Below are 72,089 nucleotides of genomic sequence, written 5' to 3'. Positions count from 1 at the left end.
AGACACCAAATCTGCCAGTACCTTGATGTTAGACTTTCCAGCTTCCAGAATCGTGATAAATAAATTTTTTTTAAGTTTAGTTTTGTGAGAGACAGAGAGAGCATGCACACATGTGGGGGAAGAGCAGAGAGAGAGAAAGAGAATCCCGAGCAGGCTCTGTACTGTCGGTGCAGAGCCCGATGTGGGGCTCAAGCTCATGAGCCGCGAGATCATGACCTGAGCCCAAGTGGGATGCTTAACCAACTGAGCCACCCGGGTACCGCAATACATTTCTGACCTATGCAGAGAATCTTATAAATACACGTATCCAACATGGGTGTTTTAGAGAAAGTTGGATTCCTTCAGGAGAGAGGAGAGCTTTTAAGCAAAATAGCAGAGACGTGAGCAGCCATTGGAATCACTGATGGTCACACAGGGAACATGGACAAGTTCCAGGGCGGTGGTATTGGATGCTAGCAGTTCCCTAAGGCCGTGGATTTGCGTGCATAAGTTGGGGGTGGGGGTGGGCAGGGGCCATGCAGGGGATGCATTGGTAGGAGATAGGTTGCCAGATTTAGCAAAAACCCCGAAAGGTGTATATATATATTTATATATATATACATTATAACGTGTATATCTATCTATCTATCTATCTACACATTAATGTGTGTATGTAGTACCCTAATAACCATGGGCTGAATACTTGTGACCTCCCAAGCTTCATCAGCCTCCACTGTGATGGTATTTGGAGATGGGGACCTTGGGAGGTATTTAGGTTTAGGTTAGGTCTTGAGGGTGTAACACTCATGATGGGATTAGTGTCTTTGTAGGAAGGAGACAGAGAGTACTCTCTCTCTAGAGCACACACCAAGGAAAGGCCATGTAAGTATAGACAGAGCAAGAAGGTGGTTTTATATAGGCCAAGAAGAGGGTTCTCACCAGGAACTGAATCTGCTGGCACCTTGACCTTGGACTTTCCAGCCCCCAGAACTGTGAGAAATAAATGTCTGTTATTGAAGCCACCCAGCCTATGATATTTTGTTTTAGCAGCTAAGCTGACTAATATATATATCTATACATATATCCCAGTTAAATTTTTTTAGTATAAATACATCCCATGCAATGTTTGAAAAATCTCCTGAGAATCATTCTATCAGAAAACAATAATTTAAGGACACATATTAAAAAAAACAATAACATAATATGTGAGTCTTAAAATTCCTATGCATCCCCACTCATGCTAGAGCACAAAATATCTGAAAAATTAAAATATGTGTGAGTTATTGGACACAAAATAAATGCAATAAAAATGTCCCCAGGTTTGGATACCCCAGTCTGCTTGGCAGTGGGTCAGTGGTTTCAGGGTTAGATTTTCTTGTATTTATGTATTTATTTATGTATGTATGTATTTATTTATTTCGAGTGTGTACATAAGCAGGGTAGGGGCAGAAGGAGAGAGAGAGAGAATCTTTTTTTTTAAATATGAAATTTATTGTCAAATTGGTTTCCATACAACACCCAGTGCTCATCCCAAAAGGTGCCCTCAATACCCATCACCCACCCTCCCCTCCCTCCCACCCCCATCTACCCTCAGTTTGTTCTCAGTTTTTAAGAGTCTCTTATGCTTTGGCTCTCTCCCTCTCTAACCTCTTTTTTTTTCTTCCCCTCCCCCATGGACTTCTGTTAAGTTTCTCAGGATCCACATAAGAGTGAAAACATATGGTATCTGTCTTGAGAGAGAGAGAATCTTAAGCAGGCTCCATGCTGATGTTAAGACTTGATCTCATGAGCAGAAGATCATGACCTAAGCCAAAATCAAGAGTTGGACGCTTAACCAACTGAGCCACCCATGTGCCCCTCAGAGTCAGGTTTTAGATGTGAGTATTACTAGATGAATTCATGTTGAGGAAGAAAAGAAAGGAATAGGCTTCATTTTTTTTAGAATGATGGTGATGATGATGATTTTTTTCCCTTCATTTTGGTCTTCTCCAGAGTGCTAGCCCTGTTCTAGCAGCTAGTTGAGAGAATGCTTGGGAGCATGAAGTGTGTGGTTGTGCTTGCATACTGTGTTTTATAAAGAAGAACTTGGAGGCCCTTTTGAAATGTTCTCTGAGTGGTAGCCTGCCCCAGGAGACAGGGCTGGCACTTCCTGACAAGTGTGAATTCTCCAGCACGTCTGAGAAATAAATGGCAGAGAGTTTTCCAACTGGGACTTAGCTCTGATTGGGAATGGATTCTTCCAACACCAGGTGAACTGGGCTCACCAACCAAGAGAACTAAATAAATCAGGAGTGGTGTCAGAGGAGAGTTTGGATGGTTTGAAAAGAGTAAGCTAGAATTCCCGGTTTCTCACCAGTAGCCAGTCTGCCCAGGGGTCTGCAGGGCTGTAAGGGATGCATGGAACATACACCTTTGCACTTGCTCAGGAGACAGATGAATAGAGACCTGTTAGAAGCAGTCTGACTCTACTGGAATGGCTGGACAAGGGTTCCACATTAAGGTCCGCTGACCTTCATGAGCCTTTCATGATATACACTGGTACCTACTTCAAAGGCTTGGAGAAGATGGCAGAAAACCTTTGTGGTATTTGTGAAATTTTGGGAGCTCATCTAAAGGCAAAGTCCAATACTTTCTTCATCACGTGAAGCTTTTAGTAATGACATAGGTTGTTATGTCCATATCAAGGCTAAGTTGGGTGCTGTGGGGGCAGCCCTGGGCTCCAACTTTAGTAACCATTAATGTCAGCATTTATCATCAGCCAGGTGTAGGTGCAGAGGCTTAGGACTCCTGTCCTGCCAGTCCTACCCTCAGACCATCACTTCCAGTCAGAGACCACAGGCTTCTGCAATGGCAAAGGGACTGGTCTATCAAAGAAGGAGCCATGGGAATATCACCCAGGCGGGAGACTGAGTGCACATCAGTGACAGTTATGTCACTCAGACCCAAGATAGGGAAGAACAATGGTTGGCAAATTGCTCATTGAGAAGATTCCAAGATGCAGAATAGTGGGGGGTTGGGGTGGGGTAGGAAATAAGCCTTTCTGGTGGCAAATGTGATTGTGCTCCTGGTTGCTAGTAACTGAGATGTGACTGACCAATTTAATCAGAGTAATTTCCTGAGAGCTCACAGAGTTATGAGAGCCCAAAAGATCGCACTTGGGAATGAGCAAGAATCAAGGGCATTCTGGAAGGTCAAGGAGCAAAAAGCAGAAGCATGGCAGCTATATCAGAACTGCTGCCACGGCCACCACCACTGCCATCTGAATCCAGTTCCACTGCCTGCCTCACATTTGCATGGCCCACTTACAACACACAGCTTGGGAGAGAATGGCTGACTGGCCAGACAGAGGGCTCCATTCCATGTGGTTAAATTGTTCTCTTTCCCTGAGGAAGGATAATCACCCTGGCAGTCTCCAAGACCTGCCCCCCAAACCTGTCTTTTGCTCTGACTAACCTGGGAAATCCAATGAACATAGAAAGTAACTACTACCCTTCCACACAGCCTGAAAGCACAGACGACTAAATACTTAGTAAAAGGCTAGAAGAAAAAAAAGCTACTTTTCGACAAATGGAGCTGACAAGAAAGCTTGTCTGTTTCAATTTGGATTCTGGGTAGAATAATTTTTTTTTTCTACTCTCACAATTAGGTTTGGGACTTGTATTTACACTATCTTACGGTCCATAGAACTACCACACCATGACATTAACCTAAACATGGTCTCTGACAATAACATGTCTGAGAAAATAAAAACCCTTTGGTACACAGGCTTGAAACCAGGCCTTACAGACATCTTGGATGAATGAGTTGTGTTCATTAGGCTGTGTGTGAGGCTCCCTTATACTGTTGGAAGGAACTAGAATAGGAAGGCAAGAGTATCTGATAAGGCGCTGGGGACCTCTATCTGTGCTCTTTTCATGGCCCCACAAATGGCATAGCCAGTAGAGGGAAAAGGGAATACATGAAGAACCAGCTTTCCTAGAGTTGATAGAGCAAGCTGAGAGATGGCAGGAAGACCTTGGAACTTAGATCTAAGAGAGCTGGTGGAGGCCCTAAGAAGGGGAGGAAGATGGAAAGTCCACGTAAATTTGGAAGAACCCCAGAGCAAGGGTACCACTGCCCATTTTTGAAGCCATATAGAGATACCTGCTCCCAGCATGGCCTTTGAAAGCAGTGACAGTGGAATAAGCTATCTGAAAATGTGGCCCTCGGTGTACCTTACAGGGGCCACATGCCCCATGTAGTGTAGGAAATGGGACCAGGAGATTTAGACCCTGCAGAGATAGTGCAGGCATGCTGAGATGGAGTGATGGCCCCAAAGTGCTGGGGTCAGGTCCACAAGGGAACAGGGTGAGTTCAACAAGCAACTGAGGGCCCAGCGAAAACATGGATACCAGAGATGTGTGATGGGGTGGGAGGAGTATTACTCAGTGGGCAGCTCAGTCCAGCGGGGGCCCATGGTGATGCTATACTTCACTTACCCCCACTGCTGGGGTGATGCACACACAGCCCTCCATGGGTCATAGAGATACTTCAGAAAATAAGGGAAGGGGGTGGAGGTGGGGAATTTAACTCTAGAAATCACCAGATTTACCTGGAATTACCAATATTGTTTTCTGCTGCCATGCAGAAATGAGTTCTCAAGAGCTATCAGGGATAGAGAAATAAAGAAAATAAAAAAATTTGCACCTTTAAATCTGGGTTCTTGAAATTCACATTCAAGAATCCCAGTTCTTTGCACGGATCCTGATATAATATTAATGTTCAGAAAACCTTTGTTGACTGCGGGAATGAATGAATGACAACATAGCTCTTCTGATTGTCAGGGAGAACATATTTGGAAGCCACGCTGCCAGGCCTCTAGCCTAAGGGGTCCCTCCTGTCATCATCTGGCAGGATTTGTCCCTGGGATGGTTTATGTAGAATAAGAATGTGGTTCAACTAGCTACGTACAACCTAGTGCTTTATTGTTAGGAGGAAAAAAGGGTGTGAAGTTTATGTGGGATTTATATCGATGCTTCTCATTAACCAACTGGAAATTTATTTTGTTTATGAGAAATGCCTCTTTATATACAGAATAGGAACATGAGTGCTATAAGCCAGGAAGGAAAGTGGAAGGTAATTCACACTTACTATTCCTTCTTGTGCTTGGTGGGGCACCAAGCTTCAAGATAAACTTTTAAATTGGTATTATTATTACCTCTCATTTTATAATGCCTCAATTGGAGCTATGGTTAGTATACTTGACACTCAATAGACCTTCAAATGTTGGCTGAAGGAATTAATAAGTGAAAGTTGAGTCACATGCTCAAGGCTAAATAGGTGGTAAGTGGTAGACCCTGGAAATACCTCTGAAACCTACATATTTCCAAACTCCATATTTCCATTACACTCTGACATTCTAGGATTATAATTTGTTCCTTGGTGGTCATTTATTAAAATTCTTTTTCTCTATAGTCTTTCATGTCTTGGTCAACATTATATTGACTCTCCTAAGTACTTCAGTATAAGCACCTTTCTTCAAAGCAGGAGAGAGAGAGAGAAAGTGTGGAAGCCTCAGAGAGACTTTGAGGTGGACAAGATGGAAGGTGAGGGACCACACCTCCCACAGCCTCTATCTTCTCAGTCAGCAGGTGGCCAGGTCATGTGCTAAGGATGAGACCTGGGGATTGAGTTGAGATGGAGACACTCCAAGGCTTAGAAGGGAGATTTGGATGGGGTTCTGTGGGAAGTGTTGAAAAAATAATAAAGACTTGCTGAGCATCAGAAGATATCCCCGAATAAATAGCTCACAAGTTTCTGAGGGCAGAAATTATTATTCCCAAAGTTCTACAGGTAGTAAGCATTATTTTAGATCTCTTAAATTAGCCATACATTTTTAGAGCTGGCTCTCGACATTTATTTCTCAGTTGATTATCTGATAGAATGCTCACTTTTTGAGAGCATTATGTTTCTCCTTCTTTGTGTTTCCCAAAGTCCTTAACACTATGTGCAGCTCTGAGCAGCCTCTCAAAGGACTGGGATCAGAACCAGAAGTTGAGGTCTAAGCGACATCAAAATATACAAGCAGGGACTGAGTCAACTGATAAGCTTGTCGAGAAGAGCACCCTTGGAGAGAGAACAAAGGCTTGTATAGAAGCTTAATTCACACTCTCATGGAAGTGTCCTCCATGAAGGTGAGCCCTCATAATGACCAACTTACCCCCCAGCTCATCAGGATTCTTCTTCTGACCTTGAGACCGTGTCTGGGAGGAGATGCCCCTCTTCCTGCCTCTCCCCCAGTGCACCTCCATGATTAATGATCAACTATCAGGCTTTCTTGCTCTTGCTGTTTATGACTCAGCATCCTACCGTCAGCCTAGTATACAAGGTTATTGAAATTAATAACTCATAAGAGCTTAGTGCTTTGATGAGGGAGAGACGTGGGGACTCCGCAATCTCAGGGAGCCACTGGAGAGTGGATATGAGGGTGTACCTGTGTGTGGCTGTGTGTGTATTTGAAGCATTTGTGTAACTTCCTGAGAGTAGGTGCGCACCCATGCAGGTGTGGGCATTTTAGTGTGTTTGTGTGTGAATGAGGGTGCACATGGGCCCAAGTCTTGTACAGCAGATTTACTGGCCTGAAATTTATCCACTAGTTCAGAAGAAGGTAGAATTTTCCATACTTTGCAGTCACAAAATGACCTGAGCCCGAACATTGATTTGGATCTCCTAAAGGAAGTTGTGAAAATGTCTGCGATGCAATGCTGTACCACCACAAAGCTTGACATTTCAGAAGCTAAAAAAAAAAAAAAAAATCATGAAGCATCTCAATTTTTAAAAAACCTAATGACATCTTCAAGAGCTAAATAAAATAGTGTGCGTAATATTTATTAATACGAAGTATTTGTTGTAACAGTTGAGATAAGGATCACTTGCCTTAATACACACACTGACACACAAATAAACTATTTATTTTTCTCTTAGATAAAGGAATTGCAGGGGGCACCTGGCTGGCTCAGTCAATTAAGCCTCTGAATCTTAATCTCAGCTCAGGCCATGATCTCATAGTTTGTGAGTTCGAGCCCTGAGTCAGGCTCTGCACTGATAGCGTGGAGTCTGCTTGGGATTCTGTCTCTCCCTGTCTCCCTGCCACTCACCTGCTTGTGCATGCGCTCTCTCTCTCTCTCTCTCTCTCTTTGTCTCTCAAAAATAAATAAATAAATAAACTTAAAAAAAAAAAAGAATGGTCATGATTGGCCGTATATGGCATTGTATAATAGTTCCGTGAAGTAGTGGAGGCCCCAGATTTATGACTCTTTGAGATAGATATCTGTTCTGATCACCTCCTAGTCACTTGGTTGGTGAAGGAGGGTTCTTGCTATAAACAGGATGAGCCTTGAACACATGACACATGACACAGGACAGATGAGACTGACAACTGGTTATTAGTCATGTGTACTCCTGGGGGTGGGCACTGAGGAGAAGGACGCCACAACCCACAGGGCCACTTGGGAGCACAGGGGAACCAGCAGGGGCTCCAAGGAGGCAGACTTTGTAGTGACAAGAGCATGAGGCTACACTTGGTTCCTGCAGGAGGATGCGATTGGCTTTTTTGAACAATTCCACAGGCTGGCAGGGAGGCAAAACCCATTAGGTTGAGGACAAGATAGGGTGCAACTGGTCCAGTCAATAGGGGAACCAAAGGGGAGAACCAAAGCAGGGAACCAAAAGGGGAGGCTTTCCCCACTGTGTGGGGGACATATCTGGCCAGAGCAGGGGAATCTTGACTAAGCCTTGGGGGCCCTGTGACACTCAAAGATGTCAAGGCAGCACATGGAATCTCATAATAATTGGGGGATACAATACAGTATAATTATCCCCATTTTCTACGGGAGAAAGAGAGACTCGGGGAGGGCCAAGGTGACACAGCTAATTTTACTCTGAGTTGGATACCAAGAGGCTTTTTTTTTTCTTTCCTCTATATTGCTCTATATCATATCATTATCTTATTTGAACTCTACTCCCACCCTGTCAGGGAGCATATAGACAATGAGGAGACTGAAGGTCAGAGAGAGAGGTGAGATACTCCAGTTCACACAGCAAGAGAGGAGCAGAGCTAGGGTCAGACTCAGGGTGTGGAGTGAAGGGTGCTTCACTTGCTGGCATGCTGCCTCAGGGGTTGGCCCTGATAGTGGGAGAGTGGTCTCAGCCTGCTGGCTCCCACATTTCTGCACAGGATTGGGAAGGATACAAGCCTGGTAATCCAGATAGAAACATCAGCAGGATTTCTGCAGCTCTGAGAATTCCTTAAGGATAGGACAAAAGACTGGACTGAACCCTCGGGTTTCTTTTTGTTGTTCATTCCTTATGAAGAAATAAGGAATGGAATGGGGCGCTTGGGTGGCTCAAGTCAGTTAAGTGTCTGACTTCAGCTCAGGTCGTGACCTCACGGTTTGCGAGTTCGAGTCCCACATTGGGCTCTGTACTAATAGCTTGGAGCCTGCTTCAGATTCTGTGTCTCCCTTTCTCTTTGCCCCTCTCCTACTCACGCTCTATCTCTCTCTCTCAAAAATAAATAAACATTAAAAAAAAGAAATAAGGAATGGGACCATTGAATCAAGTATGTGCATATTCAGGGGCAAGAGTCAAAATATTTAACAACTGCTAGAAAGACTGTCAGTTCTGGCTGGGCCAGGCATTGACCCTTTAGTTGTAGGATGGTGGGAAGTTCTGGGGGATCCTGGAGAAGGAGCTGAGACAACAGGAAGGATACTGAGGGAGCTTCAGGGCATGACTGTTTACCAACTAGTACATAAATATTTCAATATTTCTATCAACCCTGTCCATACCCTATGACCAGCAATCCTGCTGTTGGGTATGTATACACCTCTCCCATTCTTCCCAGGTCCATAAGGGGGCGCCTGTGAGGTTGTCCAGTCCAGTGCTGTGGTGGTGGTGGAGAATGTGGCGCATTCTGGGCACCTGTCATTGGGGAGGGGACGATGTGCACAGTGGAAAAGAGGAGCAGACCAGAGGCACACAGAGCAATAAGGATGGAGGTCAAAACCACCACAGTGTGGAGTGAAACACTGGAGAAGATTAAGATAAAGGACAAATTCCATTTGCATAAATTAAAAATGCATGCATTCAAAGCAACCTTGTACAAGGACACATGGAAACAGAAGGTTATCAATAAGCACATTAGAATGGCTGCCTGTGGAGAGTGGGCTGGCAATGCATGTGTGGAATGGGGAATAAAGGAATAAATAAATAATAAAAACAGGAGAGAGGCTTTGTGTGTGCTGCTGCTGACAATACGCCATACTTGAGGACGGTGAGGGATTTAATCCTCTGTGATCAAGAGAAAAAAAAAAGGAAAAGGCAAGAAACATGAAGTCATTGCAGCTGCCCAACATCCATGGGTAGTTGCAGCTACAATTAAAGACGAAGAGGAGGATGCATTTGAGAGAGTGCTCTCCCAGCAGACAGCAGGGCACTGATTTTCCACCTTGCTCCTCCAGAAAGATCTTTTGGTTCCTTCTTGTCACCCTACCATTGCAGTAAAAAGTTGTGATATTTTTTCAAAAGAAATTTTAATACAAAATTCCTTCCATCCCAGAGACTGAATAGACCATTTCCACCACCACCCCCTTGGAAAGAAGTCAGTCATGTGCTCTCCCCTAGTGGCAAGTTCTCCCCCACAGGTTTGGACATGTAGACTTTATCCTGGGCATCCATCAAATGGGATGACAAGACCCTGGTTTGTCTGGACGAGTTAGGTTCCTGAAACCCTGGATTTTAAGGTTTTTAAAAGTGGGACAATCCTAGGGAAACCAGGAAGAGTTCGTCACCTTATGATCCAGGTGACCACTGGGGATATTATTACTGAAGAAACAGAAAAGATCACGGGGTTCTGCCTAGCAGTCTCTACCATGCAGCAACTGTTCACTTTTCTAGTTGGAAATAAAGGCTAGACCCTAAGTTCCATTGCAGGAATGAAGGATTATTAAAATAGGTGTATAACACCCCAAAAGAAGGAAAAACCATGAGGTTGACTCATTTGGTCTTTGGTACCTCTGGGTTTGCTTTCTTGTACTCTCCTTGAAGTCTGAAGGCTTTAGTTCATCCATCTATCTATCCACCTATCCACCTATCTATCCATCATCCATCCATCCATCCATCCATCCATCCACCATTCATCCACCTTTTTATTCTTTTTTAAATTAAAAAAAAATTAAGTTTATTTATTTTGAGAGAGACAGAGGCAGTGTGAGTGGGGGAGGGGCAGAGAGAGAGGAAGAGAGAGAATCCCAAGCAGCTTCCATGTTGCCAGTGCAGAGCTCGACACGGGACTGGAACCCATGAAACTGTGAGATCATGACCTGAGCTGAAACCAAGAGTTGGATGCTTGACTGAGCCACCCAGGCACCCCTACCTTTTCATTCTTAAAGTAGGCACTGAGCATCTGTAATGGACTCAGCTCTCAAGATACTGAGATAAATAATACCACATAGTGCCTGCCCTCAAGGAGCCCACAGTTTAATTGAGAAGACTCAATCCAAAAAGGTGACAATATTATAAGAATATGACTGTAACTAGAGGTTTTACAAAGTATAAGGGGACCCAGTAGAAGGAACAACTAAATATGATTTGTGGGTCAAGGAAAGCTTCAAAGAACTAGTGATAATGATACTTCAGGTTAAGTTGGCATTTGCCAGGCAGAGGAGGGGGCATTATAGAAATAGGACTCAGGCAGGAACAAGGCTCAGAGAGCACACAATGAGCACAGGGGAAAGATGGATCTAATGTGTCAGGATGGAATGTAAGAATGGACCATGTGTGCGTCAGGGCAGGGGAGGATTGTGGGTATGAGTGAGACAGGAAGAAAAGTGTGAAGAGCTTGAAATGTGACTGAAAAGGTAGGTTGACTGAAGAGGTTGAAATGTGACTGAAAAGGTAGGATTATGAGCACATCCCTTGGAGTGTTTTTATAGACAGAGCCTTTACTATGCTAAAGTGTATTATGAATATGGACAAGTGGAGCACAGTATGTGTTTGCCCAAAGTCTTTTGACCATGACACAGGTGTTCTATGGAACTCATCTTGGGAAATGCTCAAGGGTCCTCAGCGGAAACCTCCAATTCCCTGAGAAGAGGATTCCTTTGCGCCTGAAGACTTAAGCCATATTCTGTTATAGAGATTTTTTCTTTAATAATTTATAAATTTTGTCCTTTTATCTATAGAATTGCAAGGCTTTTAGAACTGGCAAACACGTTGGGGGTCATCTTGTTCAAACCCAAACAGAGAACCTGAGAGGAGATATCGCTGAGCTGATCAGAGGCAGAGAAAGATTAGAATTCAAGCTTTGGTCTTGAACACCACAAATATTTAAGGTACTTTCAATCTAAAAATAATATAGCAGGACATTTAAAGTAAGCTTACAAATACTTTGTGAAAGAAGAGAAATCATTGTAGCAATTATCTGAAATAAAAGCATTCTAGCTAATTAACTAGACTCAGTCTTTTTTTTTCTTATCTTTTTAAGTTTATTTATTTTGAGAGAGACAGACACAGTGCAAGTGGGGGGTGGGCAGAGAGAGGGACAGAAGAATCTCAAGCAGGCTCTGCACTGCCAGCACAGAGCCCGATGCAGGGCTCCAACTCACAAAACCATGATCATGACTTGAGCCAAAACCAAGAGTTGGATGATCAACCGACTGAGCCACCCAGGTGCCCCAACTACATTTAGTCTTGACCTGCCTGGCATCCAAGCAGAGATTGATGTGATGGTTTATATGTTTTCTCTTTACCTGATGGAAGAAATACAGTATATCACTTCCCATCAGAAGCACATGGAGCTGAGCAGTCCTATGACGGAGCCTTCAGTAATTCACTGCACAAATATGCAGACCCTATGAAAGGTCCTAGAAATTCAGCCTTCAAGGAGCTCATTGCCTGGTTGAAGATAAACAATGAAAATTCAATATGGTGGGTGCTACCTAAGCAAGAAGCTAAAGGCATTGAGGGAGCATGGAGAGGAGGTACACAGCCCAGGGTGGGTGGGGGTGCGGGGAGGTGGGTGCTTTCCAGAGGGTAGTGATTAGAAACTGAATGGTCTCCTAAGAGAAAGTGAGTTGCTTGAGCAAAGAAGGCTGCAGGTTGGGAAGGATATTCCAAGCAGAGGGAGACCACTGTGAGTGCAGGGCGACATGAAAAACACTGGCACTTTGGGGGAATTGTGTTTCACATCCTGAGATGGGCTGGAGTGACGCTCAGGCTGCTGTCTAAAGGGAAGCCAATAAGCGGAACCAATGGAATCAATGTTAGCCACTATTACAAATGCTTCCTCACTCACCATCTTCTTGCCAGAGGTGAGAACACCTTCATTTTCACACGTAGACCTTTTTCCATTTAAAAAGCAAATCAGTACTTCCCTTACTTCCAGCGGTGACATTCAGCTGGGTTTCTGTCATTTGGATTTTAGAGACAACGAAGGGTCAGGAAAAGGTTCGGGAGGGAAGAGGAGAGGGAGAACATGGACAGTGGGTAAGTGGATAAGAGAGAAAGACCTTAAAAAGGAGTGTCCAGAGCAGGAAAGAATATGGAAGCCTAGAAGACAAACTGCATTGGGCCCACATTTGCTTGAGATGTCTTCACTGACTCTGGGAGTCTCTTTGGAAACTATGGAGGAGTGAGTACTATTGTCAGCTGATGATGAACCCCTTATAGGTTAATGCATGGCTTGCCCAGATGCTTTTCTATGTCCATGGCTAATGAAAAGGGGATGGGATCATATCATGTGGCATAAAGACATTTAGACGGTGTAGGAAGGAGATGGGTGTGTGGGAGGAAAGAGGCAGTCAAGTGGATCAGAGCAGGCACTGTGGCAACAGAGACTGAGGTCAGAGGAAGAAGCCCTAGTAGGAGGGGGCAGTGATGGAGAGCATGGTTTTCTGTGTGTGTGTGTGTGTGTGTGTGTGTGTGTGTGTGTGTGTATGAATGCATTTGCCACTTTGCCTGGCCCAACCTTGGTAAACTGTCAGGGGTGAACTTTGGGGGAATAGACATGTAATTTATGGTCCATACAATGCTTTCCTGTTTATTATTCTATTTGCTTCACATGATCATCTGTAAGGGAGGAAGTTTTCTTGTAAAAGAAGAAACACCATGTTCACTAAGTGACTTGCTTATGGGGCTCCCCCTAGGGTACTGCATGATGAGAACCCCAGTCTGTCTCTTAAATCTGTGCCCCTTCTACACCCCACCCCCGTATGGCCATAGTGGAGGCCTGTCCTTTCTGTCTCCAGATTTCACAGATGCCATGTGGGGGTGCTTTCTGACCTCCACCATGGGTGCCTTCCCTCCAGTTCACAGGTGCCATCCAGACCCATGAGAAAGACCTTGCTCCCTGACTCTTCTGCACTGCAGATGCCTTCTGCAGTGCTTGGAAGATTCTGAACATATTTCATTCTCAAGTAAACAATGTTGGACTTTTTGGATAACTTAGTGATTTAAAATGATTAAATAGCTAACTGCTGGGAGAGATTTGGAAGCATTCTTCTTAGGTGCTGATAAAATATAAATGTATTTTTAGAATAATTTTAGATCTTACCCTAAACATCATGATTGCATATGCAAATTACCTTCTTCAGAGGCTTGCAAACAGCAGTGTAGACAAATGCTTTGGATCCTCTTCCACAACAGGGGACAGGCTTGGGGGAGCCAAAGAACAATGGGATTAGGGACAGAGGGCCCCCAATAGCTGTTCTCCAGTCACTTGCGTCCCCACCTTGCCTTCCATGAGCCAAATGAAAATGCTGGTGTCTGAGGAAAGACTGTGTTGTGCTTTCTCTTCTCCTCTGCCATTCCTGCTTGCTACTATCCTTATCCCTGTAAGGAGCAGATTTCACCCCCTTTTAGCCTACCAGATACTGTAAACATTGCTCCTTTTGATTCCTATTGTGGGTTTTGATCAAACAAAAACAATGTGAAAATCCAAAGACATCAGCCGGTACTTGGACGAGGTCAAAGAAGGTGTCTTTCACCTTTTCCGTACATCCCTTTGCCCCTGTCCTCTCCCATGTGCCTGGTTCAGGGCCTGGAACTTCACTCTGTGTGGTCTTGCTAGGTGCTAGTCAGAGGCCAGTGGTCAGCAGGTGCTGGGTTGGGGGCGGCTGCTCCACTGCGTGATGTGGGGCGGGAACCCAGGGACACTGGGAGCCTACAGCTTGGAGCAGCTGGCTCTGAGGAATTATTGCAAGTCTGCACAACTTAAAAATCTGCAGTTTGGGGGCGGGCGGGGGAGCGCGGGGGTGGGTCCCCGAGCGTCCCATTTCTCCTCCGGGCGGTTCACTGAGTTCTTGCTCACTGCAGAGGGGCCCGCGACGCCTTCTGGACCGCACGCCGCCCTCGCTGAGGCCCGGCTTTGTTCCTCAACCTCGGCCGAAGGCATCTCCCTCTGACCTCTCTTCCATCCTTCGGGAAGGAGACTCGACTCGTCCCCCTTTCGCTCAGTGCATGTGATTTGGTAGGTAAGTCGAGGAACGGAGCGTGAGAAACAGTCTTGTTCTGCACCGTGCACGAGTCTTCGGGCAGCGGGGCGGCTGGTAAACAGGCAGGACCGGGGCCGTTTTTTCTTCGCACTTTGTTTTAAAACAAGTTGGGGCCTCGGCACTTCCTAAGAGAATCCCGGCCAATGTACAGAGTGTCGCTTGGGTCGCGACTTCTGGAGAGGCAGTTGCCGGAGGCGCCGGGGCCGCGGAAGGAGGTGGTCGGTCTCCCGCTGGGTCGCGGCTCCAGCCCGGAGGGCGCGCAGGTAGGAGGCACTGGGCGCGCTCCTGCTCCCACCCGGACAGGGCACGCGGCTCCGGGGGTGACTCTGCACTCGGGCCTGGGCGGGGGCGCGCGCTCCGCAAGGCCGCCTGTCTTTCCGTGCATCCGCGGGTCGCACGGCCTGAGTCCCGCAACCTGCAATAGCCGGCGTCTGAGCGCCTGGCCCTCCGCCTGGGGAGCGCGGGCGGAGGGCCCGAAGCCAGGCGGCTGCCGAAGCCCGACCAATGGGGCGGCGGCCGAGCGGCCGGCCCCGCCCCGTCCCGTCCCGCCCCGCCCTATTCGCGGCTCCCAGGCGCCTAGCTCCCGCCGGGCGGGACGGACCGACGGACTCAGGCGGGCCATCCCGCTCTCCTCGCCGCCGCCGCGGCGGGCGCGGGGCCGCGCGGCGAGGCCTGATTCCTGCAGCGCGGGCAGGCGGCGTCGCAAAGCGGAGCGAGCTCGAGGCGCCGGGACTCCTGCAGGTACCTGCTCCTGTCCCCTCCTCCGCGCGCACTCCGGCGACTTCCCCGTGCGACCCCGCAACTTTCCCCACCTTTTGCTGCCCCAGCAGCCCCGCGGGCCAGGTCACGGGGGCAAGACCGCGCAGGTCTAGGCCCGCAGGGACTTTGCATTCTGCTGGGCGTCTGTCTCGCGGCGCCCCTCGTCCTCCGGTCCTCGGAGCCCGCCGTCGCTGGTAGTCCTAAAGATCCGCCTGTTGCTCGAGCTGCGGGTGGCGAGACTGGCTGGGCCCCTCTGAAGGCCTCGGGAGGGTATCTAGGATCCTCTTTGGGACGTGGGGTGGGTAGCTGCGGGGTAGAGGACGGACCGGAGGCGGGAGAGTCGGGGAGCGGAGGGGGGCGGGGGGGGAGGCGGCACTTTGCGTAGGGCATCCCTGGGGCGTTTCCTTAGCCGGGAAGCCTTTCCTTCTCTTCCTCGAGAGGAGGCGCTTTCCTGGCGAATGTAAGTGCTTCCCCGGCCGCCTGCTCCGCCTTCTTTCCTGGCAGTCCTCCCCTCCCCTTTGCCCTACAGCGGTGCAAGGCGCCCCGCGACAGTTGCGGGGAAGAGCGCACCCAGGGCCCTTGTCCTGGTGCGGCGCTGCGCCCACGGACTGCCGGGGCGCTCGGGGTGGGAGACGCTTGGGGCTTGCAGGGCCCATGTAGACTCGCCCGCCGACTCCTCGGTTTTGCAACGGTGGTGGGGGGTCGGGAACTTCCCTTTCCCGCGCTCCTCGGGGTAGCTGCCGGACCTGTACATGTGAATGGGCTGGTGAGCAAGCCAGACTTTCCGGCAGGAGCCGCGGCAAGCCGGGCTGGGAGCCTTTCGCATTGCAGGGCTCGGTCTCCCCGCCCGTCCCCCCCTCCCCCTGCCTTCCCCGCTCTGTCTCTCCCCACGTCTTTTGGGAAAGGAGCACCTTTTGCGTCCTTGCTGTCACACACATTTCCACAAGGGAGACCGAGCCGGTAGTCTAACTCCGGCAGCCCGCGGCAGGGGTGGAGGACAGCGAAGAACCGCCTCCACCCACCTGAATAACCCGGGGGCTCTGGTTTGAGGCCAGAGCGTGAGCGGGTGGAGCGGGGTTGTGCCTGGTCTTCATAGAGAGCGGACTTGAAGTTCGTCCCGCTCCTGGATTTTGTATTTCATCTTACCCTTTGAAGAGGGGGGCAGGTGAGGAAAACCAGATCGGAAACCTTCCCCTCCCTTTTTCATGTATTTGCTTAAGTGATTTGCATAACTATTTGCATAGAACCGTGTGTGTTTCCCCCTTTTTTAGACTACTTGCAAATACCTTGCCCAGGTAAACAGGAAGCAAGCATTTTCCTGAGCACCTGCCCCTTTGCTAAAGGGAGATGCCCTGGTGCTTCTCTTCCCCACATAGTTCAGGCTGAAAGAGGGCGGAGTTGATTTTGTGGTTGAATTTGGTGTAATATGTCGGTTTCCCTCCTTCCCTGGGTGGTAAATTCCGCGGGGACGTGGATTCATCACTTTGCCTTTACAACCAGCTCCCCCTGGGCTAGGCCCTGGGCTCTGCTCTGGGGGATGCGCAGCACGACATGAATCTCTGCTCTCAGTCTAGTTCTGTTCTTCCTTTTCTTTTTTCCACCAGATTCCTTCCTTCTCTTGATCTGATACTAAATTTGTGTTTTTCACAACTAGGGATTGTCAATATTGGGGTAGGGAGGAGAAGGTGGTCCTGAAGTGCTTAAGAACTCTGAATCCAAAGCAGGTGGTGAATATTCTAAGGAGATTTGTGGGATCTGTTTTAATTCTGGCTTGTGTCTGAGCCATTTTTACCTGGAAAACCAGCCTGAATAAGCCCATTCATCAGTGTGGCAAAGCCAAGCTTTTGCTGGTCAAGTGTATAAAAATAATTAGGGTAGGGGGTGGAGGCAGTCTTCGCTCTGTTTAGAAATATTAAAATATTAAAAATCCAATACTCTGACGCTTGGGTTTGCCAGCAAAGCACCAGCTAAGTATTTTTCCTTCTTCCTTATTGTTTTTTTTAAAGAAAGATGGAGAAGAATGGGGACTCCAGACACCTCCTCTATCTTAAGTGAATTTCGCCCTTTGCTGTAATTCTTCCAGGACTCTGCGTCCCTCTCTTCTACCCGAGATCTCAATCTGCCCTGTGTCTGGCATTTGGGGTTGGAATGTGTGCAGCTTTGAGAGAGCAGGCACCACAGGGTTTCCTCCTCCTTTTTTTTTTTTTTTTTTTTAATAGAGAACATTTATTGACTGCATACCATATGCCAGCTACTCTTCTCGGCACTTTTCCAGGCATTATCTCATTTAATCTTCAGAACAACCCCATTAGGGAGTGAGGCTTTCCTTCTTCATCACAGTGTTTCTGGGGAGCCAGCACTAGGTGGGAGCCCTCTAGGTATATTCTGAGTCCCATGGAAGATCAAAAGAGGAGGCTGGGCTTGGGGGTCCCACTAGCAGGCAGGGGCAGCTATCCAGGGTAGTTCCAGGCAGAGGGGGAAGGTGGGTGTCTTTACTGCCCTTGCTTCTCAGGTTTCTGGAAGGTAGATTCTCCAGAGTGCCACTTGGGTGAAATGCCCACAAGGATGTGCGGTCCAGCCCTGGTTTCAATCTCTTTGTGGCTCCTGGACTTAAGTCACTTTTCATCTCTTGACTCTCAGTCTTTTTAGCTACAAGATCTAGATGTCTAATATTTGTTATTACCCTCTACTAGGCACTATGCTAAAAGCTCTCGATGTATTGACTCATTTCATCCAGATGGCAACCTTTGGAGGTGGGGGTCTATTATTACCTATTTTAGTTTTTAAATATTTATTTATTTTTATTGCAGTATAGTTGATATACAATATTATATTAATTTCAGATATACAACATAGTGATTTCACAATGCCATACATCACACAATGCTCACCACGATAAGTGTAGCAATTATTACCCCATTTTAGATGAGAAAAAAAAAGAGAGAAATGAAATGACTTGTGCAAAATCACACAAGTAGGACTATGTGAAGCCGAGATTCTATCCCTGGCAGTCTGGGTGCAGAGCGACTGTGAAATTCTGCACTCCTCGTTCATCCCTGCAGCCCCAACACTGTGCCCTATGCCAACCAGATGTGACTCGCTGTTACCGAGTGACTTTTTGGCCTCTGTCTCATCCTTAGAAGGAACCTTGAAAACTGCATTAGAGAAATGTTCTTTTGGCTTTTGCCAAAAAAGTCTTCTTTCCAATGTAATTGGGGAAAAGGAAGACAGATCATAAAGATCATGGGCTAGGTAAACATTATGGCTATTTCCAGAAAAAGTGCTTCTTATCCATGAGAAATCCAGAAAAATCGTAGAACACTTTGTCTTCTGAGTCAAATCCGTCAAGAAAGCCAATAAGTAACCAACCTACGAGAATCTATTGTGTGGGTGCCATGTGCCCAGTACTGCAGATACCAAGGGCAGGCAGAATAAAAGATGTGTGTTCTCTGAGCCTGAACACACAGTGGACCTGGAAACTCAAGGTTAACAAGCACGAGACAGGTCAATACAAGATGCTAAATATTTGCCTGATAAAAGTCACAAACTGTCACATTTGTATAGCCTACTATAGTTTGCAGAAACTTTCGCAGGGTTATCTCATTTAAGTTCTAGTAACAGAGTGTGATAAGCAATGGACAGGTGGTGGTTTGGAAGCCCAAGTTGCAGATGAAGAAAACAAGGCAAAGTGAGCCACTTGGAATTGGTCATAGCAAGGGGTCTTCTGACTCCAAAGACATCATCCGTCTGCCTCTCCAGTAAGGTCGTGGATGTGGAGGGTCCTTGGAGGTGGCTGATTGTGAATTTCATCCTGAAACTGGCTTTTGGGCACTGCTCTTGGCAGTCAGGAGGCACAGGGAAGGAGGAGAAAATATTTATTGCTGTTGTTTTATTTTTGCATTCAGGAGCCTGGTATGGGAAACGTGGAGAGAAATCCCAATTACGAATTCAATAACAATGTTGAGAATGTGCAATCAAATGTAGAATCTGACTTAGAAGAATTTCCGTCCCTGCCTTCCTTTATCATTTTTCTTTCTCTTATCATTTCTTTGTGGGCAAGGGGGTCTTGCTCTCCTTGGAATCCTGCAGAGCCTTGCACCATGGTTTGCTTGGAGTAGGTACCCTTTAAAATTGTCTTTAATTGCACACATGTTGAATGATAAGGGGCTAACATCTGCTTTTCGCTAATAATGTTACAGATTAGCAGTTAATGTTGATAGCAGCTGGCTTCAGTGTGCTTGAGGAGGTCCCTGGTGAATGAAAGCCTCTTGCTCATCATCCTGAGCGGATCATCTGGGCTCAGCTGACCTTCTAGCAGATGCTTATCAATGTTGACTTAACAATGAACTTATGTAATCATATGTATCCTCTTTACATATAAAAATATGTATAAGCATTCATTCCACAAGGATTGGAGTACTTACCCAGCGTTATGCACTGTTAGGTGCTAGTATGCTGTGGTAAAAAAAACAGACATGTAGGGGTGGGAGGTGGATGGGGAGACAGATATTAAACAAAGAAATACAAACATTTAGGGGCGCCTAGGTGGCTCAGTCGGTTAAGCGTCCGGCTTCAGCTCAGGTCATGATCTCGCGGTCTGTGGGTTCGAGCCCCGCGTCGGGCTCTGTGCAGACGGCTCAGAGCCTGGAGCCTGCTTCGGATTCTGTGTCTCCCTCTCTCTATGCCTCTCCTGCTCATGCTCTCACTCTCTTTCTCTCTCTCAAAAAAAAAATAAGATGAAAACATTTTAAAAAAGGAAACAAACATTTAAGGATTGGCAGGTGCTCTAAACAACTTCCTAGGAGAGAGGAATAAGGATGGGGAAGGCACTAGTTAAGATGTGGGAGCTGGGAAGACCTTTCTGAGGAAGAGACTTTTCATTCGGAGGGATGGACAGGAGTTGATCAAATGAGAAGTTTATCAAATGAGAATTCCAGGCTGCGGAGGGATGTGAAGCTTTGAAGGCAAGGATGCACACTGAGCCTTGGAGGAACTTCTGGAGAGCTGGGTTGGGTGGCTGGGTTAAGGCTGGAGAGGAGGACAAGGGCAGATCATGCCGCACCCTTTATGCCAGATTGGGGACCTTAGAGTTTATCCAGGGGTCTGTGGGAAGGAGCTCACGGATTTGTAGGAGGAGAGTATCAGGAGCCAATTCATATTTCTGCAAGATCACCTGTGAAGAACAGATCAAGGAGGCTCAGGCACCGGAGTGTCAGAGAGTTAGGACCTAAAGCCAGCTCGGACCGAGTGAAAAAGAGTGCGAGGGGAGGAAGTGGAGGCCACGTCTGTGCAGGTTGGTTCTGAAAGGGACTGGAGAGACTGAGCAGGTGCCGGATGAGGTGTGAGGCTATGCCCATCTGTGTGGAAGCCACCCTGGCCGAGGTTAGGGAACTGCACCCACGTCCTCAGTGAACCAACACGTCCACGTCTCTGTGCTTGGAGTTATATGGCACTTGCACTTCTAGAAGATTAGAAATGTGAATCCTGTTCTGGCTTTGTCACTAACTGCTGGGGAAATTTGAGCTTATCTCTTGTCCTTCTCTGTTTGTTTTTGTTCTTGTTTTCCTCACAGCCTGGTGATTTTATGATTAAAAAAAAAATAGGTGATCTGTCTATGGATACTTTTCTTCAGTCGTATCATTCGGATGTGTTAATTTGGATCGTTTTCATAAATTGAATTAGGAGAACTATGAGTGGGTATGTGGAACATTTGTGGTGAGATTTGAAGCATTTGCTCTTTGATGATTACCAACTGCCTTAAATGGAGAGACACCAGTGATAGACCTGGTGGTGTGGAGATGCCGAGCCCCACCGAGATATGTGGGAGTGAGGCCTGGTGGAGAGCCCCGGGTATGGCTAAGCCAACTTTCTGTGTCTCGGTGGAATCCCTCACCACCTGCTCTTCATCACGTGAGACTCTTCCTCCTTACCCGTGGGGATCTTATGAAAAGATTCAGGAGAGATACCTGGGGACCCATGTTTAGCAGAATATGCTGGACTAAAGATCAAGAATGAACATCACAGGTAGCCTGATGGGGCCTTGAAAAAGTGATCAATTTGTAGCTGTGTGGAATGAGAATATAGATAGGACCATAGAACTGAAAGATACCCCCAGATCAGTTAAGCCATTTGCTGCTTCCTGATGACTTCTTTCAGGAATGCTGACTTCTCTCCTGGGAAATAATTATTGTGGTGAGATAAAAGAATGCCAGCAGACTAAAAATTTGGGGTTTGAACATACCCTGTTTTTTGCTTGTTTTGTTTTTTGTTTTTTTTTTAAGAGAGAGAGCATGAGCGGGGGAGGGGCAGGGAGAGAGGGGGGCAGAGGATCCCAAGAGGGCTCTGTGCTGACAGGTCGACAGCAGCAAGCCCATCTCGGGGCTTGAACTCACTGTCCATGAGATCACGACCTGAGCCGAAGTCACATGCTCAACCGATTGACACCCAGGCGCCCCAAACATGCCCACATTGTATAACTTTCATTCTGCTGTGGACTGGTCTGGCTTTCTTAAGCCCTGACTGACATGCCAAGGTGACCCTAAAAGCATTTCCTGGAATTTACTTAAGGTAAACAATTTAATTGGCCAGAGGGATGGGAGAACTTGGTAGCTACAGACTGTGGTTGGTAGGTCTGGACTGAGAGGAGGCGCCTGGGTTCTGGCAAAAGGTTATATCAGTATGCTTGTCTTTGAGGTCAATAAATATACCTTCTGTGCCGTGTTTTTCTTGTGGGTTTTTAAAATTCCCAGTATTCTAAGTGTGGTACCCTCATGAGGCTGCTGACTTCAGATCTCTTCCTACCCTCCTCCTCTTGGTGATTAGACATGCCTGGTCATGATTTAGCCCTGGGGCTATTTCAGGGTTGACTCTTCTCCTCCTCCAGGCTAAATGTGTAAATGCAAAGTACCTTTGTGTGGCAGTGTCCTATCTACCTAATCTTTATCTATCTATCTATCTATCTAATCTATCTATCTATCTATCTATCTAATCTATCGATCATCTACCAGTCATCTCTGTCAAAGAGTGAAAGGGTCTCCATAAGCCCATCTTTTCTCACCATCTCCTTAGATCACAAATCTACAGGATAGGCTCTCTGGATATGCAAAAATAGGAACCTCATGGAAGTTCATATGATGCCTGAGAACTTCACCTTTTATGCAGTTTCCCCAGACTTCCTGATCTGATTAAAAAGCACATGTCAGTGTCGTGCATCTTTGTGGTGAGGGGCACCAAGTTTTCTTCTCCCGGTGCCCCCCAGACTTAAAATGTGGACTCTCTAGTGCATTTTGCCTTCTCTTCCAGTGTCCTTTTTGTGGGGCTTAGAAGCTGAGAGTACAGGATGAAGTTGTGCCATGTGGTCCTAAATGAATGGGTTTGCTTTTAGCTGCTTTTGGCCAGTCGCTGCTGTCAGCCAGAAACATCATTTAAAATTGCACAAGCCAGCCCTGTTTTACAGCCCTTCCCTCATACGGTAGGGTTCGCCACTCAGAGATAAATCCTACGTAAGCATTTATTAGACACCGGGGTTAGGTTTCAGGATGCCCACAGATGCAGAGGCAAGTTGTAAAGGGTGGGAAGCTAGAAGGCTCGTACTGGAACTCCAGGATTGGGAGGTGTAGAAGAGAGGTGGCCGTTCTCTCCCCTGGCAGCAGGGTCCTGCTCCACACACTGTGCACTCAGACATGTGCCCCACAGGTGTGCTCACTGGTGTGAGCAGCTCAGCTGATGGCACAGAAGTAGACAAACCACAGACAAGTAGTAACTGGTTATAGAGTTTCAGTTTGACAAGATGCAAAGAGTTCGGGAGATAGAAGGTACTGATGGTTGTATGTTAGGAATTTAAAAAAAATTTTTTTAATGTTTATTTATTTTTGAGAAGGAGAGAGAGACAGAGCATGAGGAGGGGAGGGGCAGAGAGAGAGGGAGACCCAGGATCCGAAGCAGGTTCCAGGCTCTGAGCTATCAGCACAGAGCCCGACGCGGGGCTCGAACTCACAAACCACGAGATCATGACCTGAGCCGAAGTCGGATGCTTAAACGACTAAGCCACCCAGGCGCCCCAGGAATACTTTTAATACCACTGAACTGTACCCTTAAAAATGGTTACTATGGTAAATTATATGTGCTGTGTATTTTTTCACAATAAAAACAATTTGATGAAAAAAAAAGAAATTGAGATTCTAATCCTATGAAAAATAGCATTCTCAGATGTTTTGGTCTCAGATTCTTTACATGCTTAAAAATTATTGACCCCCCCCCATAAAGCTCCTGTTAGTGTGAATTATAACTATCAGTATTTTTTGGATACCATTAGTTTATTATAAAAGAGAGACATAGAAATTATACTACATGATGAAAGATTTCACAACTTCAGTTATGAATGGGCAGCTTTACATGTACCATTTTTTTTAAGTTAATTTATTTGGAGAGAGACAGAGAGAGAGAGAGAGAGAGTGAGCACAAGTGGGGAGAGGGGCAGAGAGAGACAGAGAGAGAGAATCCCAAGCCAGGCTTTGTACCGTCAGTGCAGAGCCCGATGCGGGGCTCCAACTCATGAACCGTGAGCTCATGACCTAAGCTGAAGTCAGATGTTTAACCGAATGAGCCACCCAGGTGCTCCGATACCATTTCAATAATGTGTTTTCGTTTACATACTTTCCAAGAATGTCACCATCTCTAAATAAAAAGTCCTTGTCTTCTAGAACTAGTTTGGTGCCTCCATATTCTGGGATGAGACCTTGATGTCCAACTTCCACACTAACTGGGTGAATCTCTCCACACTTTCTTTAGAGCCCCATCCAACGGCTTCTGCTGTTGCTTGCGATATTTTTTCCTTGAGATTTTTCTGGAAGCATCATGCCTCCTTTGGTTACAGTTTCATACACACTCCTTTCAACTAAAATTTGGTCAAAGAAGTAAAGAAACTTTCTAAATGCCTGCCCTGCCATCACTCTGGCTGCTGCGGTGCGTACTCTCATTTATCAATATATATGTTAGAAATTAAAATAGTTATATTTTAGGAGCACCTGGCTGGCTCGGTTGGTGGAGCATGCGACCCTTAATCTCAAGGTTTTGGGCTCGAACCCCCTGTTGGGTGTAGAGATTACTTAAAAAATAAAATCTTGGCTGGGGCGCCTGGGTGGCTCAGTCAGCTGAGCATCGGACTTAGGCTCAGGTCATGATCTCACAGCTTGTGAGTTTGAGCCCCGCGTCGGGCTCTGTGCTGGCAGCTCGGAGCCTGGAGCCTGCTTCTGATTCTGTGTCACCCTCTCTCTCTGCTCCTAACCCACTCGCATTCTGTCTCTGTCTCTCTCAAAAATAAATAGACATTAAAAAAAACTTAAAAAACAAAAATCTTGGGGCGCCTGGGTGGCTCAGTTGGTTGAACGTCCAACTTCGGCTCAGGTCGTGATCTCACAGCTCGTGAGTTTGAGCCCCGTGTGGGGCTCTGTGCTGACAGCTCAGAGCCTGGAGCCTGCTTTGGATTCTGTGTCTCCCTCTCTCTCTGCCCCTCCCCTGCTTGTGCTCTGTCTCTCTCTGTTTCACAAAAAATAAAATAAAAATTTAAAATAAAATAAAATAAAATCTTAAAGAGGTTAAAATTTAAAGTATTAATTATTAATTCATTTAAAATAATAATAGTAATCTCATTACATGTTAATATAAATGACATATCTTTATGAAAAATTGTTTTTTTTTCAAAACAAAAACAATACAAGAGTAGCATTATTTTATATTTTTACAAATGTATTTATTGTCTGGTTTAATGGAAGGCAGGGGGATTCTTAGCCTTGCTTCTCTGTGCAGTCTGTGATCTCACACATCATATACTCCCTGGAAAACTCCTCGGCCACTTATGAGAAAATGAGAGTAAACAGGAAAATAACATCTTCGTTTATTATGAAAATGAGTTTTTTATCTCATGGACCCTTTAAAGGGTCTTAGGAACCCCAGGGGTCCCCTGACCACACTTTGAGAACTACTGCTATAGAATTAATCTGCAGCCAAGTTAATTTTTTGTTATGTTCCTTGTTTTAGCCTCTTTTCATCAAATGTTATAGGAACTTGAACTTTAGCAATTCAATGTGTTGCTTATCTGTGATTTCAAATAAAAGAACTAGGTGGCTCCTTGGGGGGGGGGACACATTATTTTTCTCTTGTTTATGTAACAAACAAGCAACAAAAAAACCCTGTTTGCACCATTCTGTTGTTAACTTTTTCAGAAGCTACAAAATTGATCTAGCGTGTACCTGTTTGGAATTCCCCTTGCTAAACTAACTTGAGTAGGAAACTCAAGACATGGAAAATTTTGAGCGTGAAAATCAGCTAAAGCAATCCAGTGTTTCCTTCAGGGTATACAAAGTTTGCTTTTTTTCAAGTGTTCGTTCCTATTTTCTGTGGAGTGAAGACATTCTTTCAGCTTCTCTGGGGAAAGTCTGCACCTGTCCCGGGGTGGTGCCCAGAGCTCTCTCCTGGGGCATGGTCCTGAGCTGTGCTCTCACATGGATACTGTGCTCTTCAGAGAATCTCCTTTTCCTCCCTCCAGCTCTGCCCCACCTCCTTCTTCCTTGTCTTGAGAACTTGGAAACTCAAGGAGGAGATTGCGTTTAGGAAACAAACTGGAAAAAAGAGAGGTGTGAGATCTAATTTTAACAAGTCCAACTGAAAGCTTTTTGGCTTGCATTGTCTGGGGAATCTCATTATTTCTATTTTTTTTTTCATGTTGATGAAGTATGGAATTAGTCACAGCAGATAGTCCTGGGGAAAGCTTAAAAAAAATCCTCCCAGGATAGCTTCTAGGAGCTGGATGTGGATGTTTGTGAAGAAGAACATTTCTTTCTACCTTCCAGATAATGGATTGGATGCTAAAGGAACTATCGTATTTATTTGACGGTATCTTTTAAAACGTTAAATGCAACTTTTGTTTTTTCACCCCATGAAATAGCCACTGTGGCAGCTTACTACAGCAACAGACACTTGGCTCTCTGGGTTTGTTGTGAATGTGCTGAGGAGTTATGATTTGCCAAAAGCAGTCTGTTACTTCCAGCAGCAATAAGCGCTTTTCTACAATCCTTTGGAAAAGCCCTAATGTGTCTGGCGCTCCCGGTTGGAAGAGGCCGCTGGATGTGTCCTTTCTGGAGTGGCTCCCCGACCAGACCTTTCCTTTAGGAGTAGTTTCTGCTTGCAGACCTTCAGAAGGTCCCCAGTTCCTGCTTGTTTCCAGGTGTGCTTTTTTTTTTTTCAGACTTCTCTTTGACCCTGAGAGCCACTGATTGCCTTCGGACAAAAATCCTGTCTGTTTAGTGAGCCAACACCAGTATCTCCTGCTGGTATCCCAAGAACCCTCATAGATGTGGGAACTATCCAAAGGCCTTATTTCACACCGGCGTGTAAAGACTAAGCTTGTAGCCTTTTCGGCTGCTTTTGAGAGGGGAGTGGGGGGTGAACTCAAGGATGGTGCTTGCTGAAACGGAGCCAGGGATGTACTGAGAGGGGCACGGGAGACCAGGGCCCTGCGGGCGGCCCTGCCGGCGGCCCTGCCGGCTTCCCTGTGTTGCAGGTGGTTCCGCTGAGGTGTGTGCACCTGGCGGAGTGAAAAGAGCATCAAACGGAGAGGAGAATTTCTGTGTAGAATTCCAGCTCTTACTCACATGATAATGAACACTGTGTAGCACTTGCATTGTGTGCTGGGCACTGTTCTGAATGTGTATACATATCAACTCGCTTCATTCTCATAGCAATTTAAGGTAGGCATTATCATTTTATCTTAAGTGAAATTATATTTCTTGTTCTATCTATACCATCTCTGTCTATCTATCTATCTATCTATCTATCTATCTATCTATCATGTACTTATCTATCTATCAATCAACAGACAAGGAAATATCTAAGAGATTTTAATAATTTACCCAAGTATAAAACTAGAACTTGGCACGACTGAGATTCAAATCCTGGCAGGCCAGGTACAGCCTCTGCTCTTGTCTACAAATTTGAATCTCAGGGGGCGCCTGGGTGGCGCAGTCGGTTAAGCGTCCGACTTCAGCCAGGTCACGATCTCACGGTCCGTGAGTTCGAGCCCCGCGTCAGGCTCTGGGCTGATGGCTCGGAGCCTGGAGTCTGTTTCCGATTCTGTGTCTCCCTCTCTCTCTGCCCCTCCCCTGTTCATGCTCTGTCTCTCTCTGTCCCAAAAATAAATAAACGTTGAAAAAAAAAATTAAAAAAAAAAAATTTGAATCTCAGCTCTGCCCCTTACGGTGGGAAAGTTATTTAACCTCTCTGGCCTCAGTTGCTCATCTGCCGAGTGGGGATAATAATAACATCTACCTTAAGGTAGATGAAATATTTAAAGCAGCGCCTGGTACAACGTAAGCACCATATAAGGGCTTACTAGAGATTATTTTTGTAATGGAGACTGTAAAGAAGACTGAGTGTACATATTTCATAGAGGTAAGCACAGGAAAAAAATTGACTCTTTTACTGATTGCGTGTATCTACAACGACTTTGTAGATATTTTGAAGCTCTTGGTGGAAAGAGCATGAGTCGATGAAAACTCGTATTCGTCATCCCACACTTATTTAGGGAGATAAGACAGAAGTACAGTTAGTTTTAAGGACATGAGCCTCGTGTGTAAAGACAGCCAGCAGAGCACCACCAAGAGGAGCAAAGTGTGAGCAGCTTCCCCAACAGGGGCCTCCCCAGGAAATCTGGGCTCGGGCACTGGGCTCGCTGTCTCTCCTGTGTGCTTAACACTTCTGAACCTCATCCAAAATGGCGGATCATAATAATGCCAGCCTTTCTGGGTTGGTTTGGGGATTAAAGAAGTTCGTCTACTCATTCATTGTTTCTTGCTAGGCATTAAGGATGCAAAGGTTAAGAAAAAATAGGCCCTGCCTTTGTGGGGCTCCCAGTGCTGTGGTGGAGGCTTCTGGGAAATTGTTCTACTCCAGGTTAGCAAGTTAAATACTCAATGGAGGCAGGCAATGGCAGAGGGGGCCAGTGGCTGGTTTTAGGGTAGAGAGAGATCTGGGGTCAGGGCTCGGTTCTGAAGAATATGATAGAGAATATGAGTCTTGAGGGGCATTCTGAGCAGATAGATAAGTGAGAAGTCGGGGGTACTTTTGGAGAATTTCAGGAAATTCTTTGTAGTCCTAGAGTTGAGTTGGGTTGTGGAATGTGAGGATAATGGATGAGGAAACATAATGACAGCTAACGTTTGATTGAGCATTTACTATGTACTAAGCACAGACAGCTTTATTTTTATTATCTCATTTTTAAAGATTTTCTTTCTTTTTTAAATGTTTATTTTTGAGAGAGAGAGAGAGAAAGAGAGAGCATGTACACATGCATGAGCGGGGAAGGGCGAGAGAGACAGGGAGACAGAGAATCCAAAGCAGGCTCCATGCTGTCAGCACAAAGCCCGATGTGGGGCTCAAGCCCATGAACCGTGAGATCATGACCTGAGCTGAAGTCGGATCCTCAATCAACTGAGCGACCCAGGTGCCCTTATTCTCATTTTAAAACTTCATGATGGCTCTATGTGGTGTGTGATACTTAGTATCCATGTTTTACAAATGAAAAAAACAGAGGCTCAGAGAACTTCAGTGATTTGCTCAAGGTTGCACAGCTAGTGCTGTTGAAGCTGGGATTCAGACTCAAGCAATTTGGATCCAGAGTTTATTCTGAAGGGCAAGGGAGCTATCAGAGGGCTTTAAGCCTGCACATTTTAGAAGGTAGTGTGGACTTGAGATGGACAAAAAGGTAGGGGATGGGGGGAGGTCTAAGGCAGGGAAGATACTTAGAAGTGTATTGTAATAAACCATGGAAAAATACTGAGTGTCTGAATTAAAGCAGAGGCGGGAGGGACAAGGAAAGGAAAGGAATTTGAGAAATGTTGGGGAATAGAGGATGAAGGGAAGTGTGGACATGTTTATTTTAAGGTCCCAATGGGACATTCAAATGGACACGTCCAGTAGGCAGTTACAAGAGTTTGAAATGTAGTGGGGAGATCCGGGTTGGAGATAATGAAATTCCCAGGGAGAGGAGTAGAGGGATACGAGGAGCCCCTGGGGCTGCAGTGACCCAGATATGAGGCCTGCAGATTGTATCCGGCTACAGATTTGTTTGATTTGGCTCACAGCAGTAAAACATTAAAACCAATAGTTGCCAACATTTAGAAAATTGGGAAAGTTCACATAAAAACAAGATTTGTGGGTGTTCTTGGCAAACTGGGCAATCTGGCCACCTGATGTGCACAAACAAGGGACAGCAGTCCCCTTTCAGCAGGGCCGGTGCTCTGCAGCTTGTCACCGTGGCCAGATGTCCTCTTTTTTTTTTCATTTCAGGCACCTGGCCCCTGCAGGTATTTTATTTTGTGACCCCAGATTTAAGGTTTGGGAAGGTGAAGCCGGTGTGCCACAGGAAGCCAAGAATGATTGGTCAGACAGGTGGCACCAGTGAACTGGGAGGGGCCGTAAGGTGGCTGGGAGGTGGGAAGTGGACAGTGACACATGCCTTGGACATGTAGGTCTGGTGCAGAAGTCATCCTGAGGTGCCCTCAGCAAAAACACTTCGTGGAGTGTCAGGGCAAGAATTGCACAAGAGGAAGGAAGGGTGAGTGTAAACGATGATTTTAAGAAGCTGTGTTGTGAAGGGCAGTTGGGGTTGGGAGAGTTTTATTTTTCAGTATGTGAGTGAGTCGAGCATATAAGGATGTATGTGATATAAAATAGTACTTTCTCTGTCCTCGACTCACAGTTTGGAACTACAAGGAATCCAGGCTTTGCTTTGGTGGTTCTTACTGAAACAGAGTGCTCCAGGGTGTGGAACGGAATGAGGTGCTTTGCATGTCTGTGAAGGCTGCCCTGCCAGCCGCAGATCTTCCCAGGCTACCTGCATTTTTGCTAGTCTGAGTAACAGTGCCTTAAAAGGGACCCCTGTGCATTTCAGCAGAGCTGGCTAAGTTGAGCAGTGTCCATGTGGTGACTTGCATTTACTCATGTGTTTGTATGCTGTCCATTTCCTCCTACCGTTTGCCAGGTGGAATCTGTGTGAGGGTCTTATCAAGTAGCATCACTTCTATGGCAGCTTGGGTTCACGGGCCTTTTATTGGTTGTATGCCATGTGCCAATTTTCCCATTTACTTTTTTGTATTTGTTTTATGATATGACTTGATCTGATAACCTATTGTGTGTGTGTGTGTGTGTCTGTGTGTGTGTGTGTGTGTGTGTGAACTTGTCTATCTCGCCTTTGATGAAAACCCTTTTTATTAAGGAAGAAAATGCATCTCCTTCTGCAGTGGCTGATAAATCAGCTGCCTTTCTTCTGTGGTGACCACAACTTCAGAAACACATTTCTGTGATTTTTCTTTTCTCCCAATAGCACAGTAGACAGACAGACTTTAAAATTCGACATAGGATAGAAGCAGCCAGTAGCCAAGCTATGTGACAAATGCTAACTAATGAATTCAACAAATCATTTTTAAGAACCTACTGTGTGTCAGACGAGGTTATAGGCACTTGGGCTATGGTGGTATTTAAGACATAAAAAGTCCTGCTTGCACTGAGCTCATATCTGAGTGGGGGGAATAAATAATAAATATGATTAAAAAAAAACAGAGTATATGTCTTTAAGTCTATTTTAGGGAGTGATAAATGCTAAGGAGAAAAAATATAACAAGGAGTGGGGGGATAGGAGTTTCGTTGAGGGGTATTTTAGGTAGGGTAACTGAGGAAGGGCTCATTTGGAAGGTATTTGAGTCCAGGCCTGAAGAGAGTGGGGAAGCCATACAATCCCCTGTGGATAGAGCATTCCAGGGACAGAGATCAACCAGTGCAAAGGCCCTGAGGCAGGAATGATTAAAGAATAGCATGGACACCAATACGCCAAGGGGAATGAAAGAGAGAAAGGAGGAGGTGAAATCAGATAAATAAAATGGAGGAAGGGAGCTTTTGCTCTGAGCAAGATGGAAGTCACTGAAGAGTTGAACACAGGAGTACATGGTGTGATGTACATTTTAACAGGATCTCTAGCTAATGGAGTCTTAATCCTTTTTGTGCCAGGGACCCCTTTGGCAGTCTGGGAGCCTAGGGACCACTTTTCAGAACAGTGCTTTCAGATACAAAAAATAAGAGCCACAGACTATAAAGGAACCCAACTGTATGGAAATGCATACAGTTACCAAAACAGTTAAACCACCTTATGATTTAGTGATATGTGTGCTTCTTTATCAGCTCCTTAAGGATGACCTAGCAGTTGGTCTGTTACTACTGAGATTTCAAAGAAACAATGAACTTATGTGATTATTTTCTGAGGCCTGCAACAATTCTGCTATGATACAGGATTATCTGGAATTTCTAGTGGGGTGAAGTCACTGGTACTGCTCTTATTGCCCTGGGCCACTGCCTGCATTTTTAAGGGGGGGATTCCTAACTTCAGTGAAAAATCAAGATTTTTTGCCACCCCCTGTCTAAATCCAAGGACCTCTTGAATTCTCCCTACCGACCCCTGCTTTCCTGCTCTGTTAAGTGGAGGTGCAAAAGAGAAGTGGGTGAATTCATGGAATGTTGCCCACGTTTCTGGCCTGATCAGTCTGTGCTTCCATAGACACTACTGGGGTTTACTCTTTGCCACCTTTGATCGCTGCAGTTCCCGGTGGATTGCTGTACCCAACACCAGCCTCTAATTTTTGAGATGTTCTGGGAACAACGATAACTCCAAGAGGTGTTTTTGTTTTTGTTTTTGTTTTTGTTTTGTATGTCTCCCTGACTGGTTCCTTGTGGCTAAATAGTTCAGGAGACCTGAGTTATGGTCCCTGTTTCAGCAGATTTTCTGTATGGCCACCTGTAATCCTTTCTCCTTTCCTAAAGGATATCACTCACCTTGGTGATTCCTGGCTCACAAAGGTGTGGGTAGTGCAGGTAGAGTTCTTTATATTCTATATGAATAGCTCTAGGTCATAGGGCTCCATTAGCCAGACTCGACTATTTTCTGCTCTCTGTATGTAACACAAGCTTTCCAGTCCCGCGGCTTTGCGTATGTTCCTTCCTCTCCTTGGAGAACGACCTTTTTACACTTACTTGTCTCCTTTACTTGTTTATGTCTGACCCCACTCTCAAGGCTCAACTCAAATGCCACCCATTCCTGTCATTCTCCCTACTTCCCGATCCCAGAGGGACCCATTACCTTCTCTGAATTTCCATGGAACCTTCTTGGTACCTCTCTTCAGGGTACCTGACATCTCCCGCCTGTACTGCACTTATTTATTTACCTACGTACCCTCCTATAACCGCTTCTAAGCAACTTTAAGCTCTGAGGGCAAGAGTCATGTTGTCCTTTGATTTCTGTAGTCCCTGGGACAGTGCCGGCCACAAAGCAGACGTGGATCTACGGCAGAAGCTTATGATTCTCACAAGGAGTCCATTGGCCGAGGGTCCCACCTCCGCCAAGTCTGTACGTTCACTTGATGTCCACCCCCCTTCCTTTCCCCAAGTCCTGACTAAGCCTACTTTCAGTTGTTTATTTTCCAAATAGAAATGACTGTTTACACAAGTGTTTCTTAATGCTTGCAAAGAAAGTCACACAGTGTTGAGAGGTATGGAGTAGAAAGCAAAAATCACCCTGAATTCTATCACCCAGAGAGAATGCATTTAACATTTTAGTGTATATTCTTATAGATTATTTTTTTTCACTTTGTAAAGTTAGACATATTTTATAAGGATCAGATCATGCCATATATTGTATTATAATTGTTTTTCTCTTTTTTACTTAGCATAGTTTGATGATTTTCTCATGAATCTAGAGGTAGTAGAGCATTGATTGCAGTTAACAGGATGGCTTTAGAGTGTTATTGCTCAGATTCAAACCATGAGGCTATCACTTAGCTGTTGACCCTGGAGAGTTAGTTAATTTCTCTATCTACCAGTTTCTCCATCTGTAAAATGAATCCAATAAAAATACTACCTGTTCAAGTGTCGTGAGGATTAAATGGTTCAGACGTGCAAACACTCAGAGGTATTGAGACACCTGATTCAGTATACGGGACCTCCTTCCATTATTATGATTTTGGTGTTTTTAATGGCCACAGACTGTTGCATTACATGGCTACCTCCTAATCTGACTATTTCCCTGTTGATGGACGTTTAGCTTGCCTTCGAATTTTTACGCTTATGAGTAACCACTGATGCAGTGAACATCCTTGGATACCCATCCTTGCACACTTGTCTAATTCATTCCCTCAGGATGCATTCTCAGAGGTGGAACCACAGCTTTGTAATACACATTGCTACAGTGTCCTCCAGAAGGTTTCCGTTTACCTGTTCCCAATCACAATTATCCTGGCATGCTATGTTTCTCCCTCTCTACGCTACAGAACTGCTTGCTTTGAGTTGCTCTTTTTATCATTGTGTTAGTGCAGACACTTGATGCATCAGCCATTGAAAACATGGGGACGAATGAGACAGAGCACAGGGCCTAAAGCCCCTGGGTGGGCTGATTTGCCTGCCTGTTACCTGGCTGCAGCCTGAGCCCCAGATTTCAGCCAGTCATGCTTTAGGGGGCATCTGCAAGTGGGGGTGTCCGGTGGAATAGTGGCAGCCATATGGGCCACTCAGGGTGGTCCCAGAGCCCTGTTAACACATGGGGATGACCTTGCTGCGATCAGTGACCATGAGATTTCTCTCCCTCTTTTGAAGTGCACACCCTTCCACAGGGCTTTTCTGTACTCTCCGTTCTGAAGATTGCCTTTGGAGGTGACTCAGTGACTCAGCAGTAGCCTGCCGTCTCCCTCTGTTCCCCAGGGAGGGTTGTCTAGGAACATAAAACCCGAGAAGAGGAAAGTGGTATTTAGTTACCCGTGGTTCAAGCCTTAGGGATTTCTGGAGATGGTATTGCATTTGCTCATTCTGGATGGCCAAGAAAATATCATTTATATTAACTTTTCAAGTACAATTTAGAGCCTTTGCTTTGGAAGGCACTTACTGGTTTCCTCCCTGAAGACCAGAACTTGTATAATTTTATTTTCATTATTATTTTTTATAAATTTATTTTTTAATCCCTGAATGTATTAGACCCTGAGAAGTTTTCACTTTCTTCTTGGGACACAGCAAATTTTTTAAAAAGTGTTTGTTAATTCAAGGATTTCTCATATTAATGTATATCTTGAAATTTGATAATTTGGAAAAACTAAGTAAGTCAGGGATATTCTTAGTAATCTGCTGTCTGAATCAACTGGAAAGTGTTGTATTATTCTGACTTCTTTGGATTATAGGATTTAAATATAACTACAATTTTTCTGGGACACTAAATCTGATTTCAGACTGATTGTGATATCTTAATTTTATTTAAGCAAAACCCCAGACCACAACTCTCATTAGCTAATCAAGATAGGAGTAGCATCGAATTTCACCTTTTGTTATTATTCCTATTATTTCATTACGCTTAGATTTTATTGAAAATTAGTCTGTGATTGATAAAATAGTGGTGAGACTATAAAACTAACATGTATTTGCACTTTTCCTGGGACATTGATGACTTTCCAAGATTGGAGCTTTGGTCAGGAGTGGGTTTGGTCAGGGGCACCTGGATGGTTCCATTGGTTCAGCTTCCGACTTTGGCTCAGGTCATGATCTCACTGTTCGTGAGTTTGCGCCCTGCGTTGGGCTCTCTGTTGTCAGCATAGAGCCTGCTTTGAACTGCCTGCACCCTTCTGTCTCTGCCTCTCCTGTGCTTGATCTCTGTCTTTCTCTCTCTCTCCAAAATAAATAAACATTTAAAAAAACAAAGGAGTGGGTCTGGTCAGCGGGAGGACACGTACCTGCGAAGGGCTGTAGTAAGCCACCTTTCCAACTATATTAATGCATTGTGCTGTGTGTCAGTTCTGCCCCCCAAAATGTTAGCAAATATCATATAGATTTTCAGAGAAAATCACTAACCTTTACTCCAGACTCCAATTGCCCAAAGCACGCTTCGAGTTTCAACAAAAGGTTAACCCTCCTTTTATCTTTGCTCACTTGCAAAGTTTCGCTTGTCTGACACCAGAAATGCCATGACTGAATTCTAAAAGAACAAGTGTCTGGGGGAATATCCCTGGCCCCTGTCAGCAAAGTATTAGTACCATCTGCCATCCTGAGCTTTCTGAACTCCCAGCTTCCAGACAGGTGTCTGAGGTCTCCTTAGAGCAGGGGTTCACAACTGGGGATGGTTTTGCTCTCTGGGGGACATTTGACAATTTTGCTTGTCACGACCTTAGGGGAAAGTGAGATGTGCTCCTGGTGTCTAGTGGGTAGAGGCCAAGGATTCTGCTAAATATCATAAAGTGCATGACACAGCCCCCCACAGGAGGGTTACCTGGCCTCAAAATGTCAGTAGCGTTGAGGGTGAATAAACTCTGTAGAAGTTTGCAAGGTCAGGATGTCTCCAGGGAAGCTGGCTGGCTGTCAGGATGGTGCTTGATGGTGCTCTTTACCTGGTGACCTTATCACAGGTCAAGGTCAAGCTCTCTCTCAGCCCGGCAACTTCAGAAACTCACTTTCAGAGTACCAGACGCTAGCAGATTGGCTCTCATAGGAACTCACAGAAAACTGAGTGAATAAACCTCTTCCCACCTTATTACGTTCCGCTAATAAATAAAACCGGCGGATAGAGTGGACACGGTTGTTGGCAGCATAGCTCATAGGCTCTCCGTTGGCAAGGTGCCTGGGAACTGAAATTGCCAGGAGGTGCCTCAGGGAGACTAGAATCTGAAAAGGCGAGGGTTTGGGGTATCTAATGATAGCTGAAACTCTAGGTCTAGACACTTAAAAATCCATGCGAGATGTGCCCATGCGAGATGTGCCCTGGAATGTGCAACATCTTCAGGATTACACCTCTAGAAAGTGCTGGGATGGCTCTCGGCAACCAACTTTGATCTCTCACACTTTCCTCCTCTGCTTCCCTTGCTGACCAACTGCCTTTCCTTATCCATATTGATTCTTTTAATTAATTTACTCTTTAGTCTCATTGCCGTGGGGGAGAGGAATTGGCTCAATAAAAATGTGTCAACCACCGTTGTGTAACAGGGATAATTAATACGAAGACTGATATTTTAACACTGTCCTTAACTGGAGGCTTCTCAACTAGTGGGTAGCACGGAGGCGACAATATTTCAGAAGAACGTGAGCAGGGCAGTAACAGGTACACTCAGGATTCTGTGCAAGTCCGTAAGACACAGACCTATGCAGCAGTGACACTTGGAATGTCTGCTTTTATCTCTCAGGCACTGATTTTATAGTTTAATTTGAGTCTTAAGAGAAGGGCATAGGGAGCTATTATTACCCCTGTGCACTGTCTGCTTGTCCATGTGATTTTCCTCGTTTTGTTCCAAGACTGGATGTCAGCTCTCTGGATGATGGAAGAGTTGATCTTCACTTTTTCCCTCTACATAATGGAGAAAGTCATTTTGTATATTTCTGAGTGCTGTGGTCAACCCACTAGGAAATCTAGGTGAGCTGGAGGGTCTATCCACAAGGATGCTGGAGAGGATCTCCCTTTTTACTGCGAAGAGAGTTCTACAGAGGCGAGCAATGCCTGAGCGAGCTTGATGTGTTTTGCCCCAATCCTGCTGAATCACTCAGCAAAGTCAGAAATCTGCTTCAGTGCTAAGTCACAAACAATACTCTCTTCTTTTGAACCGTTAGGCTCTGACAGAGGTGGTAGGAACATGGAGGATAGAACCATTTGGTGGGGCTGTTAAGCAGGAAGGGGAGAATGTGTTGGGCGCACACATTTTTCTTTCCCAAATTCTGCTGGTTTGGGCTATGTTTTACCCACTTCTCCCAGTCCTTCACTTTCCCTGACCACTGGATGTGGATCTCGATTTTCTATGCTGATTGACGTCAGGCAGACTTACCTGAGTTTGAATCCTGGCTCTGGCATTTGGACAAATAGCTTCTCTGAGCCTCGATGTCCTACCTATAAAAGGGGAGTCACAACAATTAACACTTACGGTGGTTAAAGTGATACGTGTGTGAAACTCCTGGGAGGTTCCTGGCATGTTGTACTGGACTCAGAAAGTGCTGGTTATCATTTTACAAGGGAAAGGTCACCCTTAGAATGTGAATGCCCTAGGAGGAGAGTGAATTGGCATAAATTCACACTGAGAGGTATTGACTGGTATATCTTTTCCAAAAATCCAGTTTTGTTTTTTGTTTTTGTTTTCGTTTTTTTGACAGGAGTCATAGTGATGGGAAATGAAGCAGAACACTAGAATTCTGAGTTTGGGTAGGGAAAGAGAAAAGGCAGCCCAGGACGTTAGTAATTTATCAGACATTGATGGAGGGCCCCACTAGGTACCAGTTTCTGTAAAAAAGATACACTTGGCTCACCTCACAGTCTGTCCCTGGGCCAGCCCTTCTGTGATGAGCCAATGCTCAGCAATGCTTGGGGTTTCTTAGAAGTGCTGTTAATTTTTTCTCTTCAGTAATTAATATAGTCACATCAAAGCGGCTTGCAGTTAATTAATTATCTCCCAGCCAGATTAATCTTACCTTCCCTTAAAATGTGCTACATTTGGAAAGGCATCTGGTAGGCAAAGGAAAGACTGTATGTGTGTGCTGTACCCTTTAAAAAAAGGAGAGCAGCATTTCTGCATTTTAGTGGAACACAAATATCTGAGGTTGACCCAATGATGTGTTGCTGGGGGGCCATAGAAGAAGAGGAGGAGGAGGAAGAGGAGGAGGAGGAGGAGGAGGAGGAGGAAGAGGAGGAGGAGGAGGAGGAGAAGGACAGATTTTAGCTCCTGAATTGATATTATTTATCCCTGTTGAAATTTCTCTACCTCTTTGCTAAGAGTCCCATCTCAGAAATTCCCTTTGGGTAGAGCTGCATTTTTTTTTTCTAGGTCTTTCCTTGTTATCTTTATTAGAGGTGAAAACACACCAAAGTGTTGCTCTGGCCATTGTTGGGACCGGTGTGTTCCTGCTTTGCTCCCTCACCATTGCCCCCTTGATGTTGGTGGGATGCCATTACTTGTTTATTACATTTGGTTCTGGGCCTGGGAGCTCCTGGGGGGTGGGGAGGAGGGGCAGCCACTGCATCTTGTTTGTAATCCCAATGCCTAGGATAATTCCAGGCCAATCTTAAACTATAATGAATGCTTGTTTGATGACTGACGTAGCTAGAGGCACTTCGTTCATTTTCTTTCTGAAGCTGGGAATCAATCTTTTCTTCTTCCTCCCCACCTCGCCTCTGTCCCCCCCCCCCCCCCCCCCGCGTAGCACATACCATTGATCTGAAAACATGAAAATCAATGGATGGATGCTTAGATCCTAGTATAAATCTATGGGAATGTATCAACATGAGGCACAACTTACCTTGTTGGGAACTGGACATTTTTGTGGTTTCTTTAATTTATTCAGAGAGAGAAATGTAAGTTTGTCCTTTTGTTTTGATACAAATTTACCCCCCCCCCCCACGCACATGCACACACATACACACGCACATGCACACACACACATGCACACACACGTTTTAACTGGAGGACTCTAATCTAGCTTGTGTAGTCCTTTCTGATCTGTGAAATACAACAATGGACAAATAAAGCAAAATCGAATTTGGCCAGTCTTTGAAATTGATTTCAAATTAGAGCAGCACTGTTAATTCTATTAGGGCAGTCACACTCAGAACTGGGTCTCTGAAATGGATTAAAATGTATTCATTTAGAGGCTTATAAGTATATCCTTGATGAATTAGCTAGGGAAATAATGCTCCCGGAAGAAATTATGTGTGGGAGGTGAATGACCGCAGCCCTGTCTCTAGTGCCTCGTGTTATCTTTGGAGGTTTTATTGGCTTTGGGGTCTGTGGAGAGTCCCAAGTGTCCACTACAGTCAAGATCTGAGAGTCTGTGAGCCTGAGAGCAATTGTGAGTCTGGTCCTGGGACTATGATGCCTCTCTATCCATGTGTGCAGTGGGAGTGATGATGGTTCCGTGGTGGGGAGAAGACCACCCACTTCCTAAGATGAGATGGGCCTCTAAGATATGGGTCTAATCAGTAAAACGCCCAGATTGCTGAGTTTGAGATAGAACATGTTGGGTGTGTTTCTTCCTTGGAGCCAAAACTTGACCTGTGGTTTCTTCGGCAGGTGAGAGTGATTTCCCAGTGATTGCTTTGGCCCTTACAACCAGAGAACAGGATTCTTCCCTCCTTTTTGGCCACTAAATGCCTGCGCACACCACACATTCCTGCGAGGGAAGAAGGGCGGAGCTTCTTGGATGATGATGGACATTCCACTGGACAGGATGAGGGCAGAGAGTGTGACATCAACACCACAAAGGTAAGAGCTTCCACTGATCTTCTTCTCTGGCCCCCTTACTTATCAAAGGGAGGGCAGAATGAGCCTTACAATGTAGTGACAGAAATGAAGGTCAGACACCGGGGAGACTATTCTGACTCAAATTCACCGGCAGTTGGGGCACGTGACTGAAGGAGGAAAGGAGAGAGCCAGCCTGGGAGGAAATAGGTTGGATTCTTTTGGGGGATGCACGAAGGCAGCTCTGGAAGAATCCGTAGCCCATATTGCCCATCTCCCCTTTTGACATTGATAGTTCAGACATGAGGAAGTAGCACTAGTATTATTGAGATAAAATTCCATTTGTGTCCATTTAAGTCAGTCTGGCTTAAAATGGACTGTGGAGTTGGGTTGGTAAGTCTGGGTCAGGCTGCAGATTGGGGGCTTATCGGAAGTAGCTGGCATGGAGACACATTTTGTGTGAGCCGCATAACGTTAGGAACATGTTGGATCAAGTCTAATAAAACTTGAGCTATCCCTCATAAAAATCAGGATTTCTGGGTTCTCCTGGATCACCAGCCCTCTGCTTCCACAAAGGACAATGGACAACAATGTCCTGGAGAGTTCACCACAGTCCCAACCAGCCCACTTTATTTGTTGAACTTACTTGTTTGGCCGCTGGAAGCATTTCATTTCACCTTGTCTGGTCTAGATCATTCTGCTAGCTCTTGGATGAAAACAGTGATAGCCTTTTAATTCTTCCAGATAAAAGAGTATCTTTCACTAGACCATGGGCAGAAATTAGCATAAACGGCTGAGACTGTAGAGGTGGCAATACATGATTCCTTCCATGGAAGAGCTTAGGGTCTAGTGACAGCCATGGTCAGGTCTGTGGTGGTGAGGAGAGCTGTGAAAACATTATACTGTCTTGTGGTGGATGCTAAAATAATAGTGCCCTGCGGGCTGTTGTAAGGTGAGGGGATGAGGAAGTGGGTGGAGGGGACCTATTAATTTGGCTCAGGTGTGTTCAGATTCTCCAGAACTCCCTCCCCTGGACTCCAGAACTTCACCAGTACAACCACTAGTGTGTGGGTTCCTCCACATAATGTGACTGTTGATAGGCTCCTGTCTTGTTGTCTGTCCACATTTTTCCTAGTCCACGTTGAAAATCTTTCGTCTGTGATTCTTTGCTTTTTACAAATAGGACAGATTTCTGGCCACTTGTCTCACTAAATCACTCAGTCTTCTGAGCAGCCTCTGTTTGGAGATGAGCTGTATGAGTTACAGGATCCCTGGAGAGGAGCAGCCACACTAACTAGAGGTCCAGATGGAATGAATACAGTTCTAAGAGGACTGTTCCAGGTGGAGGGAGCTGCCTCGCTTCCAGAAAGCTCTTTGAAATATCATGTATTCTATACACTGGCTCTGGGCATGACCTTCTAGATGTCTCAGAAGTAGCTATTTGTTTTTCAGAATTGCACTATTTTACTGGTTCTAACAACACTGAGTCACGAGGGCCTAAAGCAAGGAACCCTAGCATTTCCATTCCCAAATCCACATAGGGTGGGCTATGCAATGCCACTGATATTTGACCATGCCCACTTATCTTCTCTGGCCCATTATCTATTACCGATGTTCTTTTCCTTACATGTTACCCACACCAGTACACAGGGAGCTTGCTGGAAGAGAAGATCAACGAAGGTCAGCGAAGGTGCCTGGGGAGAATACCTCCATTCATGGGTGTGGATTGACTTTAGATTTCTAATTCTGTTTACATCTGCTTGGTTTTATTTGGAATATTCTCACATGCCATGGGCAGAAATATGAGTTAGCAGGGCCTAACCTTTTAAAAAACATTAGTGATTTTTAGGGCTTCTGGGTGGCTCAGTCTTTCAAGCATCCGATTCTTGATTTTGGCTCAGGTCATGATCTCATGGTACGTGAGTTCAAGCCCCACATTGGGCTCTGTGCTGAAAGTTCGGAGCCTGCTTGGGATTCTGTCTTTTCCTCACTCTCTGCCCCTCCCCTGCTCTCTCTCTCTCTCAAAATAAAAAAAAAAAAAAACATTTAAAAAAATTAGTGATTTTTCTTTTATATTTAATGGGATAAAATGCAGCTCTTAAAAGAATGTTCCAAAAAGATGGCAGTATTAATTCTGAAAAATGCCCTATTTGCTTTAATTTGATAGGAGGATTTAACGTAGATTTTGGACAAGTGGGAGGGCAGAAGGAATCTAGGTTTTTCTTTACATTTGTGGGATTGATTGAAAAAAGTGGTTCTGCCCCATAAAAATACCGACTTGTGTTTGTTATGCTTTTGTTATTTTTCCGAGCAAAGCAAGAGCATTATCAAAGCCACTCATGCACTTGTGTGCACGTGTATTTGTCAGCCTTGAAAAGACTCTGTTCCGAGAGTATTTTTTAAGTGAGTTTGAGAGCATAAAGCAAAAAGAGAGGGAAGTGGACTAAGAAGAGGTGAGTAAGAGGTTAATGGCTTTGAAAAGCCTTTTACAGGGTGCCACTTGGAGAGAAGATCAATGCAGGTTTTCTTTTAAGCTTCAGTGGATATCTTGGATTTTTGACATCTTTTTCTTTCTTTTCAATCCTGTAAACACCGAGAGGCACAAGGTAGCCAAATACAGTAGATAGTGTTCTCACCATGAGTAATTTGGGTTAGTAGTAGGCAGGGGGAGCGATACAGAAGCCAATGATCTTCTTGAGAAAGAGGACAAAAATAGCAGTTGATTTTTCAGCTTTGCAGCCAAATGCCTTTTGTGTTCCCAGATGTGCCTGATTGGAGACTCCATGTATCCTCGGTATGCTTATACCCAATCCCCCAGTAAGGAGTATAGCATTCTTTAATGAGGATGATAAAAAACTGTGAATTTAAAAGTCAGCCAGTCCCTCCTGCCTCCCACTTAAATTTAAATACTCATGTTTGAGGCATAGTGGAAAGAGTCTGCCACACAAAAGCTGGACAATGTTGACCAAACTCTGCATCTCAGGTGTCCCTATTTGCAACGTGGGGTATAAGATCTACCACTAAGGACTGTTAGAGAATTCAAGGAGGTTCTTCATTCATTCCATGGCGCTTCCTCATTCCCTCCTAGTGCCCGGGTACTGCATGAGTTGCTGGGAATTCAAGGGTAACCAATAGTGTGCGTGAAAGCACTTACTACACAGTACATGGCCCAAAAAGGTGCGTGGTAAATTTTTCTTGAAACATTTTTGATGGAGAATTTTAACATGTACCAAAATAGGGAGAATACTACATTGAACTCCTGTACCCATCACACAACTGCAACAATGATCAATCCATGGCCATGTCTTGTATGAGTAAGATACACCTCCCCCACCCCCCACCCCCCACCCCTCCCGACTCTGTCACTCCCCATGGATTATTTTGAAATGAATCTCAAATGTATAATTTTATCCATAAAATTTTAATATATACTTTCAAAAGATAAAGGTTCTTTTAAAAAGCATACTTACAATACCATCAGCACATTGAGAAATTAACAATCATTCTTTTATATGATCACATATCTAGCCGGTACTCCAACGTCCCTGTTTTTCATATTTTTTTAAGCATTTGGCCTGTTAAAATCGAGAGTCATACAAAGCCCACACATTGGATCTGTTTGATATGTCGCTTATCTGGTCTGTGCCGTTTGTCTGTACAGTTTCCCACAGTCTGGATTTCGCTGTGTCACTCACTGCACATGTTCCCCTGAAATCTCCATGTGATTTCAAGTGGCAGATCTAGACTCTCAATAAAATTCAGGCCTGATTTGTTGTTGTTGCTGTTGTTGAAATACTGCAGAATTGTGTATCATGAGGCACATGTGTATCATGAGGCACATTGTGTCTTGTTTCTTTCTGTTACTTCGGGCTTGATCAGTGAGCTCAGGTATTGCCATTCTGACGTAGCTGTGGTAAAGTTCCCCACCAGCTTTTTATCTGGGTGTTAGCAACCCAGATCTGTCATTTCATGATGACCTTGTGAAATAGGGAGATTTTAATTCTATCATTCCTTCTCCATTAGATGGAACCATATTTTAAAGAATAGTTTTATTGAGATATACTTCATTTACAATACAACTTACCTTTTTAAAATACATAATTGGGGTGTTCTTAGTATATTCATAAGGTTGTACAGTCATCTAATTCCAGAACATTTTTATCACCCCCCAAAGAAACACATACCTATTAGTAGTCACACCCTATCTCTCTTCCTCCCAGCCCCTGGCAACCACTAATTTGCTTTCTGTCTCTATGGGTTTGCTTACTCTGGATATTTCATATAAATGGAATCGTACAATATGTGGCCTGTTTTGGTCTAGCTTCTTTCATTAGAATAATGTTTTCAAAACATTATTATCTACAGCGAAATATGTTGTTGTATCAGTAATTCATTCCTTTTTATGGCCAAATAATATTCCATTGAATGGATAGACCATTTTGTTTATCCATTCATCAATTAATGGATATGGACTTTTGGGTAGTTTTCCCTCTTTGGCTATTATCAGTAATGCTGCTATGAGCATTAGTGTATATGTTTTTTTTGTACATATATTTTCAGTTCCTTTATAAATATACTTAGGAGTGGAATTGTTGGATCATATGGTAATTCTATGTTTAACTTTTTCAGAAATGGGCTAAACTCTTTTCCAAAATGGCTGCACCATTTTACATTACCCTTTGTAATGCACGAGGGTTCCAGTTTCTCCACATCCTCACTAACACTTGCATTATGCTAAAATGCTTATATTATTATTACTTTTTGATTTTAGCCATCCTAGTAGTGTCAAGTGTTATCTCGTGTTTTTAATTGGCATTTCACTAATGAAGATTGATTTTCTGTCTTTTCACGGACATTTTGGCCATTTGTATATCTTCAGAGAAATGTCTATTGAAGAAATCCTTTGCCCATTTGAAAGTAAGTTATATGGCTTTTTATTATTGAGTTGTAAGAGCTCTTTATTCTGGATACTAGATCGTTATTGATAATTTATTTGCGAATATTTTTTCACATCATGTGGGTTGTCTTTTCATTTTCTTGATTCTTGTCCTTTGACTTGATAGTGTCCTTTGAAACACAAAATTTTTACTTTTGAAGTCACTTTATCTATTTTTCCTCTTATTTTATTATGCTTTTGGTGTCATAGCTAAGAAGTCACTTTAATCCAAGCTCACAAAGATTTATGCTTGTATTTTCTTATGAGCGTTTGTAGTTTTGGCACCTATATTTAGGTTTCTGATCCACTGATTCATTAACTTTTGTATATGGTGTGAGGTAGGCATCCAATTTTATTCTTTTGCATGTGGCTGTCCAATTGTCCCAGTGCCACTTATTGAAAAGTCTGTTCTTTCCCCGTTGAATTCTCTTGACATCCTTGTTGAAAATCAGTTGACAGTAGATATGGACGTATTTCTGGATTCTTAATTCTGCTCTGTTGATCTCCCTCTCTATGCTATGCCAATTCTACCCTGTCTTGATTACTGTAGCTTTGTAGCAATTTTGAAATCATGAAGTATGAGTTTCCTGACTTTGTTCTTCTTTTTCAAGATTGTTTGACTATTCTGGGTTTCTTGCACTTCCATATGAATTTTAGAATCAGCTTGTCTGTCAATTTCTGAAAAGAAAAGGCAGCTAATATTTTGATGGCAATTGTGTTCAATCTATAGATTAATTTGGGGAGTACTGCTATATGGGGATGTCTGTACATTTATTTTTGTTTAATTTCTTTCAACAATATTTTGTAGTTTGGGCACAAATTTGTACCACTTTTGTTAAATTCATTGCTAAATAATAACTTTGTGATGCTACTATAAATGGAACTGTTTTTTAAATTTCATATTTCTGTTTACTCATTGCTAGTGTACAGAAATACAATGGATTTTTGTATATTGACTTCATATTCTGCAACATTACTGAATTTACTTATTAGTTCTAATACATTTTTTGTGTGTATTCTGTAAGATTTTCTATATACATAATCATGTCATCTACAAATAGAGAGAGTATTTTTGGGCTCTATTGCCGGGTACATCTATATTTGTCATTTTTATGTTTTCTTGATCAATTGACTGTTTTATTTTTATATAATGCTCTTTGTCTTTGGTAACAATTTTTGTCTTAAATTTTATTTTGTGTGGTTATCAGTATAGCCACTCCTGCTTTCTTTTGGTTACTGTTTTCATGCTTTTACTTTCAAACTGTGTTTTTCAATCTAAATAAATATTTTCTAGTGTACTATTTTAATTGTTTCTGTTACAATTGTTTTTGAGTTGTTGGAATATTTTTATAAAGAAAAATTTCCCTCTTTAACTACTATATGGTTCTCCTAAGGTATAATTCATGCAGGAAAACAAGATAAATGTTTGTTTTTCTTTTTTGTCTCACATTCCAGAGTAACAAGTTGGTACTTTAGTACCCTTCAAAGGTGACCAATGTATTCTTTCTTTCTTTCTTTCTTAAAAAATATTATTATGAACTCGGGGATTTTAACATACTTGATGTGTTTCAGTCTATTGGAGATTTTTTCTTTTTGATGCACAAATCTTTGGCCAGTGTGAGTCTCCAGTTGGTCCTGAGTCCCTTTGAATATTCCCTTGTCCTTCCCTTCCCTTGTCCTTCTGTTCCTCGCTTTCTCATGTAACAAGATAGTCCAGGCTTATTTTGTGTATTTCTTACCCCAGACCTGGGATTGGCTATTTTTCCAAGAAGCCCTTGTTATTTTAGTGAGAAATTGTATTTTGATGCCTCAATCTGCACAAACTCGAGATGTTCATTGCTCTTGACTTGGTGTCTTCAGTTGGGTTCCCAGGGAAATAGACTAAGACAGAAATTTATGTGCAGAAAGTTTGTTGGGAGGTTCCCTTGGGACAAATACTAGTGGGAATTGAAGGAAGTAGGGTTGGGTAAGGAGAGGCGTTGAACTGGGATGAAGTTGTGACAGAAATCTTAGCTGATCCTATGGGAACTCTGGAACTCGGGTGCCCACCTTGTGAAAAAGGTGCTGGGTCGTTGTAGCTTCCCCATACATAAGCCACTGGATGTGAACTTGCCTGGGGAAAGAGTGTGACCTTGGGCAAGGCAGCTCTCTTTGGCTGAGGGTGATTCCCAAAGAGGGACTTAACTGAGAGCCCTTTAGCTATTAACACTTCCAGCAAGTGTGAGAATGAGTGTTTCAATTCTAAAGGGGAACTATAAGTGATGCTTCAGAGCATCCACTGGAGATAGGCATTCTGTTGTAGGTTTTTTCAGTGGAAATAAGATTTTCTTTTAAGAAAAATTAAATTATCAGTCCATCATGATATTTCTAGTTCAGATTTAGGATCACTGGGTTTTTATTTCATTTATTTGATTTTATATTTATATTTCTTTTATTTTGCCCTCAAAATCTTGGGGGATAATGATATTAACATAATCATTTACTTGCTTTAACCTATGTGTATGCATAAAAGTTTCAGAATAATTATACCAACATGAATACTAAAAATATTTTAAGATTTCTATACTATATTTGTCCTATGGTGTATACCACTATGGATGTACAGTCAGATTATTGAAATTAAATTAAATTTAGAAAACCTTGAGGGGCACCTGGGTGGCTCAGTTGGTTGAAGGTCTGACCTGGCTCAGGTCGTGATCTCGCAGTTCGTGATTTTGAGCCCCACTTTAGGCTCTCTGCTGTCCGCCTCTCAGCGCAGAGCCTGCTTTGGATCCTCTGCCCCCCTCTTTCTGCCTCTCCCCTGCTTGCACTCTCTCGAAAGTAAATAAACAAATGAAAAAAAACCTTGGAATAATTTATCTCTCTGAAGTTACTGACCAACTTGATACACAGTAAGGTTACATTTTTAAGGATTGTCTTTTTTAAATTTAATTTTGTTTCATAATTATGTAAAATATTTACACAGTTCCAAGTCCAGCTTCCAACACTGTGCCCTATATCCTGTTCCCTCTCTCCCCATATAGGGAGGCACTTTTTTCATTTTTGGTTTATCCTTTTGCCATTTCTTTTTCTTTACATAAGCAAGTGTGTACATGCGTGTGTGTGTGTTCGTATGTATGTGTATATGCACGTATATGTACGTACACACACATATTTTCCCTTTACTTAAATAATATATCCTAGAAATCACTCCATTGCATATATATATATATATATATATATAGAGAGAGAGAGAGAGAGAGAGAGACAGAGACAGAGAGACAGAGAGAGAGGGAGACAGAGAGAGAGACAGAGAGAGAGACAGAGAGAGAGAGGAGAGGGAGAGAGACCATAGTTTATTTGGCCAATCTTCTACTGATGGCTGTTTGGATTGTTTCCAGTTATGCAAGTGTTTTTAATTTTTGTCTGTTTCTCTTTGGGAGAGATTTCTAGAAGAGAGATTGCTGGGGCAAAGGGTAAGTGCCTGTACAGTTTTGCTACATCTTGTCAAATTCTCCTCCAAAAGGGTTCCCCTTCATTTTGCATCGCCCACCTCTCCTCACCCAGTTCCCCACAGACTCATGAATAGAGGATGCAGGCCAATTTTTGGATTATAGATCACATGAACATGCATAAAGAAAATGCTTTAATGTATTTTAAGTTTATGTATTTATAAATACACATAAATGTGTATATGTTTACATCTATAAATAAATGTATACATTTACATATATAAATAAATTATAAATGTATAATTTATATTAATCATAAATGTACATAGATATGTGTAAATATACCTTTGATCTGGTGAATGTGTTCTGGGTAGGAGTAAATGAATGGCTGTTAAATAGATGCTGGTCTGAAATAGGAAACTTGGAAATAATGATGTTCAGTATCTGCCTTTCTTTATGTTGCTTTAGATGTGTGAGGCAGAGTGCTGTAGAAAGCCCTGGAATTGGTGTAAGGAACCCCAGCTTGCGCCTGTGTTCTAACCCTTAATAGCTGCATTATGCCCACTTATCTCTTCTGATCCTGCCTCCTCATTGGCAAAATCCCAGAGTAGTAGTGAGGGACACATGACAGAAGGGATGTTTGTGATTGGCAAGGGACTGTCTGCATGCCAGGGAGCCTAGCTACAGAAGGTAAGGTGAGAACTCTTTCTTCCCTGCCCCCTGCTGGCTGCTGTGGGATGGACACAGCCAAGGAAAACAACCCCGTCCTCTGGCCTCTGTGTCCTGGGACATCTTAGCTTGCCCTCTGAGCTCAAGCATTGGACCTGATCCGGAGATGCTTCCCTTTTCCTCTCTCCCGAAAGCCCCCAACAGGAGCCCCTTCTTTTACGATGTGTGTTGGTTTAATGATCAGACTTTGAGGCATGAGTGGGCCTCACGAAGGGCTCTCTTTCACCAGCACAGAGCGAATGCAAAGCGAGGAGGACAGAATGGGAAGACTGGCATCAAGGGTGATAACAGGGTCCTGTAGAAAAGTGCCCGCAGAGTGATCGGGAAGTGGATGACACACCCCCTGAGTCCGGCTTATGCATGTGTGTCATGAAGGCAGACCCTGGCATTCTATTGCTGGGGCTTTCCAGAAGAGCCAAAGAGATGAAAAATAAGCCACCCGAAGAAAATGTCCATTAAAGTCTTAGTGCCAGCTTAGCTAAAACTAGGTCCTTGGAACGTTTTACTACTATACTTGCCATGAGCACAAGCCTGCTGTTAGAGATCTGAAGTTCCATAAATATTTGGACCAAGCCAGGAGCTCTGATGTAGGCCCTTCAAAGAAGATATCTAACTAAAAATAGAAAGCAGAGGCAGAAAAAAACCCAAGTATTTTGAAGAGGTCAGCAAATCTATTAAATGGCATGTCAAGCTATGCTGTGGTCTCTGGTTTCATGGGAACACACTCATGGGAGCACATTCGGTTAGTGTCTCGAGAGCGAATGCCCGTGCATACTTTATGACTGTAGGCTTCCTCCTGGGCTGGATGGCAGAAGGCTGGACTTTAAGGCTGTGTTCTCTGGTGCATCCTTTTCAAAGGAGGAGTCTCTTGTCTCACCCACAGCCTTGGCTTTTCGTAAACACAAGGGGCAAGAAATTCCTTCCTGATCTTTTTGCCTCCTCTAGTAGTGTCCCCGTATCATCCACTTACTGCAGAGTAGAAAACACATTCTCGTTTTGCTTTTCTACTTTCCTGTCCTTTTTTTTTTCTCTTTCAAATTAATCACCAAGTACTGCTGATTTGACATTATAAACTTTCCTTGATTTTTGTCACTTCCTCTTTACAGACACCACCACTATGTGAGTTGGGGTCTTCTCCCTTCCTCTCACCTGTTCTGTTGTAGCCCTGTCTCTTTGGCCCTGAACTTTCACCCCAAGCAGACCCCTGCTCCAGTGTCAGTGGGGTCTTTCTAAGTCACCGTTGGCAAAGACAGCTGTGTCCAGTCATTGATTAAGATTGTTTAGGGGCACCTGGATGGCTCAGTCGGTTAAGTGTCTGACTCTTGATTTCAGCTCAGGTCATGAAATCATGGTTTGTGGGTTCGAGCCCTGCACTGGGCTCTGTGCTGACAGTGCGGAACCTGGTTGGGATGTTCTCTGTCTTTCTCTGTCTCTCTCTGTCTTTCTCTGCCTCAAAATAGATAAACATTAAAAAAATAAAAAATAAATAATAAAAAAAGATTGTTTAGTGGTCTTGCTTACAGGTAAAGTCCAGACTCTGTAGACTGATATACAAGATTCTTCCCAATCTTGCTTATGCCCAACCCTTGGTGCCCACTGTTGGGAATGCCCATTTCCCTTGTTTGGTCAACTCTGCTTGAACTGTTAATGTTTGAGCCAAATGTAACCAATGACAAGGGTCATTGCTCTTTTCTCAATAAGCCCAAAGATGCTTGACTCATTTCTGTTATAGCATTTCCCACATTGCATTATTGGATTATAATAAGGAAGAAAGTGGATGGAGGAGAGGGTGTATATAGTGGGAGTAGCATGGATTTGCATTAATCCAACCTGGGTTTAAATTCTGGCTCTACCATTTACCTATACTGTGATCTTTGACTCAACCTGTCTGAGCATCCATTTTTCTGTACACATTCTGTAAAGTGTTGGCAGGATTAAATGGCATCGTGTCTATCGAAGCATCTAATAGTACCCTGTAGGAATTTAGTATATGATAGTCTCCTACCTTTCTTTTTTCTGCACCATTTGCTCTGAGGAAGTATCATTGTATTGGGTGATAGTCAAAGCTATTACTTTCTCCCTGAGAAATGGATCTGGTACATCCTAATTAGTGTCAGAACTAGAAACAGGCAGTATGTGCTGGGCCAGTATAGACTGGGTATCTATGGGGCAATTGGGAGTGTGTGGGGAACTGTCTGTGAGGGGAGGGAGCAGGAGAGAGAGGAGAGTGTCTGTATGAGGAAACTGATAGTTCAATTAACTTATAGAGGTTTCCCCAAGTCACTGTCTTCTCTGTGGATGTACCTGAAACACTATCCCATGAAGTGTAACTATATCTTTAAGATGTAGGGTACTTAAGGACAGGGAGATAATTATATGCTCTTGATTGTCCACATCCAAAGGTAGGAATGGGGCTTTCTCTTAAAGGAGTGAAACATGGGAGCAGAAGGGGAAAGCTACATCTTTTATAAGAGCTGAGCTGAGCCCCCAGTCACGTGTGGGTTGGGGGCGAGGGTCAGAGCAGAGAAGAGAACTGTTTGTGAGGGTGCATGACTGAGACCTGGGCACAGGGAGAGGTGAGCTACAAGTCAGGCAGCAACCAGCCTGTCACGTTTGAACTGAGCATTGCCAAATGCGGGAGCCTCGTGGTTGAGACTGGGGATGCTTGTATTGTGTAAGTGATCCACAAGGCGTTGCTTTTTGGGGGCCTGGAGGTAAATTTTGTATGCTTAAAAAAAATAAAGAACTAGGAACGAAGGCTCATCAAACTTAGATGGCAGTCTTCTTTTTCCTAAAAAATGGATCCATCAACCCAACAATCTGTTTTGTGTTCATTTTCTTCCGGTTAAAATGCGTAATGCTTCTTCCTTCTTATTCCATTTCCTGCTTTGCTCTTCACGTAGCCCATCATCCTGGAAAGGGCAGATTAAAAATAAGCTTGGCAAGGCACAACGGGGCAGCGCTAATGCCGTCTTGTGCTCCTTCCAGGTGCAGCGTGAACTTCCTCATCTCCCTTCCCATCCAGCTCCCTGCCTCCTGTATCCACCATGGTGTTTGGTGAGTTTTTCCATCGCCCTGGACAAGACGAGGAACTTGTCAACTTGAACGTGGGGGGCTTTAAGCAGTCCGTCGACCAAAGCACCCTCCTGCGGTTTCCTCACACCAGACTCGGAAAACTGCTCACGTGCCACTCGGAAGAGGCCATCCTGGAGCTGTGCGATGACTACAGTGTGGCCGATAAGGAGTACTACTTTGATCGGAACCCCTCCTTGTTCAGATATGTTTTGAATTTTTATTACACGGGGAAGCTGCATGTCATGGAGGAGCTGTGCGTATTCTCATTCTGCCAGGAGATCGAGTACTGGGGCATCAACGAGCTCTTCATCGATTCCTGCTGCAGTAATCGCTACCAGGAACGCAAGGAGGATAACCACGAGAAGGACTGGGACCAGAAGAGCAATGACGTGAGTACCGACACCTCCTTTGAAGAGTCGTCCCTGTTTGAGAAGGAGCTGGAGAAGTTTGATAAGCTGCGATTTGGTCAGCTCCGGAAGAAGATCTGGATTCGAATGGAAAACCCAGCCTACTGCCTGTCTGCCAAGCTCATTGCCATCTCGTCCTTGAGCGTGGTGCTGGCCTCCATTGTGGCCATGTGTGTGCACAGCATGTCAGAGTTCCAGAACGAGGACGGAGAGGTGGATGACCCCGTGCTGGAAGGTGTGGAGATCGCGTGCATTGCTTGGTTCACTGGCGAGCTTGCCATCCGGCTGGTCGCTGCTCCCTGTCAAAAGAAATTCTGGAAAAACCCTCTGAACATAATTGACTTCGTCTCCATTATCCCCTTCTATGCCACCTTGGCTGTAGACACCAAGGAGGAAGAGAGTGAGGACATTGAAAACATGGGCAAGGTGGTCCAGATCCTCAGGCTTATGAGGATTTTCCGAATCCTCAAGCTTGCCCGGCACTCAGTAGGACTTCGGTCTCTAGGTGCCACCCTGAGACACAGCTATCATGAAGTTGGGCTCCTGCTTCTCTTTCTCTCTGTGGGCATTTCCATCTTTTCTGTGCTTATCTACTCTGTGGAGAAAGACGAGCAGACATCCAGCCTCACCAGCATCCCCATCTGCTGGTGGTGGGCCACCATCAGCATGACCACTGTGGGCTATGGAGACACGCACCCAGTCACCTTGGCCGGGAAGCTTATCGCCAGCACGTGCATCATCTGTGGCATCTTGGTGGTGGCCCTCCCTATCACCATTATCTTCAACAAGTTTTCCAAGTACTACCAGAAGCAGAAGGACATTGATGTGGACCAGTGCAGTGAGGACCCACCAGAGAAGTGTCACGAGCTACCTTACTTTAACATTAGGGACATTTATGCCCAGCGGATGCACGCCTTCATTACCAGTCTGTCTTCTGTGGGAATTGTGGTGAGCGATCCCGATTCTACAGATGCTTCAAGCATTGAAGACAATGAGGATGTTTATAACACAGCGTCCTTGGAGAATTGCACAGCAAAATGAGCAGGGACATTTGTGCCTGTATCTTGTGTCCCTTCCTGACGTTAGGTTAACACAGCTTTATAAACCTCAATGGGTTCATTAAAATAATTTAATTCTCAGGGTGTACCTTTCAGCCATAGTTGGACATTCATTGCTCCAAAATGATAGAATCTTCTTTATTTTTCTCAGTAAAGTGAATTAAATGCCTTGTTCTGAAATTTATTTTTTACAAGAGAGAGTTGTGATATGATTTTGGAAAAAAAAAAAAGGTAAATGGGACTGGGTGGGATTTATTGCTACGGCTTATGTATCATTCTGTGTTTGTCATCTACTCACATTGAGCTAACTGTAAATTACTGACAAGTAGAATCAGAGGCCCGGCTGACTGAAGACTCCATGCATGTAAGATCCACAAAATGAGACAATGCATGTAAATCCATGTTCACGTTCTAGACATGGAAATTAGGAGCCTAATAAACTTGCCTAATTCAGTGTGGAGAATGTCTTGGTTGTACGTTTTTACGTCAAGTAAGTATATTTCAGGATGTTCAAACTTGGTCTGGAAGGGAACTGCTCTTTTTGGAGCATCAAGACTCCTTTCTGTTAGTTTCTGAATTTTGGATACACATCTCCCATGGGCTAGTTCTTCTGTTCAGTAGACTGGTGGTGGTGGGCGGCAGGCAGAAGGATCATGTCCGTGATGAAACCATGCCGTCCAGGGTATATTGATCACACGTGTACAGGTTTGGGACATACTCAAGTTGCCATATGTGAATGAAGCATGTGCCCTTATAGATATGTTTCTAGTGTGTATTTTGTGTTTTATAATTTCTCCTGTTCAGATAAAACCTCATCACCTGAAAAGTATGCAGAGCAGAGTAAATCTCCACATTCATAGGCAGAGATAGACTCCATGAGTGGAAGGAAGGAGAAATGGTGTCCAAACACACAGATATGATTCACTATGGCCAGAGGAGTGAAACTGTAATCACTGGGAAAAGCTACGCCAGGAGCTATAAAACAAGCCACCACTTAAAAATAGCCTTCGAGACAGTAATGTCTGCATCTTATGTAAAAGCCCCTCATGATGAAAGAAGACATACATACTCATTTCCAGAACAATTCCATCCCATGTGGAGAGAATGTAGTGAAAAATCTTAATTTTGGAGATGTATGTGACTCTAACTCATGCTGTCAGACCGAGTCCTTTCCCCGAGATCTTTCTGAATGGAAAAGCCGCCTGGGTTTATTACCCTACTTCCTATGTCTGTAGACGCATTTCATTGAAAGAAGGACATTGCCTGTGGGTTATCTGATGAAGATAACTCTGACTCATCTCTCCTCTTAACGTTTCGGTGACTTCTGAGATGGATATAACTGAACAGAGTTTACAGTCACTTTTAAATCTGGAGGTTTATTCATTCATGTCTGTCATCCCCTGCCCATTTGAAAAATCTTTCTTTTCCCCCAAACGCCTTTTTGATGTTGGCATAAATATAGTTTTGAAGCATAGCAATAGAATTTGGGATCCAGTTTTATTAAATATTTCCCAATTAGTAGTGAAGTAGCTGAAGACTGCTTGTATAGTAATAGTAATAGTAATAGTAATAGTAATAGTAATAGTAACAACAATAGTACTAGTAATCATAGTACTAGTAATAATAGTAATACGAGCAACAATAGTAATAGTAATAATAGTAACAGCAATGGCATTGGTAATGGTAATGGTAATAATAGCAACAGCAATAATGATAATTGGCTGCTATGTAAGTGCTCCGCCTGTATCATCTCACTGATTGCTTACAACATCACCATCGGCAAGGGTTTGTTCCTGTCAGCGTTTTAAGACGAGGAAACTGAGGCTTGCAAGAAAAGTGCCAGTGCACACAGCGAATGATGGAGTCGTGCCGAAGACCCCAGGATCCAGGTTCCAGAGGCTGTGCTTTGAACACTACATCACACTGCCTCCGGCTCCACTGTGTTGGGGAGTAGATTTAAGGACACATCAGGGCAGAGTTCATCTGAACAGACAAAGAGCAACCAACTGTCGGACTCTGATCTTTCCAGGATGTGAGTCGAAAGGGGAAAATACTGGCTATGTACCTGTCCTCTCCTGACCCACAAAGCAGGCACATTTGTTTACAGAGAAGAGTTTTCTAGAATTCCCTTGAAGCAGAGGCAGACTGTGAGGGTGCTTCCTGGGCACGAGTGGCAGGCACAAGAGTTCAGGAATGTCTCTCAGCGGGTGGGTACTGAAGGAGAGCTAGAATCCTGTGCCTTCTACCTGAGCTTCTCTGGTTGGAGCAGAACAGGAGTTGTTTCTGCCTATAACTCGAATTAATTCCCTGGTGGTGGCTTGCCAGGGCACTCAGCAGCGTGTGCCTGCGAGTGGTGGTAGCAGGCCTCCCTCTGGGCTCACTGGCTGGAAGCCTCTGCCCCGGAACCTTCTCACCTCAGTCCCCGCCCCGCTCTTCAGTCAAAATCCCTGCCGGTCACTGGGCCTCTAGTGACACAAAGCTGCAGTGCCTTGTTGGGTGTATGCCTCTCTTAGCTTTCCCACAGTCCGTGCAGGTCACCTGTTGTTCATACCACATGGTGAGATGGCGGGTTCCTTCTTGCCTAAGGGTTGAGCCAGCCGCTAAACGCCCACTGCACAGGTTTGCTGGCCTGTGAGTGGGGACTGAGGGGCGGATGAGGAAGCCAGTCAACCCGATCGACCACTGCCTGTTGTGGTGTGATCAGTTCTGGGCATTGGGGTCCCTTTGAGTGGGACCAGGCCACTTTGAGAGAGTTTGGTCTTTTAGTTCTTTCAAAATCCTTGTCCCTACCCTGTGACCTCTTCTTCCATGTCCTCAGATTTGTTTTACTGTCTCAGCTTGCCCAGGCTAACACTTGGCATTCCCTGAGTGCTTCCTGGGACAGGTGCTCAGGACAGGCACTGGGAATAATAGACAGAGATATGGTCCTTGTCCTCAGGGAGACTTTGGGCTACAGCTGACATGTATGTGTACGTGTGTGTATGTGTGTGAGAGAGAGAGGGCTTCCTGGAGGAGCTCATACCTGAGCTGTTTGGGAACTGTAGTCTGAGATCCTGGTGAGTTTGGTTCAGTTTTGAAGATAGAACCTTCACTGCCACTGGATGGGTCCCAGCTGCAGACGGTGCTTATCTCTGCCTTTGGGGCCTCTCTTTCCCCGCTCTGGCAACCACCACCCTTCTTTAGTTAAAGGATCTTCCACCTTTAGATGTGATGGTCTCCCCACCCCTTTTTTTCCTGTGGAAGTTTAACCATGCCTATGTTAGTCACAGTTGCTTTTGTATATGCCTGAGCTCATCCCCTTGTGTTGGTTTTATATTTAACTTAGAATTTGGGGGGGAATTGGTATTATCCCCATCTAGAGCAGGGCACAATGCTGTGCATTGTCTTGGGGTTTATGTGCCCTGGTTAATATTGGAAAAACATTTTCTAGCATTCAGAAAAGGATGATTTGCACCATATGACATTGTCATTATTCTATCAGTTTTTAAAAGTCTAGAATAACAGCAGCTTCCATATGATTCAATGCGATATTGGGGGTTTGCCTTATGTCAGCAAAAAGGTATTTCTCACGTTCTTAGGCAAATTTGTGACTGGTTGTCTCTGCATGTCTGCTTTAAGGAAGAAGTGGGCATCAGGAAGCTTGGGGATTGGGTATCAGCACCAGGGCTAACGAGCTGTGTGGTCAGGAGGCCCAGCAGCCAGCCCTTCTCTGAGCTTCTTTTCTTCGGTTGGATTTAAGTGTAATAATCACCAGAATCCTTTCTGTCGCTGACATTTATGTAATCTACTTTGTTTCCGCAAACTAGCTAGTTCCCCTCTAACTTTGTTTACATTAGAAATTTACATAGCAAAATCAGATTTTAACCTGCCAATGAATCGGTCTTATTCTCTGTCAGTGGATTCCTAACCAATGAGATCTTCTTGTTGAGGACACAGGGAATTGGCTTGCTCTAAAATTTAGGTTACAGGGACACCTGGGTGGCTCAGTCGGTTGAGCGACTGACTTCAGCTCAGGTCATGATCTCACGGTTTGTGAGTTCGAGCCCTGCGTTGGGCTCTGCGCTGACAGCTTGAAGCCTGGAGCCTGCTTCTGATTCTGTGTCTCCCTGTCTCTCTGCCCCTCCTCCATTCATGCTCTGTCTCTCTCTGTCTCAGAAATAAACATAATTTTTTTTGTAATTTAGGTTATTAAAGACATTTGCAGAGCCATTTCTTTCACTTTATCTGGTGACGAGGAGTAAAGGCCCCTGAAATTGCTGGAGGGTGATGTGGGTAAAAGTTCTGAACATCAGTAGATCCATGAACTTGATTTGCTTGGAAATCACCCAGTGGCTTAACCTTTGGTCATTTTGGCATCTAACAGTTTGCCCTTCTCGGGAAGAATGCCAAAGCATCTAGGAACACAGGGGAATGGAGGGGTGAACTGAGAAAGAAGGCACACAGGAGGGCTAAGCCCTGCTTAAAGCCAGGAGTGTGACAGCTCAGAGGCACCTGGGAGGTCATCTGGCCCCCCTCCCCACTTAACAGATGAGAAAGAGGAGTGACTCACCGGAGGCCGTGCAGCTCGAGGCATAGAGAGAGACTAGATCCAGACAGGACCACAACCACAATGCATTGCTCCCTCCCTGCCTCCTTCCCTACCTACATTTTATTAGAAAAATTTCAAACATGTACAAAAGTTACGAGCATAGCATCATGGAACTACATGTACCTACCATATGTGAACATTATCATCTCATTAGACGCTCATTTCCTCTCTTGCTCAACTCATTTCCTCTCCAGTGTATTTTGCAAGCAAATGTCAGGCATATCATTTAGTCTAGAAGTATTCCAGTAAGTATCTTTAAAAAAATACTCCTTCTAAACACAAATGCAATGCCATTAATTAAACTAAAGATTAACAATTTCTTTTTCTTAAGTTTTTTTTAATGTTTATTTATTTTTGAAAGAGACAGAGCATGAGTGGGGGAGGGGCAGAGAGCGAGGGAGACACAGAATCTGAAGCAGGCTCCAGGCTCTGAGCTGTCAGCACAGCTGACATGAGCTGTGAGATCATGACCTGAGCCAAAGTGGGAAGCTTAAATGACTGAGCCCCAAGTTTGTTTGTTTTTTTTTTTACAGTAAACTCTATGCCCAACATGGGCTTTGAAATTACAACCCTGAGATCAAGAGTCACATGCTCTACCAACAGCCATGTGGCCCCAAATTAACAATTTCTTCTATAATATTTTTTTCTAATGTTTATTTTTGAGAGAGAGAGACAGAGTGTGAGTGGGGGAGGGACAGAGAGAGCAGGAGACAGAACCCGAAGCAGGCTCCAGGCTCTGAGCTGTCAGCACAGAACCCGATGTGGGGCTTGAGAACCCACGAGATCATGACCTGAGCTGAAGTCAGACGCTTAACTGACTGAGCCACCCAGACGCCCCAACAATTTCTTAATAATATCTAATATCTGGTATCAGAAGGAGTTGCATAATTGCTAGGCTCCAGTTACTTGGCATTTCTGAACACTTGGTTCAGGTAAAAGAATTCCACAAATTATGTGTTAAAGCATCACAGGGAAGCAGGGAGCCTCAAGGAGTAATGAAAATGATTTCTGCTGAGACCCTCAAATTAGTGAGACAGATTACTGTTTCCTCAGTTTTTAAAGATCTCTGGAGGCTGAGAGAACACACCTTACAGTTTACATTTAAGCGAACAGTTACCAAAAGTGCTTAAAAATTCATTTGTCTTTGCTTCACACTCGCTGAAGGTAGAAGCGGTTGCTAACTGCCCCGGAACAAGGAATGTCTGTGTTCCTCAAACCTATCAATTTCCATTCTGTACTCTCTTCTCCTGCTACAGCAGGAGAAGAATCCCAATTTTGAGAAATGTATTTGCTTTTTGTTTTCCCCAGAAAAACAAGGAAGATATTTATTAGGTGTTACCCAAGTTGACCAACATCCAAGTGAGGTTGGTGTTTTAGTAGAGGGTTTAAATGATGTTCTTGAGTATTAGTTTCCTTTGGCTACTGAGCTAGTATCACAAACTCCTAGTGGCTTAGAACAACAGAGATTTATTGCCTCATAGTTCTGGAGGCCAGGAGATTGAACTGAGTTTCAGGGGCTGAAATAAGGTGCTGTGAGGGCTCTGCACTTCTGGAGGCTCCGGGGGGTAGAGTATGTGCCATGCTTCGTCCAGCCTCTGCCTACATTTCTCGGCTTGTAGACACATCATTCCTGTCCCTGCACCCGTGGCCACATTGCCTCCTTCTCTTCTGTGTCACACTTCTCTCTGCCTCCCTCTAAAGACACTTGTGATTACATTTAAGATCCAGGGTAACGTCCCCAGGTCAAGATCCCCAATTTTATCAAATCTACAAAGTTCCTTTTGCCATATAAGGTGACATTCACAGGTTCCAGGGTTTAGGACCTGGATATCTACAGGGGTCAATATTCATCTTTCTTCACCAAGGTCACACAGCTACTAAGAAGCCTTGATTTTAATGGCGTGCTAATACAAATGCATCACGTTGGTTGGGAAAAAGGAAGAGTGCCTAAGAACATGGGTTTTGGCATCAAACAAACTTGAGTTCTAATCCTAGCTTTGTCTGTGATCATAGACAAGCTCTTTATTCTCTCTGACCCTCAGTTTTCTCATCTGTATTTGGGGTTGATACCGACCTTCTTACACAGATAGTGTAAGGATTAAATTGGCTGTCTCTCTATAAAGTGTCTGGTGCAGTGCCTGGCATACAGCACGCACCCCACAAATGGTCTTCCGTATGTAATCGTGATGCAAGACTCCTTTAGGCTTATCTCAGGCGGCACTCGTGTAGGAGCAAGTATGTTGCCGTCTGATTGCAGTACACTAATGAGATTAGATAGAATTTGATGTGAAGACATTTACGGGTGTCGGGAGAAAGGTAATTTATGAAGTATTATTGTGTGAAAAGACATGAAGCTAATTCGAAAGTAAGAAATATACATCTAAAATAGAAGAATCGCACTTCATGTTGGAGCAACTTTTAAGTGGATTGTAAACGTTTCCTGAAAACAGAAAACATCACTGAGATGCAATAGGTTTAAAGATAGGAAACAGCACTGGTCCCGGAGTTGAAATACCTTTGTTTGCATTCCAGATCTGTTGATGGGCTTGGGGAAGCCACCTGACTTTTCTAAGCCTCGGGGTCTCAATGGGTGAAAAGAGAACAGCAAGATCATGGCTGTGAGGATGTAAAAATGCTTCACACATGTTCTAGTAACACTTCATAGGAAGAAGCTATCGTGAGGCCCTCTTTCCCTGATAGGAAAGACAAAGAGCAGAAGCAACCACTCTTGTGTCTATGATGAGTTTTACTGCATCATTAAAAGAAAATCAATGAACAGAACATTTGGTTCCTGAAGCGCTGTGTAGCTTTATTTGAACACAGCTTTCTTCCTAAATGAATCCTGCCAAGTACCAACGTGAATATACATTTTATGGAAAAGCTCCATGGTGCTGTAAGGCCAGATGTATGAAGCACACACAGGGCCCCTTTTCCAGTAGCAATTACCCGATGAAATTGTGCCTTGTCTGCAGCAGGCAAACCGGATCTGTTCCCATTGGAGTAGGGAGCACGTGCTATGGTATTTATAAACTGTAAACGATGTTTGTCAGTATGCACAGCACATGCATTCATTCCTGACTGCTGGCAAGAAATAACCGCATCGGTTCTGAACAGCTAATGATGGATTCATAAATTCTGTCAGCAAATCTGTTGCCGCGAGGGATTCTCTCCATAAATGGTGAAGACTCTAGCACGTGCACTTCTAATCCTGCACTGAACAGAGTGTAAGGCTCTGGGTCAGACACTTGGCTCATTCATCCCTGGGCCAACCCTAGCAGATTCCAGAAGCCAAGGAAGAGTCATGGTATCCGGTGCATCGTGTCACATGGAAGGTGAGCTGTAGGAGGTTAGCACTGTCAGGTCTCGCTTTGATCTCTCCTGCTGCCTAGCCATAGAGAGTGTTCAGAGCCATCTCAGACAAGTCTTGCCCCAGCTGCTGGCGGGTCTGTAGAGGTCAGCACTTTTGAATCCTTTCTAGGCTCTGAAGGGGATAGGTTGGCTTTGTTGGAGATGGAGGCAAGAAAGGTTCATGTTTGCTATATCCTTTACCTCTGGGTGAGACTGACCGCCTCGCCGGGCCACGGAAGTGAGTGGCCAGCCCTCCATGGTGCTGGAAGCCAGGGACCCAGGCCGTCTTCCCTGCTCCCTCCAACTTCCAGTTGATCTGGGTATGATCTGGCTCCCGATTCTCAGCTTTCACTTTTGTTCACCATCTGCCCTTGGGACTCGGCAAACGATTTCTCTGTTGTTTACTCCAGTTTGCCCTCATACCCTCAGTTGATGTGTCTCCTCATTTCAGACCATGTTTAATGTCTATCCCAGCCAGCCTCTTAGGGCAACCCCAAACACCAGCCGGCTGGTTCAGCCCCACCTGCTCCAAGCCCTGCAGGGAGACACCTGGACATTTCAGGCTGTTGAAGTCCATGAGCTCAGGTGATCAATGTAGGCCTGATCAGACTTCATTCCAGGCTTCATAGCAAGAGTTATCAACTAGCACTGGGAGTCCATGTCAAACCTAAGGTATTGCATGATGTATATATAATGGGACTTCAAATAGAACCTTCTTTTGTGTATTTTTAGTTCCTCCAGCATGATTGCCCTCCCTCCTGATCAGAAGGCCCTATGGCTCTTGACGCTTGTCTATAAGGGACTTCGTGGACTCTACACAAGTCCATGAAGCCCCTTATATTTATGGCAGCTTCCCAGCATGATAGAAAAGGATCCCTGAGCACTTATCCTTGGTAATTTCCCTCTAGAACCCAAATTATTTATTATGATTTTGCTGGATGTCCAATTTCATTTGTTCAACAAAAAAAATTATTAAAGATTTCGCTTTGAGATATATGTGTGTGGGTGGTAAGGACACAACTCTCTTGCTCACAAGAAACTCATGGTGTGGTAGAATGGGCATCTGGGGCTATGGTGCCCAAGACAGGGCAGGAAAAGAGCATAGGTCTTGGGGTATAGAGCTTGGTTCAGGGGCTGTCTTCACCATCTACTTCTCTTTGATCATGGTCAGGTTACTTAACCTCTCTGAAACCCCTATTTTCTCAACTATTCAAAGGGGGCTATTACAGCCCAAAAGGGTTGAGATAATGCACATTAAGGACACATAGTAGGTGCTTAATAAACATTAGTTTCTTCCTCTTTCTGTTCCCTAATATGGCACTCTTGGCTAAGGTTTCATTATATAAGATGAACTGAAGCCTTGGTATTTATTTAGTGAATCTGAATAGTGTGAACAGTAAACCAGATGATTCAGAGGTACAATCTCCTTGCTCTCCACCTCATGCTTTGCCTGAATAAACTCATAGTGGTTCATCAGTGTGGTATTAAATGCCAGTGCTGCTCTGAGGTCGAGAGCAGCCTCTTCCATCCCTCACTGATTGCTGGTACAGACCTTTTCATCTTTCTCTGATGATCATGTGCATCATGAGGCAGGAGACACCTGAGCCTTGGGAGTGTCTTTAGGCAGCTACAGACTTGACATTTGTGATCCAATATTGCCTTCAAACAATGGGGGATTCTAAAAACAACATGGACCCAAAATAACTTTCATGAATGCGGTATTTGAGTGCTGACAGTCATCACCATGGTCGATAAAAGGTTTGGCAAAGGTTTCTATCCCTCACTGAGCATCCGACTTCTACAATAGAGCTGTACCAGTGTGTCCTTCATTTCTGATGGTTAAATGTTTCAGCCTATCTCAGGAAATTGTGTGCAATCAGCGGATCTAATAAAGCTGGAGTTTTAAAAGTAATTTAGATGCCATTGAAATATGCTGCTGTATTTGGAATGGCAGCTGTACAATAATAATATTACACATGTGCTTGGCATTGATGCTTTATATGAATTCACCCACTTAATCTTTACAACAACCCCATGAGGTAGGGTGCTGCTCTCATCTTCACTTTGCCATTGAGAAAAGTAAAAAACAGAGGGGTTATTTCTTGTCCAAAGTCACACAGCTAGTAATTAAGGAGCTAGGATTTGAATCCAGGCACCTGGTTTGACCTCAGAATTCATGCTGTCAATGACTATAATGCACTGACTCAATACTAATTTAAGTCCCATGACTAATGGTTATTTACAAATTTAATTGACAAGATTTTGACGATCTCAAGTGGCTGGGTTTAAACACATACAATAGTATGACTTCCAAATTTGAGCACTGAGAATTGTTTGCTTCTGATTTCTTGGTGTTGCTGTTATTGTTGAGGCCCTGCTCTTTGATGAAGATTCTCTTGGGTATCCAGGAGAAGACTGGAGAATTGTTCCACATGATCATGTTGAGAACTGTGAAGGGTCTGAAATTTACCCTGCTTGCATAGTAACAAGTTAGTCTGCCATAGATTCATGGATGTTGGCAGAGGACACATGATTCCTGGGCCAGAGACAAAGGGCAGTTCATCAGTCACAGCAATGGAAATAACTAGCATATCAGCATTTATATCTGCTCCCTGCGCCTGTCTCCATAGGGTGATGCAAAGTGGGCCTGAAGTGGACACCTGAGCTGAGGGAACACGAATCTTTCATAACGGGAAGCAAGCATGTCTGTCCTTCACTCTGGAGGCTGATTTTTACCTTTATTATACTGAACAGTAAACCATCTGCCCTTTTGTTATGGACAGCAATATCTGGAAACACTCTATCTTTCAAGGCTGTTTGCTCTACAAATATCCTTGAAAAAGTAGACCAGAATGAAGGCGTTTCATGGGTCTCTTGTGTTTCTTCTCATCTTGTGAACATGAATTGTCTCCCAATAGGTCTCTGTACTTCCAAGAATCTAGAATTTCAATGTGTGGTTATGAATAACAGTCATAAAATAATATCAGACTAATATACAGGTATCACATAGTCTGGACGGCAAATATAAAGGGCCTCTTGGAAGGAAAAGTCATGGGGAGCTAGGGTGGGTGGGTGTAGAAGTCTTTTTGGATCAGGAGAGATTTCTCTAAGTCAGAATACATTGGAGAGTGAAATAAAGGAGAACATTTTATGCTGTGTCACAGCTGAGGCTAGGTACTCCACCATACAGGACACTGGACTTGCTGGAAGATTTGGGTTCTAGTCATGACTCAGTTGTTTATTAGTCATGTGCCGCAGGCAATCCCTCTGAACCATCTGGCTATTGTTTATTGACTTTTACTTTCCTTTTCTATAGGGTATGAATACTTATTACCTGCAGATATAGGGATCAGAATTTCGGTCAATATCATAGTAAAAAATGGAGAGACTTTTGCTTACCTACACATTTAATGGGGAGTTGAGAAAATGAGTTGGATTTTCTTTATATTGAAGAAAGTTTGTGGTCTGGCCACAATTTATCCAGATTCTTTGAGTAATTGTTGACATCTCCTATCTTTACCACCAAGACACAGGCATCTCATCTCCCTTCTCATAGCCCACATTGACTTTCCTCTCTTTGTTAGTGTCGCTATCGCTATCAATCCATCGCTTGTACCCATTGTCCAAGGATGAAATTCTGACTCCATAACTCTACTCACATGACCTCTGAGAGCTGGCTCAGGTCTGCCACTACTGCTTCACCTTCCCACTAAAAGTGATGTTTACACACACACACACACACACACACACACACACACACACACCGTACTGATTTTCCATGTCTTTGCTTACACTTCTCTCTCTCTCTCTGGAAAGCTTTCTCTCTCATCATCTTACTAGTTCACTCCTGTTTATCCTTTATGAATCAACTCAAGAATTACCTCCTCCTCAAAAATAAGACAACTAAACTTAATGCTCCTAAATAGATTTCTTCCTCCCTCCCATCCACCATCTATCATCTATCTATATCTTACTGTATTTACTTCCATTGTATTATAAAGGGTGTATGTAAGTGTCTCTTTCTCCATTAGACTGTAGGTTTTTAAAGAGTGGGTAATAGGTCCTCAGTGATATTTGTCCAATGAGTGAAGGAAAACAGTTGATTCTATGAACAAAGGAATCTTTGGATCTCTAAGTCAAGACCCTCATGGTGGATGCTCAGCAGATCATGGCCTCGTTGTCACTACCGCACGTGGGCTTGAAGAGGAAGGCAGTAGGCAGGGCTGGCTCTGGGTACAGACTGTCTTCTCCAGCTCCTCCTTACCTTATCACCTGGCACATTTCCCAACCCTCTGATTTACCCCTTTCTCATAGGGGATTAGTCAAAGGTAAAAATCAGGATTAGAAAGAATTGGCGGGGGCGGGGGGACGAATCCCATTTAGCCTAACCTTCTGTCCTTCCAAGGGCATCTTGATTTTCAGAGAGGCCTCATAAAGATCCCAAAGGCTGAGACCTCCTTCCCTGAAGGAATCATAGGTGGTGGGATTCTAAGCAGTAGGCCAGAGAAGAACATAGTATCTTCACAACAGAGCTCCATCCCTCTCTGTTCTGTCCATAGGAATGAAAGTAGGTTCTGCTCGCTGATAGTTTAAGCCAGCTTTCAAGGTCACGATGAAGGAAAATGATCCGTATATGCAAACCTAGAGCCAGTTTTGAGAAAAACAAGCATTACCAGGAAAGGCTATAAACAAGTTTATTTTCCCAGGGTGGCTTAGTTTTCATGAGTCTGAAACCTCAAAGGACTGAGGTGTGTGCCACCCCTTTCTGAGGCACGCAGCGTGTTTGAGGACTCTGTGGGCATTCATCGTTTCCATCCGTGAATTCTCAAGAGATGTGCAATTCAGTGAATTGGTGGCTCTTAGCTGGGAAATGGCCTTGATATGGACCACGGAGCAGCAGAAAGCCATTTTCCCCATGCCTGAGTTCCAGGAGGGAGACTTTGAACATGGGGACTTCCCTGGAGACGTCAGAGCAACCAGTTACAATTGCTGTCACATTCCGGTGCTTTCTACGATTTGGTATTCTATAGGGTATCTGTGTGCACACAGGTACGCATTTTGCATGTTAGAGGAAAAAGCCAAAACTTGGTGGGGATTACTCTGGTAATCCTGGATTCCGATCACTTACTAGCTGAAGGACCCGTGTAACTACTTCCACCTTCAGTTTCCCCATCAGTCATGTGGGGATGATGAAGTCCACCCAATTTAGTCATCGGGAGAGTTACGTGAAATGACAAGTACTCGGCGAGGTACCTAGTGAACAGCAGGTGCTCTGTAAATGGTACCTATTGTTAGTATAGAAACAGGCCACATTCACTTATTTGTTTGTTTACTTATTTAATAACACCCCACCTCATCCCCCCACCGAAATACTGGGGAAGCGTACAGAGAACACGCTCTGACCCCAGCTACCGACTTTGATCAGAACAGATCGAAAGAGAGATGCGAGACATGAGAAGATAAGAACGAATTAGATGAAGAAAAGGTGGCAAGTGTAAAATAAATGGAAAACCCTGCATAGTTACAAACTTAAAAAAAAATATGGTACTTAATTATGTGTGCTCCCACTTGTTAGCGGAGGGTTTTAAAGTAGTTTACAAAGATACGTCACAACAGAATTAAAACGACTGCAGTATATGCATTCGTGCCCTGACTGCTTCCCCAGGGGACTTCAACTTATAAACTTAAACAAATATCAGGAAGTTACTAATAATGAGAAAGAACAAAAATGAGTTAGCAGAAGAAAATTGAATAGAGTCGAGATGCTAAGTGTGGGGTTTCTGTGTGCAGCGAGTGGCCCCTGGAATCTGTCCTGACCTTTATCTCACATGCATGAACACCTGCAGGGGCAAGCTGAAGACCTTGAACATGGCTTTCTGTAGTCATCTGGCTTCCCCTGCTTTGCTTGCAATCAGTTCCCCTTCAGCTTCCACCCTGACTCTCGACGCAGATTCCCCTGCAGTCCTGCTCCTGCCGTCTGGCTTGTGCAGCAAACCCTGTTCTCCCCTACTCTCCCAGGACTCTGGCTCAGGACCCCTCCAGCACTCTGTTCCTGGCTGCTCCATCTCAGTCCCCCGTATGGGCAGGTGCTGTCTGGGAGAATGGGATATCCTGCACCGTCTGTCGCCCCACACCCACACTGATTGATGACCTGGTCTGGTTTTGTCATTTGCATATGTGTCTGGCTCACCAGATCAGCTGCCACGGGTGTGGAGCCCGGCTTTGGGGCCTTTTGCCTCTCCTTACTGTGGATCAAGTCTTGGGCTACTTTATGTGTAGTTAGTGGTTTCCAGAAGTCACTGGCTGGCTTGGCAATTTGCTGATGGGACACTGTGCATGCATACTCAGGGCAATCATTTTACAAAGGATTCTCAGGTTTCTGCTAAATGAAATATTTAGACACAGAGGGCTTGCTTCTTTGCTGCAAAACAGCATCATCAACAACATAAGTGATGATAACGACAATACCTTCAAATTTTGAGCATTTCTGTGACAGGAATTGTGTAAACACGTTATACTCATTCTTACAAAATCTCATGAGTAAGTGATAACTGTTAGCACCATTCCCCAAAGAACAAACTCAGGTACAGAGAGGTTAGTTGATTTCCCCAAATCAATAAGTATTAAGTTTAAACAGGATTAAAAACTGTCTTCCTGACTCAAAGGCCAGGTTGCCCACACCACTACACCTTCTGTTTTCTCAGTGGCATCCATGACAGCTAAGGGACGGCCGCCTGGAAAACCTGGGGAGTCTCATTTTGGGGTCCCTCTGTAACAAGTGTCTCAATCTCTCCACACTCTTCATCTCCAAGTAGCTTCTTTTTTTAATGTTTATTTATTTATTTTGAGAGAGAGAGAGAGAGAGAGAGAGAGAGATGGGGGAGGAGCAGAGAGAGAGAGAGAGAGAGAGAGAGAGAGAGAGAGACAGATAATTCCAAGCAGGCTGTGCATTGTCAGTGCAGAGCCTAACACGGGGCTTGAACCCACAAACCATGAGATCATGACCTGAGCCGAAATCAAGAGTCGGTCGCTTAACTGACTGAGCCACCGAGGTGCCCCCAAATAGCTTCTGAGGTAGGTGTTCATTCAAAATGAAAGCATTTGCTGTAATACTAGTCACAATCTGTAGCGATTTATTTATATCTGCACTCATTCTGCTTTCTTTCCAGCTAGGAAAGTCAGCCTTTCTCTTTTTTTTTCTTTTTTAAATATAATTTATTGTCAAATTGGCCAACATACAGTGTGTAAAGTGTGCTCTTGGTTTCTGGGATAGATTCCCGTGGTTCATTGCTTACATACAACATCCAGTGTTCATTCCAACAAGTGCCCTTCTCAATGCCCATCACCCACTTTCCCCTCTCCCCCACCCCCCACCAACCCTCAGTTTGTTCTCTGTATTTAAGAGTCTTTTATGGTTTGCCTCCTTCCCTCTCTGTTTGTAACTATTTTTTCCCCCTTTTCCTTCCCCCGTGGTCTTCTGCTAAGTTTCTCAAGATCCACATAGGAGTGAAAACATATGATATCTGTCCTTCTCTGACTGACTAGGAAAGTCAGCCTTTCTCAAAGCCAGCCTCTTCACCTTTCTGTCCATTTGTTCGTTTGTTCATTGTTCATTCATTCTATTTATCGATCATCTCTGCACCATGTGCTGGGGAATAGCCATTTGGCGGCCTTCAGTGTTAGTCCTTCCTCCTTCCTTCAGGACTTCCATCCGTCTGTCACCCCCTTGCCTGTCACTAATGCCCCCTCTTTTTCTCACTGTTCATTCCTATAGAAGTTTCCAAATGTTTTCCATCCTTTTCCATCCCCTTCTTTTTATCACCTTACTCTCGGCTTCTGAGCCAAGCTTCTAAAGAATTGCTAGGGCTCCAGCCTTCCCTCTCCTCCTGTACCTTTACTTCCAGTTCCTGCGGCCTGAAGCCCCCTTGCACCCCACACTGGCCTCCTGGAACTGCCCTCACCAAAGTCGCTCTATTGCACACTCACGTCCACACCACACTGATCTATCTGGGCAGCTTTGGTCCTTCCCTTGTTCTGGAACTATCCTTGCTGTCTTTGACCCGGCTGTCTGGATTTTTGTAATCTTCTGAATGTTCTTTCTCTGTCTTCATTAGGGGTTGTTCACTCTCTACCTAGTACTAAAGGTGGGTTCTGTGCAAGCTTACCTTTGACCCACAACCTCCTTTCCCTCCATGTTCTTCCTGTGCAATCCCATTGACCCCAGAGGTTGAGGCAGACATTTCTATTTCTGTACTCATTCCCTTGGGCTTCAGATGGACAAAGAGCTCTCCCATGGAGCATCCCCACTGAGATATCCCAGGTCAAGTCCCAAACTGAGCTCATCATCTCCCCAAGGCGATGATCCTTCTGTCCTGTTGGCTTCTGAGAATGGCAACACTGTCCACCCAGTCACTCCAGCCAGAGGCCTGGATGTCATGGCCCAGAGCTGCCCAAGTCAGGTCCTCCTTCCCTCTCTTTCTTCCTGACTTCCAAATTTCCATACTTCCCATGTCTTGTGCTACTTAGTGAGAAAATAAAATAAAGCAAAACAAAAAACAAAAAAAGAACTCTAAAAAACAAACAAACCCAAAGTCTCAGCCTCTGGTCTCATGAACTTACACTCTAGGGGGAAAGGCTGACTTTGATCAAAGTACTGTAAAAAGAAGTGTAACCTGCATTTGTGATAAATGTTGGTATGAGAATGTAAAATGAGAATCTTTCCCATGGAAAGTGAGGTTTAATTTGACACTGAAGGAAAAATATATGACAACTAGCTAAAGGGCAGAGGACAGGTGCAGAGAGAACAGCACATGCAAAGGCCCTGGTGAGAGGCAGCCAGTGCACTGAAGGAATCTTTACAGGTCTGGGGTGGCAGCCACACAGAAGAGGGGGGCGTAAGTGAGGCTGGGTGGGGGCGGGGCAGAACATGCAGGGCCTAGCAGGTCGGCCCAGGGGCTCTGGTCTTGACCCTACAAGTACATGGGAATTGTTTAAGGGTTTTATTTTATTTTTTTTTTCATATTTATTTTTGAAAGAGAGAGAGAGAGCATGCGAGCGTGTGCAGGGAGGGGGGCAGAGAAAGAGGGAGGCACAGAACCTGAGCCATCAGCACAGAGCCCAACACGGGGCTCAAACTCAGGAACTGCATAATCATGACCTGAGCTGAAGTGAGACACTTAACCAACTGAGCCACCCAGGCACCCCTGTTTAAGGGTTTTAAATGGAGGAGTGACATGATCCTGTTTTCATTCTGTCTTATGGCATGGAGAGTGAGAAGGGAGGAGAAAGTGAGGGTGTGGGGGTGCTAGTTAAGAGCTGGAGACCATGGCAGCTTGTTAGTATGCCCGATAACCACTAAGAACAGAGGGCTATGGGTCACTTTACAAAAAGTCAATCAATTTGTGTTGAAATAATTAAATTCACCTCTCCGAGGGGAGTCACCTGACTGTTCAATTATGTGAGCCCCATTTCTTGCTCAGGAAATTTATGAAATGAATTAACTTGAATCTTCCTGAGGAAGCTGTTTTGCTGCTACATAAGGCTGTTTCCTGCGACTCCTCCATGGGTACCGCCACCCCCAGTCCCCCCCCCGTTCCCTTGACACCCCCCCCACCCCGCATGCCATCAGATGCCAGGAGCCAGGAAGTTGCTCTGTCAGCAGTGCCCTCAGAACTTTATCCAGGGGTATCAGCAGTGACCCCCAGTGGCCGAGGAAGGCCCCCCTCCAGATAGCCATAGTGTCTCCGGGACTGGTGGCAGCTTCCTCTGTCCTTGGCTTTGGGGACCTCTGCCTGAAGCAGCTTCCTGTTTGCGCTGAGGCTCTGATACCAGTGGCCCAGCAGGGGGTCACATGCAGGCTGGGTTAAATGAGACCACTTTTAACTGCCGAATGGACTAGGGTTTTAAAACTAATTAATTTTTTCTTATCATTAAACTTTAGAACTGAAATGTGGAATGAGGCTGGAATCTGAGTGTGAAATGCATCTTGCATTTTCCCCTGTGGCATTCCTTCCTCCTCTGAGTTATGTGGACATGGGAGTGGAGGAAAGCCCAGTAAATGTTTGTTGAATGAAGCTGCAACCTATTCATCAAGATTCTAGGAAGCTTCATCTTGCAAGAATGTCAGAGCAAGAAGTAGATAGCAAAGGACGTTAGGGCATCTTGGGGAAAATCCTAATCATATAGAAGGATTTGGTGGGACCAGTGGAGTGCATGGCTGAGGATGGGGGTGTCACGCAGAAGGGCAGAAACTGAGGGGCATTTGGTGGTGAGGGCTCCACATGGAGAGTGAAAGATGGAATAGCAGTCCTGGATTATCAAATTTGGGGGGAGGAGACATAGTGATGTGTGTTTATATTGGAGTAATTCCTCCGAGTTCTTCAAAAGCCTTCACCAAAGTTCAGTATTACCCTTCAAGGTCTCTGCAGTTAGATTGGTGTCTTATTAGATGGGTCAAGAGGCAGAGGCATGTCTCAAGGAAACAGACATTTTGGTTTTGCACATAAATGAAAGTGTCTAGACTGCTTCCCTGTGCTGTGTTTCTGGAGAAATCTTGGGGTTGGCCCTGAGCCTTGCCAATATTGCAGGCTGTTGGGGGACCAATCAGTACAGGGGCTTGAAACAGAAATGTACATTGGCTCATTCTGGGCTCTCAAAAACTTAGAGGCTGTCAGAGTTGGAAGTCATTCCGGAGAGTATTTAGCATTTTAAGATGGGAAATTGAGGCTCACAAAGGAATATCACATATTAACATATAACTTGTCAAGGAAAAGCAAGAACTCGAACTTGACATTCTTGGGACAAGAGCTCTTTTCTGTTTCACTTCATTTTCCCGGTTCTGCGGGGTTCAATCCTTAGATTCAGTAGTCTTGGTAAACATGAATTAGAAACTTCCTGTGTCTATTAAGATTCTTTGCAAACAACAGAAACAATTTCTAGCTAACTTAAGCAAAAGGCGGGAGTTC

General features: G+C 44.5%; 1 protein-coding gene across 1 annotated transcript; it reads left to right on the top strand.

Annotated features, from left to right (window-relative positions):
* Positions 1-15,156: 15,156 nt before the first annotated feature.
* On the top strand, positions 15,157-53,637 carry KCNS3 (potassium voltage-gated channel modifier subfamily S member 3). Its single transcript, XM_047068715.1, has 3 exons — positions 15,157-15,251; positions 39,386-39,577; positions 51,638-53,637. The coding sequence occupies exon 3, from the start codon at positions 51,697-51,699 to the stop codon at positions 53,170-53,172; it is 1,476 nt and encodes a 491-aa protein (XP_046924671.1). The 5' UTR covers positions 15,157-15,251; positions 39,386-39,577; positions 51,638-51,696; the 3' UTR covers positions 53,173-53,637.
* Positions 53,638-72,089: the final 18,452 nt, after the last annotated feature.

Source organism: Lynx rufus, unplaced genomic scaffold (genome assembly GCF_022079265.1).
Source record: "Lynx rufus isolate CCGP_SWC_20201006 ecotype Redwood Valley unplaced genomic scaffold, mLynRuf1.p SCAF_8, whole genome shotgun sequence".
Lineage (NCBI taxonomy): Eukaryota > Metazoa > Chordata > Mammalia > Carnivora > Felidae > Lynx > Lynx rufus.
The sequence above is the reverse complement of the archived record's forward strand: the minus strand, read 5'-3'. Positions and strand labels throughout refer to the sequence as shown.

What these genes read in the sequence shown, in the direction of transcription:
- KCNS3 (XM_047068715.1), top strand. Translation starts at nt 51,697, where the DNA reads ATGGTGTTTGGTGAGTTTTTCCATCGCCCTGGACAAGACGAGGAACTT.